This window comes from Thunnus thynnus, chromosome 4 (assembly GCF_963924715.1).
Source record: "Thunnus thynnus chromosome 4, fThuThy2.1, whole genome shotgun sequence".
NCBI classification, from domain to species: Eukaryota; Metazoa; Chordata; class Actinopteri; order Scombriformes; family Scombridae; genus Thunnus; species Thunnus thynnus.
The window spans coordinates 6,267,325-6,339,413 of record NC_089520.1 but is presented as its reverse complement, the minus strand read 5'-3'; the positions used below and the strand labels follow the sequence as shown (position 1 = coordinate 6,339,413).

General features: G+C 38.1%; 1 protein-coding gene, 1 long non-coding RNA gene and 2 other non-coding genes across 6 annotated transcripts; 1 reads left to right on the top strand and 3 right to left on the bottom strand.

Annotated features, from left to right (window-relative positions):
* Nucleotides 1-14,656: 14,656 nt before the first annotated feature.
* On the top strand, nucleotides 14,657-26,070 carry lsm3 (LSM3 homolog, U6 small nuclear RNA and mRNA degradation associated). 2 transcript variants are annotated; one of them, XM_067586300.1, is made up of 4 exons: nucleotides 14,657-14,767; nucleotides 23,605-23,715; nucleotides 23,894-23,989; nucleotides 25,135-26,070. In XM_067586300.1, the coding sequence occupies exons 1-4, from the start codon at nucleotides 14,660-14,662 to the stop codon at nucleotides 25,213-25,215; spliced, it is 396 nt and encodes a 131-aa protein (XP_067442401.1). In that variant the 5' UTR covers nucleotides 14,657-14,659; the 3' UTR covers nucleotides 25,216-26,070. The 2 variants fall into 2 exon arrangements, with proteins under 2 accessions (XP_067442401.1, XP_067442402.1); XM_067586301.1 differs by lacking the exon at nucleotides 14,657-14,767 and adding an exon at nucleotides 21,906-22,012.
* On the bottom strand, nucleotides 15,529-19,337 carry LOC137180980 (uncharacterized). Of its 2 annotated transcripts, none has more exons than XR_010928099.1 (2): nucleotides 18,960-19,337; nucleotides 15,529-18,869 (listed from the first exon to the last, which is right to left on the bottom strand). It is a non-coding gene; the product is annotated as an uncharacterized lncRNA (long non-coding RNA). The 2 variants fall into 2 exon arrangements; XR_010928098.1 differs by having other exon boundaries at nucleotides 15,529-16,688.
* A 5,856-nt stretch (nucleotides 26,071-31,926) lies between the features above and the next one.
* trnaq-uug (transfer RNA glutamine (anticodon UUG)) lies at nucleotides 31,927-31,998 on the bottom strand. The gene has a single exon. It is a non-coding gene; the product is annotated as a tRNA-Gln (tRNA).
* A 581-nt stretch (nucleotides 31,999-32,579) lies between these two features.
* trnaq-uug (transfer RNA glutamine (anticodon UUG)) lies at nucleotides 32,580-32,651 on the bottom strand. The gene has a single exon. It is a non-coding gene; the product is annotated as a tRNA-Gln (tRNA).
* Between the last annotated feature and the right edge of the window lie 39,438 nt (nucleotides 32,652-72,089).

The window sequence follows — 72,089 nt, the reverse complement described above, 5'->3', positions numbered from 1 at the left end:
GTTATTGGTGAAATGTCTTTTGGATGAAATTTGGTACAAACAGTCACGTCCCCCTCAGGATGAATTATAATAACTTAGCACCATCATCAGGTCAAAATTGCATCATTCCTATTCAAAGAAGTGTCTTCAGTTACGTAGTCACTTATCGTTCTTTCACTGGTGAGTAGAAGCTGTGGCTCGTTAATAATTAAACATGAACATTAGAAGACTAGTTCACTTTCTCTGCTAACTTACTGTTATCGATCTTTTCCTACTCCCATCCCTGACTGTTTATTTGTTTTCTTAACTTTCTTTAGTATGTATTGTTGTTAACTATCCTATATTGTGTTCAGACATTGTTAGATTGTTGGATGTGTACTGTTTTTAATCTGTGTATATTAATTATGATGTGTACCATGAATTTTACAACGCATCATTTTATTAATTTTAGGTTGCCTTTCTAACATCTAGCTAGGGACAACAAATGAAAATTTGCCTTTTAAGCTAATTCTTTTTCCCCCCTGTTGATTAATGAGCAGTAAAATAAAAAATCAATTTGTCCAATACTCAAAATACAAAATTAGAAACATTCCCATCAGCCTCAGATGTACTTTGTAATTACTACTTTGCAAAATGTTAGCACGTTTACGCACTAAGATGATGAACATGTTGCTGATGTTAGCATTTAGCTCAAAGTGCCACTGTGCCTGAGCGCAGCCTCTCAGAGCTGCTAGCATAACTGACTCTTTTCAGCTTTAACTTCAGTCAGTTCAGTTGCATTTGATGTGAATTTCCAGTCCTGTAAACCCCTGTGAGTTTTCACCTGTCTTGAGTAATTAAGGGTCCACACAAGTGTTTTGAGTGACTCTGTCTGATTAGACAACGGCTCAGGTTAAAGTTGGTGGAGTCATGCTGGGAATCACTTGAGTTTCCTGAACTTAATGTACTAATGATAAAATTTGTCGCACAAAATAACCTGGAGAATGGGGGAGATGTCAATCAAGCAGAGTCTGTACACACAGTCCTGAGGAGAGGTCTAATCAGGCAAAATATGCAAAAAAAACACCTGTGGCTGTAAGGCCTTAAACATCAGCATGTTTTCCTGTAGAAGACTGTAATGTCCTAGAAAGCAATGTTGATTTTAAATGCCATACACCCACATTATCATTGTTCAATAAACACAACATAAACTTGTACTATCTATAGAACCAAAACCTAGCGGACAATATTCAGCACAAACTCTTTGTTTTAAATGAGAATGATTCATAAATAATACTTCTTTATTACAACATGCATGTCTGGCTGAAGCTCGGTGATGAATGAACGTGTTAGCAGAGTCGCTGCTCCATGGAGACATACTGCCGGTGTCCATTATTTTTCATTGTGTCTTCGTCCTGGACAGTAAGATATAAGGCCTGCTCTCTACTGTGAGGAGTCGCTCCGCCAGCTCTGACATACTGATATATTAATTAGTCTAGATAACAAGCTGTTTGTTGAGACAGGAGACACCTCATGTTTTGGCCCACCCAGAGCTCTGTGTCTGTAAGGTGTGTGAATGTACTGTATATGTGTGTGCTGTTTGAAGTTCATCTGTGTTTGCATTTGCATTGGTCTGAAGGTGTTTAGTGTGTGTTTTTGCATATCCACTGTAATGTGTATATCAAGTTTTCATGTGTTTCGGTGTGTGTTTTTGGTGTGTGTATTCATATCTACTTGTGTTGTCAGAATTTGTGAGTTTTTTGTGTTTACTTACTGGCTTTAGACCTTTAAAGTTGGGGAAATGAGGACATGTGCGCCCCTCTTTTCTTCAAAGGACTGACTGGGAATTTAACCTTTTTTGAGAGCACAAAAACCTAACAAGACCAACTGGGAGACATAGAATAGTTTGTGGAATAGCAATTCTAGTCATCATCAGGGAGCCACAATTAATGTGCATTGTACCCATAAATAAACAATTAATTATTGTGGATGTAGGTTAAGGAATGAATTATATTTAGTGGTGTAACAGAACGTAGTTGATCCATGATCCAAACGGATCACCCCCCATGGTTCAGCACGCTCGTGAACTGCGGATTAACTACAAAATTTAACGTCTCATTGGAGACAAAGGAAACAAACTGCTGTAGCTACAAGTCACAGACAGACAGCGTGTTGCTAACAGGGATTTTGAAATGCAATGACCAAATTAGCCTCTAACAGGTCCGAATTGACATTTTCAGGTATGTTAACACGCTGTTTAATGTGCTGCAGCTGAGCAGCTAATTAGCTTGTAGCTGCTAACTGACGTTAGCGGTGCACTTTTCCTTGGTGAATGTTTGTTTGGTGGCTTGTTCAACAAGCTAAGCTGCTGGACACGATGTGTGTTCATGTTTGTAACTTATCAAGTTTTGATGATGTGGACACAGGCTGTTGTCTTATTCACTACTATGTTTAAAGGAAGAAGGTATCATGCCTCATATTGCACCTTAATTTAATTGAATATTTTATATATTTTAAGATTTTATTTAAGCGTTGGACATCTTGAATGTTGTTTTCCTTTAAGACCATGGGCAGAAGTTCCTCGCTTTAAGTGTTTTGCAGAACAAATGGAAAGCAAAGTTATATTTGTCTCTCTTTTCTTTTTCTTTTTTGCTGATCTGAAAAATGATCCGATCCATGACTCAAAACTGTGATATGATCAGAACTGTGAGTTTTGTGATCTGTTGCACCCCTAATCATATCAAGGAGGGTTCTCACAGTTATAGAAATACAAACATGTGAATATGTGTTTGTAATAGCCCCTTGACTGTTGTCATTAGGCGGTGTGTCGGTCTATTTCTGTGTTTGGCTTTGACATTGCTGGAGCACATTACCATCATAAAGAGAAAATTAATGTCTGGGTGTCCTGTTGCTCCTCAGAGACGAGCTGCTGACCAACTAACAAGTCCCTGATTCACAAACACAGTCACAAATATTATTACCCTGCTGCTGGATTGCTGGTTAACAGCAGCTGGCATTGTACATCGCTTGTAGGCCCCATTTTCAATGTACAGTATGTAAAGGAAAAAAGTAACCTACCTAGAGGATTAGATTAAATGTTACTATAGTTTTCACTCAGATTCTTGTATTACTCATCTTTAAGCTGTGTTTAAAAATATAATAAAAACAGATAATGAGCCCTATACATATATGAAGTGAAGTTTTATCACCTATTGTCAATGTCTTTCACACATTTCATCATAAAACATACTTACATCAGGGATCTCAGGGGATCAAGGGATCTCTTGCAGAGCTCTAACTGGATACATAGATTAGATTTTTGCCCCAAATTCAAGTAATGTCCCTCTGGCTCCAGGTCTTCAATATAACTGCTCTCCTCTTCCCTGCTCAAATGTTATTCTATTCTCCTCCCATCCTTCTTTTCCTTTCCTTTCATTTCCCTGATATATACACCATTTTCCTCAGCTCTCCTTTTTCTGTCACTTCCTTTCCTGTCTCGTCATCTTCATCCACCATCTCCTCTTTTCATCTCTTCTTTCATTTCCTTTTACTCCTCTTTTTCCTCTTCTCAGTAGTATCGGAGACGATAGCGGTCTAGCCTCATGACAGATAGCTATCATTTCTGCCTGCTCTAATTCACATTGCTCCAAATAACCAGCAGTGGGTCACAGCCTAAATTGCTGTGAACTCCCTTCTCTGAAATGGGTTTCTGTCACAGAAAGTAAACGGGCACAGCGAGTTTGATCAAAGAAACCAGAACTTATTCTGGTGCGGGAAACTTCAGTGACACCACAACGGCTTACTGTGGTAGAGATTCATACTTTCCTGAAATGTTTTTGGTCTTGCTATGTCATCCAGGTGTTTGTGCTAGTTGATAGATGATGGTTGTTGTAACTAAACTGTGTGCATAAATTCTTCTTCCTCTGTTGTTTTGTACCCATTACCAAACATCTTCAAGTGCATTATCACCACCCTCTGGAGTATAAATGAAAGTGTATTAACTGTATCTGAATTTAATTTGGATATAAGACACTTCAAATAAGTGTAAATGGGGCCTTTCCTGTTTCCATTGTCCTGGACATTGCACTAACATTGTATCCTCTCTTGTGTCTCTGCATGATTCACTGCTGCTATTTGGATGCTCATTATCAAATTTAGCAGTGTTACTTAGTGCTTTCTTCTATTTTGTAATGAATACTGAAGACTAGATGTTAATGGATCATGTGTGTGTTTTTCCCAGCAGCCCTCTGCAGGCTCGATAGTCCTCAGCTCCTGCTCGGCCGGTGTTTTAAATAGATCCTGTTTAAATAGCTACAGAGCTCACTGAAAATGACTGTGTGACTCGGTATTTCTGTGTTTTTTTGCCATATGAGTTTGTGTGCATTTGTATCTCTGTCTGCTCCATTGACTTTGGCTTCATCCATAATTAAATCCATATAAATCAGGCTGTCAGTCACTGCTGTAATGAGAAGGACTGAATGACATTTTAACGACTGCTGGGCTATTTTAGGGTCGACCTAACAGGTATGCACTTTCATCACTCATATTCAACAATTAGTTATTCTCCTTTTATACCCTACCCTCTATTTTTTGACTTCCATCTCTCGGCCCTTCCTCTTCTTGAAAGAGTGTATTTTTAGATGCTTGCATGGAATATAAATCTCGTCATTTAAAGAGAAGGAAATGTGATTTTGCAAGTGAAGTCACTGTATGTATTAACAGCATTAAGTCATGGTGTAAACACTTCCTCAGCTGCTCCGTTTGGGTGTTTGATTGTGTTTGTGAAACTGATGGAAAGATTCAGATCTTAATGACCATATCTATCCTCGCTAAATGCATTGTAAAGAGGAAATGAAGCAATACGTGGTTATTTTCAGAAAAGGAAACACAATTTACATGAACTTTGAAGTCAAGTTTCATATTGATGTTGACTTGTATTGATGATGTCTTTTCAAAAAAGCACACACACCCAAAACAGATCAATATATGCAAGACAGAAAAAAGACTCTGCTGCCCTATAAGCAGATGTAGAGTATCTACAATGACACATAAACACAGAACTATAACTTTAAAGTGGCCATAATCAATATTTTTTTTATAACCATGTATGAAATGACCAATGTGTAATGTGAGAGGCGTCGCTCGCAGTGATGAACCTATAAGAATTATCAATGACCCAGCAGCCAACTGAACACTACCTGCTCAACATCAAACAGCAAACAGACACAGTTAGCTGTAGACTAGCTGGTGAACATAGTGAAGCATTTAGCAGCTAAAGAGCCAGATATTTCCCTCAGGAGTTGATAGAGAGCAAAAACAGCTAAAAAAAGAGTGAATGTTGGACTTAAAGACACCAAATGGATGGAAACATGACTCCAAATGATGTTGCTCCGTAACTGCTGGATGTGTAAATAAGCAACTGTTTGAAAATAAGTTTAACATACCAACTTAAAATTAAAAGGTGTTAATATGTCAGTTATGTTCATAACTTGTTTCTGCTGCCCTCAAGTGGCCAAAAAAGCAGCTAATGCAGGTTTAAGTGGATCAGGATTAGATACTGACCATGAGGACAGTCATCAGTGTTAATACCAGGATATTTTTCTTCTCTCATGACAAACATAAAACAAAGCGCTTGAATTTAATGAAAATAAAAATAAAGAAAAAACGTAATTAGAATAAAAATAAACACCGTATACTATCAGATGGTGAAACAGTGACTTCAAGTTTGGTGCGACCACAGTGAGGTGTCCAGCAGAAAATGACGCAGGACGACAGATTACGGCTGTGAATGTTCAGACTGAGCAGAAATAATGACACCCCGTCAAACAGACAAATGTTGGTGTCACAACATTCAGGCTTGTTGCTGTTTATTTTTGGATTTGGGGAAACCTGCCAACAAGATGTTGTGGTTGGAAGTCACCATGTTTTGAACGACATGTTGTTATGTCATTTGTCTGGATTGAAATCTTCTACCATCAGGCTCTGATGCTCAGCCTTGTGAATGAGTGTGAAGACAAAACCTGTCAATGTTTAACTGACATAAAACCTATTTCATGCCACTCAGTTTAATTATAGCTTTTATTTGATTATTGAATATCCATGAGATACAGAAGTAACTGTAATTTAATTATATACCTTATCCAAAGTAGGTTCACTGAAGACAAAAGTTCTTCTTGAGAGATGCTTCACTTTGCACTAACACTCATCCACACCTGGAATCTGCTCAGTATGAGTCTATGAGCACAGATATCTGTGTCTGCGTGCATATCATGGTGTTGTATCTTGCATTTCTTCGGAACATTGGTTGCCTGCATAGTCAGAAATTCACACAAAGCCCATGGACAGTGGGGGCAATTTATCAGGATGTGACGTAAGCTTAGTAGTAGACTGGGAAAACAACAACAATGGTGGAAAGATTACAATTTGTAGATGTTTTGGAGCAGTGTGAGAGGCACACAGTCTGCAATTGTTTTTCCCTAGCATGTTTTAGAGTGTTGGGTTTTGTTATTTTAGTTTGGGTTGGAGATCACTGGTAGTCCAGTTATTGGGTTTTTGTGTTGGCTAAGTTTAGATTAGATTTTCCTTTTGGTAGTTTAGGTGGACAAGCTGGGTGCAACGGCCCATTGCGTGGCTGGCTCAGTAGCTTCCCCAACTTTTGTTCCTTTTGGCTAGGATCTGCACCTCGTTTGCTTTCTTTGCAGTTTGAGTATGCTTTATTATTTTCAGCTCAGAGGTGTTGGCGTCCTTTTATATGTTTCGGTCTCCAGCTGAGCCTTTATTTGTTTAGAAGGCCCGTAACAGTAGTTATGTGAAGAACGAAAAAAGAGCTTGAGAGATGTTCAAATCCAGCATACGATGTCCAGACACCTGGCCAATGGCTGGACAATGGGTGAGTGTTGCCTTTTTTGGAAAGTTATAAAAAAACATTGGATGCAACCCCACCAGTTCCGACTTTGGAGCGATGTGTGACCGGCTGTGGCTCAGGAGGTGGAGCGGATCATCCACTAACCACAGGGTTGGCGGTTTGATCCCTGGCTCTTCAGGGATCAGTCTCTGAGCAAGAGGACTCAAAGACTGAACCCCAGTCAGGCTGCCTTGCATGACAGCTCTGTAGGCATTGGTATGTCTGGCTGAATGAGAGAGAGAATTTGTCTTTTAAGGTAGAAAAGTGCTATATAAGTGCAGTCCATTTTTTCCTCTACCATTTCCTGTTTGGTCATCACCAACAAGCACTTTTTTGAAGCATACTATAACAGTGTTTCCTGTATAATTGTACAACGAGAACCCCTGCCAGGCCAAAAAAATACTTTTTTAATACCAAAAATAACGCCAAATATCCATTCATTCAGAAATAAATGGCGTTTGGGAGTCTCTGCACAGCACTGTACTGAAACGTAAGTCAACCTCTGTGTTGTTGCCTGGGAAACTCCTGGTAGCGTAGCTCCTTTTAAGGAATAAGGCAGTGTGTAATGTGGTTGCGCAGCAAGTGAGTGGTTTAGTCAAGCGGAAACCTCCGGAGATGAAAAATGAAGCCAATGCGGAAGTGCCCAAAACCTGCATTCTTTCTAATGGCCATCAGGGGGCGACTCCACTGGCTGAAAAAAGAAGTCAGATTGTATGGAAGTCTGAGAAAAGGACCCTACTTCTCTCTTTATTTATTACCTCAGTTGACTTTTTCCTAATGAGTTTATGGTCTCAATCGCTAGTTTAAGTCTTCTTCAATATAGCATGATGTTAATTTTGTAAATTATGGCCCCATTTAGAGTAAAATAGACAATAAAGCAGCGTACACTTTAGGGCGTGGCTACGTTGCGATTGACAAGTCGCTACCACAGCGACAACGTTGCTTACGTAACGTAACCATACCATATAGGCATAGCTGCTGTTATTTCACAGTGTGTTTTCAGTTCACTAAAGTTAATTGTAACATTTTGGTCACCTGAAAAAGTCTTGTTCAGAGTTTGGTTGTAATAAAAGACCCACCAATGAGTCGGATGTTCAGTTTTTCTGGTGAGTACATTTTGTTTTAGGCGGTTTTAGGCCTGTTTTTCGCTAGCAAAAATTAGCATTAGCATTAGCATTATCACTGTCAACCATAGATTGTAAATGCACCATGCTAACCAAGCTAGCAGCTAGCGCTAGGGTAAGTTACGCCACCCTCTTGTCTAAATATGGTCACTTCTGGCTCCAAAAATCAAACATGGCGATGGAAAAACCCAAGATGGCGATGGTCAAATCACTACACTCGAGACTTCACAATGGCAGTTCACAAAGCAATGGGCGATGTCATGTTTACTATGTCCATATTTTTTACAGTCTGTGGGTTTAGTGAGAGAGAGAGCAGCAGAAATGTGACAGTGAATGCGAGTGGAGCAGAGGAAATGGTTAGCAGTAAGTTGTCAATCTGGCAGTAAATGTACAGCACAGACTACAGTGTGAGAGTTCATAAATAACACCAAGAAAAGTCTCATCTGTTGATTCCCCAACTGCTGGAAAAGTGAAGGGGTTTAACAACAACGGGTTAGCCTAACCTGATGACGGTAAACAGAGAAATAGAGAACAGGAAAATTTGTACTGCAGAGTCTCCCGAGTTTTGCTCAGAAAAACCTGCAACAGTTAAGCCACAAGTTCACTTTTCAAACCTCCTGTAAATGCTGACCATGGTTGTCAATTTAGCATTGAAAAATATTTCAATTTAAAACAAAAATAAAACACAAATTGAGATGCTGTCTTTCTGGCCAATCTGCTCAGTTCATGAAATTACAACATTGGCAATGGTTACTGTTGAGAAATCACCACTGACAAAGTATTGAATCTAAACTTTCTAACAAACAGAGAATATTGTGTACTCTGTCTTTACAATGTGTTTTCCACTTTCAGAGATTGAATGTGTGAGTGTGTTGTGTGCAGCTTACAGACATCACACTAAGCGATTTCCACCTTGGAGTTACCAGAAAAAGAAGTTGCTTAGTGCAGCTGCAAGTGACCTTATGTCCTTTAAAAAAAGTCATAATATTTAATTATGTCCCATCAGTCATTTTGTCAGGCTTAAATGTCTTTTTTAAAATGTTCATATCTCATTTCAGTAGAGAACCTTTCATTCGACCTCCCAGCAGTGCTGTGAAAAGTGACAAACAAGACTGAAAACTTGTTTAGTTTAGTGTTTGAAACTGTAAAACACTAAACTTCAAAATTTAATGTTGCAACATCACAGTAAGCAAAAATGTTAGCTGAGCAAGGGTAAATATTTCTTTGTGTATTGCCATATCCACACAGAGAGATGAGGCAGATTTCTTTAACTGCATCTGTCCTCTTTAAGGTGGGGAAGATGTTATTTATGTAAATGTGTCAGTATGAGTATTTTCATGAAACAATGCAGATGAGCAGCTCGGTGATGAGGTGTGAATCTACTGTATGTGAGTGTTTAAGGTTGAGTTTGTGTGTGTGTGTTTGCAGGATGACAAGTCTGGACAGCTGCAGCTGGTTTGTACCCTCCTAACTGTGACCCCTCCCTTCCTCTCCTCTTCTCAGTCTCAGTCAATACAACAAACACCATATGGCCATAAATATGTGGACACCTTTGTTTTTCTTCACTGAGGCTAGGCCCCTTTGTTCTAATGAAGGGGAAAGCTCAATGCTACAGCTTAAGGTCATATTTTAGACAGTAGTCTGCTTCAAACTTTGTGGCAAAAGTTTGGGGACGACCTGTTTCAAACATGAGATAAAGTGTGTTTCCATCCACCTGTGCACATTTTCCATTTGCACATAAAAAGTGGAACAGTGATAACACCAGGAAATGTCAAATATCACAAAGGTATTATGTTTCATTTTTAGGTGTACAACAGTTTTTTGGTTTTCTATTGGAAGCACTGCCTGATCAGGAAGAAGTCTGCATTTTTGTGGTTCAACACTGACCTGTTGTGGCCGTGGATGAGATTGCATCACTTGGTTTTCATTGGTGAATCTGCCTCGATACAGTATTTCACAACAAATGTTTGGTTGATGTTAAATAATAATTTAATTGCTGGATAAATCACAGTACTTTATCAGAGATACTGGCATTTGCAGACATCCTGAAGACGGCTTGATGCCTAAAACAGCTGTTTTGTTTCTTTGCTGCTGTCAGGAATAAATTTGTCTGGGAGTTTCTATTTATTTCATTTATTGATTTTTATTGATTTTTATTTTTTAATTAATTTGTTTTGATGGGTCCATCTCAAGATCCACTGGCTGAGAGCAAGGACATTCCATTACAGCAACTATCAAGCTATAAAAGAAAGAACTGATATTTAAAGCCAGTTTATTAGTTGATATTTAGTTTTAATTTCAATATTTGTTTTCATAAGTTAATTATAGTACTTTTATATTTATTTTGTAGCTTGGGTATCTGCTGTAAACTCTAGAGGAGTTCATTCCCACATCAGTCAGACTCTCATTCTGTTTCGGGTCATATAAATTTATGAAGTTCACCATGCTGGAATCCCCTAATGCACAACTATAAATTGAGCTTAAGCAAAAACCTGCCAGTGTCATAGGTCTAATGATCAGTAGAGCTGGTGTGGATGACTGCAGACATATTTCTCATTTCTTGTTCAGCTTACCTTAGTGGAAACTCTGAATCTCTATCTGCACTTTTTTTTTTTTTTACAGCTTTATTTCAGTTGATCTTGCTCCTAAACACAAGTTATATCATTATCAATCACCAACACTGAAAGACTTAAACAAGTTCAACATATCAAAGTGATGAAATGTAACTTTATTAAATTCATGTCTTCAGTGTGCATCAAATTCATTTTTCAAGAGATTCCACAGATAAACCTGAAGACATTCTGCTAATATAACATTTCACATTTTCTTAACTGAGGTTCAGTTTGGTCAAGAATTTAAAATGTATACCTTTACTGTAAACTCACAGCCTACAGTAAATGTTATCCCAATAAAAATATGTCAGACTTGTTGAAGGTTTTCTTCAGCTGTTAAAAGGTTGTTGACCTCAGTAACTGTTGTAAACACAGCACTAACATTGACAGATAGTTATTATAAAACACAAACTGCCGATTCATCATTCATCTGACTGATTAATCTATAAGTCAAAATGTCTTGATTTGGCGTTAAGTTTGAGTAAATTAATTCCCCATAAGTCAGTCTTGTTATTTTGTTATATCTCAAACACTGATCTATATTCAGGATCATATAAACTTTGTGAGAACTGATGCCTCATGGCCGTGATGGAGAGGCTGAAATAAGGTAGGTTTACCCAAGCTTTTATTTACCACTACAGCCCTGCATGTAATACAACTGTCTCATATACAAACTAAACTGCTATATTTGATGTCAATTTATGAGTTTGTCAAGTTAGTTAGCTGATAATGTGGAGAATTCTGACTGGGGCATGAAACCCAATTGAGCAGGAGAGGAAGGCTGAGGATAAAAACGAAAACAAAGGAGAGGAGAAGAAGACATTTAATGCCAAATGGCAATTGGGTTGTGAGTGGCTTATATTTGAACCAGAAGAAAAACAAAACATGATGTACTGTCGGGATTGCTGGATCTGGAAAATACAAGACAACCATTCTGTGGTTGGGACAAATAATTTCAAGGTGGAGGCTGTCAAAGAGATTAATTATGCTATATCTTTTATTTTTACTAATACTTATGTTTAAATTGATCAAGTGGCTCTCTAATCTGGTTTATTTCAAGAAAAACATTTTGTCCAGTGGAAATTCTGATTGGCTGGTAACTTTAAAATCTAGTTGCCATAATGGCCAATCATCAAAAAGTTAATTACAAGCCCTGCTGACCAGCGTAACCAAAACCAAAACCAAAACCAAAGTTCTTCCAAAAAATGAAATGAAATCAAGCAAATCAAACTTACCTTAACACAGCTCCACCCACATCCTCTTTCATTTCTGCTTTTTCTCAAACCTGTTTCGATGACTCCCTTCACCTCGCCCGAAACCACATGACCAACCCCAACGAGGCCTCATTACATCACACTCCTATCAGAGTGGTGTGGTGCATACAGGAATACAGGGTGTGCTTCTCGATCTGCCACAGTATTTAAAAACAGAGCTGTAGACTCTGTTTAAAAGTGATCCGTTTTAATTATATAGACTTTCTTGAACAAAATAACAATAAAAAAAGCAGTAAGACCACTAATAATCTGCCTAATTGGTTTATCTCAGTCTCAAATTTAATTCAAATTTAATTAACTTCAGTCATATAGAAATACCAAAGTTGTACATGGAGGGTTGTGTAAAAGTAGTATACAATATTAATTTATTAATAATTAATTTTTTTAATGATACACTTTTTTAAAATTGAATTTATGTCCACTATATAGACTGGGTTGTCTTATTATATGGTATTAAAATACTATGTTTTCTCATTTTAAATTGTATTTCATAAAAATGTATATATTACAACACGCTCAACTCACAATCATAAAGCTGGGTGCTGAATCCTTGAAGTATTGAAAATGGACAGGACAGCACACCTAGTATACTAGGACGTTTCGGGCCAGGCGCCCTTCTTCAGCGTGTATGCTGGCAATCTACACAATCAACAACAGGTGGGATTAATTATAGACATCCACAACTGGTACAAAAGGTCCATCCCAGCAGAGGGGGCTACAAACATAAGAAACAAAAAGCAAAAACTTATGTTCAGTTCATAAGAAGACAAATAAAATCTCCTCATTCATGTAGCAGATCATAGAGAATTATATCCAGTTCATAGGAGAAAAATGAAATCTCCTATTCAATCCATTGGGAATGAGGGTATTCAGAGAGTGTGTCCAATACGTCTCCCTCTGCAGAAGGATTGTCTCTGTTGCCACCTCTCCGTGGCATATTCACAGTTTCAAAGAACGTAGAGTCATGATGCATTGTAGAAATCCAATAAACAGAAACCACAAATTCTGTTCAGTTCATGAGAAACAAAATAAAATAAAATCACCTCAATCATGCAGCACATTCTTCACATAAAGAATTATACTCAGATCATAAAAAAACAAGAAAATGAAATCTCCTATTCAATCCATTGGGAATGAGGGTAATCAGGGAGCGTATCCAGTACGTCTCTGTCTGTAGAAGGATTCTGTCTCTGTTGCCATCTCTCCGTGGCATATTCACAGTTTCAATAACCATGTAATCTAAGTCAGACAAACTATGTTTATGGCTGTTAAAATGCCTAGCAACTGTTGATTTATCATCATGATTACGGATGGAACACTCCTAGTCTTGTTTTGTTTTCATCAACATAATATAAATTGCATGGACATCTTAACAAATAGACAACACATTTCTTATTGCATGTGATTCTGCCCTTAACCTCAATCTCAACACCAGATTTTGGGTGGGTGAAATGATAAAATCAGTCATGTAGGGAGTGGATGAGTGAATGTATGCTGTGTGGGATGGTGAAACAAAAGAAAAAGAACCAAAAAACAACACAGGAGTGTGTGGGGGGGAGAGAAGAGAGGATCTGAACTGGCAGCTTCTCTGACTTTATATGTGGGGCACACCGGGACCAGGTGTGTCCCATCCTGCTAATCTGTGTGCTCAGAAACCTGCCCCTGCAAACAAAAAACACAACAAGGAGCACTAAGCAGAGGGCCGTCACAATGACTCTTAGATCAATCGGTTTTCACTAAGAGATCCTCTTAGATCCTCTTATAAAAATATCTGGGTGGAATTTGAAATGCACTCCCAATATGAGGGTCGCTCTCCAAAATGTGCCAATGTTCACTCACTGCTTTTTGGAGTGACTTAGAGATGGAACTAAATGTAATGACTAATGCCAGCCCCCGAGAAAGGATCTCTCGGGAGCTCGGTTTAAGTAACTCTGATCGCTGACCTAGGCGTACCCTTTTAAGATGATAATCCAATAATGTCTCTCCATACCCCTTACACTTAAAATGATCACACAGGACTCTAGCATGTGACTCAAAAGAATCATCCAAATTAGATGTGTCTGATCCTCAATAGTTTGCTCTAAGGTAGACTTCTTTTTAATGCTGGTGAGTGAAAAAGTATTTCTAATGTTTGTTTTTTTTATATATACTTCCGTTTGTATAGAGGCTCCCACTTTCTTCACCAAAACATCCAAGAAAGATACAAGATCAAAACACAGTGTGAAATTCCTTACTTGAGTTCATCAATGCATGGAATTCTTTCAAGTCATTAGCACTACCACTCCAAATGAAAAATAAATCATCTATATACCTCCAATAATACTTACTGGACTTAAAATAGGGATTATGATTATAAATAAAATCTAATTCAAACTTCTCCATAAACAGATTTGCATAATTTGGAGCCACCGGTGAGCCCATAGCTGGAGATAATATTGGTCCTGAAACTTAAAATAGTTCTTTGTCAACACTTCCTCGGTTAAAGATAACTCCGTAGAGGGACACGATTCAGTTCTTTGATTCAAAAAATAACTCAGAGCTTCCAGACCATCCTTGTGAGGTATACTGGGGTACAAACCAGAGATATCCATGGTACATAAAAAATCATTAGAGTCAATATTTCAGTCCATCAACTTATTCAAAAAGTCTGTGGTGTCTTTAAGCTACGAGGGCAAAGCATTTACCAAGTCTTTGATGTGAGCGTCAACATACTGAGAAAGTGGCTCTGTGAAATTGTATTTCATACCATTTTGTGTTTGTCACTTCACAGCTGGAGAACAGTCATACATGAGGGGATTGATGGCTTCAGTCGAAAGACAGCAACAAGGGAGGAGATTATGTTGGCGTGGCAAGGTCATGTACCTTGTTCTCTGGAACATCCTGAACGTGGACCTGGTACGTATTTGCTTTTTTTTCACATTCATATGCTGGTAATCACTACAAATATCATGGTTTCTAAATGAATATTCATTATATGGGATGACCCTGAAAATTCAAAGCATCAATAGAAAGACATTGCTTCAGCGGCATTTATCAAAGTCAAACAGTCGCAGTAAATTGAAATATTGGCCCTGAACCCAAAGTTCATTCTAGGATTTGTTATTGAGTGAGGATGCCATCTTGTGGTTGGCTAGTGGTACTACAGAATGTGAACGTTTCAACTATCGCATGACCTTCAGTGTGCCCTGCAGTTAAAACAATCTTAAGTCTGGGACACAAAAGAAGAAGTATCTTTCTGTACTTTACAGAACAATTCTTTGAACATTAAAATGGATCACTAATGCATCAATGTAACTTCCCAGTTATAATATCATTAATGAAAAGACTGAAGTATGCTGCTGGCCACCGGTTTAGTTTTGTGAGACATTAAATATGAATAGCTGAAAATGTTATGTAATCCTTGTGTCAAACAATGTCATAATGACCACAATGGTGCTGGTCATGTCTAACAAAACTATCCTGTTTGCAGCATCAGCAATTGTTGGCCAAATAAACACTTCTGTATGCATTTGTGCGGATTAAATGTGCTTTGTACCCCACAGACACACACATAACTGTAAAAAAGAAACTGTTATAAAACATGGCTTCCTCTTTTGGTTCACCTCTTTAAGATGGCTTGTATGTCTAACATGTGACACAGCAAACAGAAAACAGGATCAGTTTTTCATATTTAGGCTTTTAATTGCATAAAAAAATAAGGGTTGCAACGCTGACATTCTTAACATGATAAAGGACACTGGAGCAACTTTGTTTATAAGAGCAGAGTAATGATATGCACTGCTGTGCACTGGTGTCAAACCCAGAACCTTGCACAAATTCACATTTTGTCGAGGAAAAACTGATTTGCCTAAAACGAAGCTTCTAGCTCAGAGATTTGAAAATTAGTGACAGAAGGACTTAATGAGCATGAGGAAGTACAATGTGAACAAAGTGTTTGAAGGAAGAGAGATTCTGTAAGTTTGAGAGAGAAGAGACTCTCTCAAACTTGGAGACTTCAATGTTTTGTTATCGTTTTAAAGTTCGAATGGGGTCTCTACGATAAGGGATGTCCGAGCAGTTGAGTTTCAAAATGACAAAGGTGCTAACTCAGTTAGATAATAGCCCCCATAGACTGCCATTATAAATTTTGATGTTTAAAAATTAACATAAACATAGTACAAAAAGTAAGGAAATTTGTGTTTGGTAGAGTATTTCTTTGTTGTAACAATGCTTCTTGGCAATAAATCTTATACTGTTGGAAAGCCTGTTTATTTCCCTTTTAAATGGTGCCACATTTGTAAGGAACATGTATTTGTGGGATGAGCAGCAGAGCTGAGTATGTGGGTTGCACCCATGAAAAATTTGCCAAATCTTCAAACAACTTATTCTGCCATTGACTCTTGTTTGGTGTTTGGTGGATTGGATGATTGAAGTTTGAAGAAACAAGACATATTGGCAATTTAACAATTTATTCATTTAACAAACAGAAGCCTCAGTAGCGTGTGGAAGAACCATACACAGACACAACAGCCTGGCACCTAAGATTTATTGCCAAGAAGCATTGTTACAACATAGAAATAATCTACCAAACACAAATTTCCTTACTTTTTGTGCTATGTTTAAAATTGCTGGAATATGCTAGAAAACAGAGTTAGAGTAATAATAGTAATAAAGTAATAGTACATAGTGAGAAGAACAAACTATTAACATTTTTTACAGTAACAGAAACAAACTGATTCACTCAGTTGGAGCAGTGAACTACAGTGGACGGTGACGTCATCTTCTTTCTTCTTGCAGTTTGGGGCCATCTTGTGGCCGGCCTGGCACACACTGGATCCTGCAGGATGTGATAATGGGAAAAAAAAAGCAGTGAAGGGAGGGAGGGAAAGAAGATGGATGCAAAAGTTAGCATTATTGTTACTCTTACAAGTAGTAGTATTATGGCACCATCAACCTGTTATTGGCCTCCACCCCCTTGTGTGTGAGTTAATGATTAATGGTGAGGGTCTCGCTCTCACTCTGTTTAATCTTATCTGCTTTTATGTTACATGTTAGCAGCATGGTCTGCTCATGGTCAACCACTTTGGTCCAGACTGAAATATCTCAACAACTGTTAAAAGGATTAGTATGAAATTTTGTACAAATGCTCTCCAGAATATGAACTCTACTAGCCTAACTTTGGTGATCCCCCTCCCAAATTCTCTATCTCCACTATGAGGTTAACATTTGTGTTTCTGAGTGAAACTACTTAGTAACCATTGAGTAGATTGCCATGAGATTTGGTAGGCACTTATGTTCCCCTCAGGATAAATTGTAATGACTTTGGTGATTGCGTGTCTCAATCCATCAAGCATGTCTTTTCAGGTGAGAGCTTGCTTTAAATGTTTCTCACTTGGAAACAAATGCACACACACGCACACACACTTAGCTACCATCTGGTGGTTTCCAAATTGGAAAATAACAACCACAATGTATAATAATGACAGGATACTATGCATACTGGCTGCTTTAACCTTAAATTAGCAGAAACTGTCACCAGTCCAATACTAAAGATAGCTACGGGGCCACATGTTAACTACTGTGTTTAGTCTGTAGCAGGGATTTCTTCCACCGCAGAGCCATGGTGCAGCTACGGGTGGAATGGGTAACACCGCTGCTCTGTTCTGCCTCCTCAGCCTGCATTCAGTACCAGCCAGACCCAGTATGGAGCACTGGGCTGGACTGGGAGAGGAGGCGTGCACACACACACACACACACACACACACACACACACACACACACACACACACAGATTATACATTTTATGTTTAATTGCTTATTATATGATGGTGTAAGGGTACACTTTTTGGTAAAATGTCCTTCATTTCTGATCAGTTTTTCTGGATGAATTGTTATAAAAAAACTTGAGCTGCATTTCAGTTCAAAGAAGGTTTAAAAGTCCAAGTAATTGAAAATCCAACAGATAGAGAGAGAGATACTTTATTCATCCACTTCACATAAATCACAAAATGCAAAACAATGAAGTTGGTAAAAGAAACAAATCCAATTAACAGCAAAATTATATACAAGAACTAAATAGACTAACTCCAAAATAAATAGAATAAATAAATCTAGAATATATTTGCCGAGTATACACTGTTTAAAGATATTAATACCTTATAATACACTGTACATTAGTGCAAAGTCAGGTGAATATTGTTAAAAGTGCAGGATTGTCAATGTATGTTAAACATTCAATGAAATAAGGAAGATTTGCTTTCACAAGTTCAACTCTGTCGTTGTAATTTCAGAATCCAAAGAGCTTAATGACCTCTCAACATTAAAAAGTACTAGTAAAGAACATTATACAGGATATATCTAGCTGCCTAATATGTATCAACATGCTACAACCTGAGGGACAATGAATGACCTTGACACACACACACATACAAATACATGCATAGGGTATACTGTATGTGTATAATAAATTATATGGATATATATTAATATATATCCATCTCAATGTTTATATTATTGTTATTTTATACTGCGCAAATATTTGAACAAGTTGTATTTTGATGCTTTGGTGCCATTGTTCTCCAGTAAAGCTCACTGAATTGAACTGAATTCATAAATGAATAACTTACACAATATGCAACAGTATATATACCCAGCTAGAGACTTCACACAGATAGCAAAACATACAATTAAATAGAGTTTTAGCCTTATATTTTAAGCTAAAAACTTGCAGAAACAATGAAAAGATGTTGTCATCTTTTTCAACTTTCCAACCTGCTGCACGACACGCACAGTTCGCAGTTATAATGTACAGCAGGCTACAGCGTGCTAGCAGACATCATATTAGTTTATAGAGAGTTTATACTAGAGCTTTTATGAGTCGTGTTTGTCTTACAGCCATCTCAATGTCGTATTTTATTGCTAACACTTATTTTAACCTGAAACTCGAGACGCCGCTGACCTTGTAACTCGATAGTCTGTAAATCTTACTCAGTTGTTGACAGTTGTTGCTTTGCAGTAGCTGGAAGTGAGACAATAACTGTCTAAATATGATATATACTTGGGGATGGAATAAAAATTGCATGATATACTAACGTGAAATTATACATACCAGTGTTCAGGTGGGCTGTTCGCCTTTCCGAGTGTAGTCGTGGAGGATGGAAAGGTCTAGAAAGAGGGAGAGAGGATAGTGGTACAGCTTCAAGTAGCCCTGACTGGGCGGCGCTGAGTGAGACGTAACGGGTTGCCAGGTTTGCACTTTATCCTGCAGCACGCATGGGGTAGTGCGCAGAAGTATTCAGGTCCTTTTACTTGAGTAAAAGTGCCAACACAGCAATAGCTTATACTTCATTACAAGTCCTGCTTTTGTTTTCTGCAGGAAAATGCCCACATGTAATTTATTATTGTGTAATGTATCAGTGTCTGAGTAGCATTTTATTGTTGTAAGTGCTCAAGTCAGAGCTAATTAACTATTTCATGGAGGTCATAGTTCAAGCTACCCATAACAATACAATGTGCTATGTTTTATGGCTCATTATATGTTTTTTTAAGTGAAACCATTTTTTGGAAAGTAACTAGAGCTGTGAGACAAATATAGTGGATTAAAAAGTACAATACAAAAAGAATAAACTAAAACAGAGCTATACTTAAGAGCAGTGCTTTAGTAAATGTACTTAATGTTACTTTTCACCACTGGTAGTGTGAAAATACTTCTGCTTCTCTTTCTTATCATTAGTAATAACACTAGTAGTAATAAGATCTGGTGGTTGTTTGTACGGTATAAGAAACCTGAGCTGTGTTTCAGGGAGGGAACATTTTGTGTGGCTGATTTTATTTGTAGAGCCTGGTACAGAAGATTTGTTCTTTGTTTGTAGTGTGATGTAAGATGTTTTATTCTTTGACAAATGTTTCACCATTGCAGCAACTATATTTTGTTGTCTTATGATTCCATGTGGGCTGGATACTTTGCACACAATAACTAACTAACTAACTAACTATGGCATTATTTCAAACAGTTTTTTTTGTTAAAATGTCAAAGTTTAAAGGCAAGAAATAAAAAGCACAAAAAGACATGATTTATAATAGAATATAAAACCTTTGTAGGGATTTGCTCCCTCTGCCAAAGTGTCTGGAAGGCACAAAATAAAAGAAAACAGAAAACAATCTTCCAAACCAGAAATTTTAAAAATAAAATAAGAAATCCAAAATAAAACAAAACAAAATAAAAAAACAACAGGAACTCAGCTTTTAAAACATTTATTTTGCCTAATTTACGCTTTAATTCTTCATGGTGTATATCAAAACTTGTTGCTTTGGTGAAAAGCAAGTAGTGTACCATATCATGGTATAATATACTTCACCATAAAGCATGGGTCAGAAATTAGAGCCATTTTTTTTTTCGGGATTTTTCACTGGTGGCCGTTAACCAACACAGTGGAAACACAGGCCTATATGTTTTTTTTCCCCATTATAACTGAGGGCTAACATAGTTCCAATTCTTCCACTCCCATTATATTACAGATTACTGTCTTTCAGAGGCTGTAACAGGCTCAATTTTAAAGGTACAGTGAAGATACTGGTATCCTGTGAAACTAGATGACCTATTGGTACCAAACGCTCCAAAATCTGGTGAGAGAAAAACTGGCATGACATAGAGGATGTATGGCTTTCCTATGGATATTTACAATAAGGGGGTTTCCAAGCAATTTCCAGCACAGAAGTGCTCACCATCCAATTGCTGAAAAATGCAATTCTTACAGAAATCTCCAAATGTCAAAAGTTTTTGATACCAAATCACAGCATGAATTTTTCTGTGGTGTTCCTCACGGTCTTAGTGTCTTAATATGGTATTTTGGAGGGATTTCTGACCATTTTTATCAATTCTCAAGTGGTCAGAAATAGTTAAAATTTGCACCAAATCTGTGTAAAAAATGGTATCAACTCAAAAATTGTTGCAACAACTAATTAGACATAATTGAGAATAGGAATTGCCATCATATACTTCCATCATAATGATCTAAACCCTAATACACTCTAAACTTTCAAAATTTGAATAGGTGCCCAACCAAAACACAATGTTTATTACAGATTTATTACTAGAAAAACGGATGTATACGACTTCTATGTGGCATATACTGTTGACCTGCCATCTCTCCATAAAGATCCCCTGTCCCTGCAAAAAATGGGTCTATGGTAGGGGGACTGGAGGGGAAGAGGTTAATACTAATTTGCCTAAAAGTGACTCATACGTGAATATACAAACAGGTGACAAATTAAAGGAAAAAATGGTACAGGCCTGAATGTTCAACCCATACAGTTAGGGGATCTGGTGGCTCTGTTATGTTTTGGGGGGCATTTTGCTGGCATGGTTTGGGTCCACTTGTCCCCTTAGAGGGAAGGATCACTGTAAATCAATACAAAGTCGTTCTGAGTGATCACCTTTATCATATGATGAAACAGTTCTATCCTGATGGGAGTTGTCTCTTCCAGGATAACAATGCCCCCGATTCACAGGGAACGAGGGGTCACTGAATGGTTTGATGAGTATGAAAATGATGTGAATCATATGCTATGACCTTCAAATTTACCAGATCTCAACCAATGAATAAACCAATAGATGTATTTAAAAGTTTATCTGAAGCTTATACAAGGCTTCAGCAGTCTGAGTTAGTCATATCAAGTGGATATTTGCCACATTTACAGTCTTTTAGCATCAATCCCCTCTTAGTGTTTCCTCAGACAAAAAAAGTGGGACTTGGCACTAAACAGACTGTAATGTTGAAACATATTTATTTGATGTGACTCATTTGGATGATTTGAAGCTCCAAATTAGCCTCAGATAAACATTTAAATACATTTTTGCACAGAAGGAGGCTTGTGGATTTTGACCCCCATCACCTACATTATGAAGGGATCTTCTAAGGGGCCAGTATGAACAGGAGGAATGATTACAGCAAGAAAAACCTCTTTCAGTGTTCATTTGGGCATCGGACTATTGTTTTAAGACAGACTTGAAAAACTGTGAACCTGTCTTTTAATACAGGAGAAAGTAATTACAAACGTAAAGCACATGTCTGTGTCCTAGATGAAAATGCGTGTTTTTAGCGGACCTGGCACCCTCCGTACCGGTCAGACTCAATAATCATGGCGGATGAAGTAGAGCAGGTTGGTGTATCTGCGTTCAATTCTGCTGTTATTCTCTATCACAACATGCACACAAGTTCCCCGAAAGAAGGATAACAAACAGTTTTACTTGTGCACGTATTTAAACGTGCTTATCGTGTCACTTTATTTGTTTTATCTCTGTTAACAGCGCGGAAGGCCTGTCAAACAAGCTAGCTAAATTAGCCTTTTAGCGCGTAATGCTACCGTTAAAACACTGACAAAACGTGTTTGATTAGCGGTGCTGTTTTACTAAACCCCTCAGGCTCAGGTTCAATTCAAAGATGGTGTAAATAACATAAAAACTATTACATATAGCAAAGCATACAGCTATCAGTGTTCACAGTTCTCAGTTTTGTTCAATGAAGCTCTGAATAACAACTGTAAACTCGTGTGAGGAGTTTGGTTTGTTTCGTTTAAAATAGTGACTGGACTTGAACTAGATACGTATGTAAACACTTTAAGATTAAATGTAAATGAGACTTTTTCACTCATTCTTATTCACTTTGCTCCACATCTTCATCTCACGATCTGTCTTCCAAGTGTTTTGTCAGTTTCAATCAGTTAATTGTGGGAACCAAACTGAGCCTCTCTCACAATTGAAATTGCATTGTGAAGGGATTTTCTAATAGTCAGTATGAACAAGAGGAATTATTATGGCACGAAAAATATGTGTTGATGGTCCTGTGAGTATCTGATTATTGTTTTATGACAGACTTGAGAAACTATGAACCTATCCTTTAAGGCAAGACACAGCCAAAAAGGTTTTGGTTTGTATCCTAATTTTCATGGACCGGTCCTGAAGCTCACATGTGTCTCCACCTTGCTATGTTTGCATCCATAGAAACAGTAACATTACAGCACAAACACACACACCCCTTCTTCTTCTTCTGATGTGTGTCCCTCCCATCATACTGTCTGTTTTCTGCAGCTTCACTACAGCCGCAGTCTGTTAACACGGGTCTGGGGTGAAACCCTTGTGGTTTTTCCAAGGAAACTGTGGTGGTGTGCTGATGGTTAACGTTGCTTTTTTAAATAACTGAAAATATGTGAATAACCGTTACATCTCTGAATTATGCACCAAACATTTTACCAGCTGTAGCCTGCACTTTGTGCCTCTCATTTATTATTATTGTTTTAGAGCCACAGAGCTAAGCATCTATTTTTCTAAAAGTTCCTCCCTGTTGATCTTTGAAAATAGCCCAGGTATCTGCAGGGCACTGCTGCGGCAGCAGTAGGGATCCCTCCCTTTATAAACAATACTTTCTATTTTAATACACAATGCATTTGTATTCTTCCTACAAAACAAGCAAGGACATTTAAGGCTACTTGGATCAGGAAATGGAGACATAACTTGTGAAACTGATCCAAAAAAAAGTTCAGATGGTTAGAGTTTCTGAGTGTTTTTAGGATTCTGGAAATACGTCTTAAATCAGTGGTCTGTGGTCAGTGTCTGCCTCTTTACTATAGACTGTCAAATAAAGGTAATACAGTGAGATTATGGAAGCAGCAGTCCACTGAAATACCGTTCACTTTTATCATTAAAGTTGTTAAAATGTACATCAGCCAACTAATGTCCTCTTTGTGTGCTGCAGCAACCGACTACCAACACTGTCGAGGAGCCTCTCGATCTGATCAGACTCAGTCTAGACGAGAGGATCTACGTCAAGATGAGGAACGACCGAGAACTCCGCGGCCGACTGCATGTAAACTACACACACAGCATCTGTTTACACTGTCTCTTTCTATATCGTAGAGTAGAGGGTCAAGAATTAAGAGCGGCCAGCATTTCTTAGAGATTTGCATTTTGGTTTCTGCTCTTTTGTTTCTGCTCTTTTGTTCGTACCTCTCCCAGCTTATCTTCTTGGATTTTCTTTGTCCCAGGCCTACGATCAGCATCTGAACATGATCCTGGGTGACGTGGAGGAGACAGTGACGACGGTGGAGATTGACGAGGAGACTTATGAAGAACTCTACAAGGTATAACATGGATATCCTCCCTTCCCCCCCTCTTACAGCCTCATCTCTTCTTACTGAATGTGGTCATTGTGGCTCATAAACAAGTCTGGACTTGCAGGGCTGTTTACCACAAACGACCACAATCTTTACATAAATCAATTAATTGTTTAAAGAACAGACACATCTTACATGTTGCGAAGTCAAAGTCTCATTTTGCCATCACACATTTTTCTGAAGTGACATGTGTCACGATCCATCATAGGCATAGCAGAACTACAGTACCAGCCAAAAGTCTTCACTCCAGTCCATTCACTGGAATGAGGAAGTGTGTCCAGACTTTTGACTGGTACTGTATGTGAGCTTGTTTTAATATTATTGGAGTTGCATTTTACATGAAGTGGCTGAGACTTGAGATAAACAGTGCTGTGATAAGAAATAAAACGTCCTCGTTATCTGCAGCTCCATATTTTTCCTTTTTTTGATATTAGAATTGCACAAAGTAGTGCTGACTTCTCTTGTTGTCACCATTATTGAGGATGCAGACGACTTGTTTTAATAAACTTTACTGGAATTGTCGAGCCAAATTGACCGCGGGCTTCTAATTGTGAGTGTAAAAATCGTACGTACACAAATCATACGTTTTGATGCTTAAAGGCTGATTTAAAACATGTAGTGTGAGGAGAAACCTTCAGCAGGTTTGATATCACAACCGCACTAGACTTGTGTATCACTGACTAAGTGATTATTCCTAGCAGACGCCATATTTACATTCTTTCTTTCACTGTGATGGAGAGCAGGGGGAGTGAAAACTCAACTTGCTTCATGTTGTGTCGACTTTGAACAATCTCTACTGGTATCAGAAGCTTGTTGGAGAGAACACAAGCAGCCCGATCACAGTTCGTAGCCTTGATGTATAGTTACATTTTTGAGGAGGTGCACATCAGCTGTAGTGTGGTCATAGCTTCAGAGCTTATGCATGTGTAAGCCTTTAATACAGAAGTCTAAATCCAGCTTCAGTTTTGACAAAGTCTTAACTATTAACAGAGTTGTAAATGTGAATGTTTATATTTTTTTGTTTGCTTCTCTACTTGATCCATTTTTGTAAAGCTCACCTCTATGGAATATTTGAGAATGTTAGTTACTGACTTGGTTTTATTACTTCACAGTCGACTAAGAGGAACATCCCCATGCTGTTTGTCAGAGGAGACGGCGTCGTCCTCGTAGCTCCGCCTCTCAGGGTGGGCTAACCCCGGGACCGCTTCCTGGTGTGAAGGAGCGTTTGTGACAGCTGGGACGTTCATAACTGTGAGGGAGAAGATGGTGCTGTCATTGACAGGCTAATGCAGGGGGAAGATTAAAACATCTTCAGCCCCCTCCGGTCAGACTTTCGTCAACACCTTCCTCTTACTTTACGTTCATGACTCGACGGGAACTTCACAAATACTCAACTTCCTTTTGTGGGGCTGCAGGGACACATGTTTTACATGTTTTGATAAAGATAAAGAGGACTTTTGTTTTGGACTGACAGGGCTTATGACCTTTTAAATCTTTATTTGAGCGAATTGTTATTTGATTGTTTTTTGGAGTGTGGGTGATTTCAGGCCACCGTTTTAAGGATATCTCTTTTGATTTTGCTCAGCACTGCATTTAATAAATCCCCACAGTTTTAGTTAAGCCAGAAAAAAAACCCCTAAAAATGTAATCACCTCTAGAGGATTTAGTTACCTCTTAATCCCAGTGTCTGCTTGTACCAGACTACGCTACAAACGGCTCTTCATGGTTCAGATGTGTGTATGGAAACTTGTTTTGGCCCCGATTTAATGTGTTAAAGAAGTATTACCAGAGAAAAACTTCATGTAATTCTTGATTTTTGAAATTTCTGAAGTGAAACTTTTTGGTTCTAAGCAAAAGTCTTGAAGTGACTCCAAACCCCATGATCTGTGAATATTTGGGAAGTTGTTTAAGTTTCTGTTGGACACATTTAGTTTCTTTTTTTTTTAATACATATTTTTGTAGTGTTTATAATGAGATTATGTTGTGCTCATTTGTCTCCATTTGATTTTGGTAAACTTTAATAAAAAAGAAAAAGGTGATTTGAAGAATGGTCGTCTTCTGAGTTTTGTGTGAAAATAAAGTTTGTTCTCCAACACTAAATCATTATTAATGTTGATAATGCATAATGCAAAAGGGACACCTACCCCATCAGCTGTAAGTGTGTATGTGTCCCAGTTTTATTTAGAAAGCGATGATTTTCTGTTAATGAAAACAAGCTGAAAACAATCAACTGAATGTTTCAAACTATAAGTTAATGTAAAATTTGTTCTCAGCAAAATGTACACATAGTATAAACAGTATAACAAGTAAAAATAATCCCCTTTAGTGATATATATATGATAACAGTATTATTATTGCAAATGCATATACTGTGTATAGGCAACTAGTGAGGGGCCCCAGGGACCCTGAGCCCCAAGTTCACTGTCTGTTACTTGGTTGTATATAAATAAAGTGAAATGCAAATGTATTTAGGAATTAGCACATTAAAAGTACAATATCAACTAAGGTTGCTAACTAACTAACTGCTTTTGGGTATTTTAATCTATAACAATACACTATATTATATTTCATTCGGTTTCTATTTATTTTTTATGAGGTAATTGAACTTTTTTGTGGAAAAAAACAAAACACTAGAGTAAAAAGTACAGTGTTTCAGTAATCAGTAAAAAAGTACAGTGTAGTGAAGTACAATTATAAAGTAGCATGAAAGAGAAACAATTACGTAAAAGTATTTCAAAACTGTACGGAAGTAGAGTACTTGAGTAAATGTAATGTAAATACATTGAACTGTGAGTTCTGGGGCATTGCTGTATTATGTTTCAACCACTAGATGGCAGCATATATCCAATAAACTGTTTACAGTGTCACGCTGTTTAACAGGTGATGGTATTGATGAAGATGAATAAACTGTTGGTCTTCTCACAGACTAACATTTCACTTTTGCGTGAAATTTGTTGTTTGCTTATTTGTGATCATTTCCCAGACATGACGTCATTTTATCGAGCAACTTTATTACTGTAGGTGAAGAAGCCCCCCAAACATGAACTCAGACTGCAAGACTCCTTTTTTTTTTTTTTTTTTTTAAGTTTTAAGTGCAAGTGACAGCTGAGCTTAGCTAATAAGACTGTTCTGTAATCAATCCAATATTTTATTAGTTGCAGGAGACTTGATTTGTAGTCAAAATCAACAAACTTAATGAAGAACAGAGCTACAGACTCTGGTGAGGTTTTGGCTTAAGGCAGATAGTTGGTTGAAACAGAGATGTATAGTCTATATATAGTAAAGTTTTTTTGCAGAGTCAGGCTGTCTGTGTATGTATATGACAGAGAAAGGAGAAAAGACTTATTTTGGCCGACTGACAAAAAGTGTCAAAGTTAAGACCAAACCCAACCCATGCCTTGTAGCATTGAACGCTTTACAAAGAGTACAGTATGTCCTTTTGTAATTTTAGCAGTTGAACATGTGTGGCATGTTTAGAAACATTTTCTGTACAGGACATAATAGTACACACTGTTCTGGAATGACTGAGTCAGTAGCTTCTCTGTGCCTCCCACAATCCCTCTGTCTCCTGTCGTGAACACCAAGAAAAAAAAAAAATACAGTTTTTAAAGGAGAGGTTCACATTTTTTCAAGTCTGTCTTAAAACAATAGTCAGGTGGCCAAATGAACAGTGAAACATGTTTTTCTTGCTGTAATCATCCCTCCTGTTCATACTGGCCATTATTAGAAGATCCCTTCATGATGCACTTACAATGTAAGTGATAGGGGCCAAAATCCAAAACTATAAACTTCAGCCGTCCAAAAGAGTCAAATCAAGTAGATATCTTTCAACGTTACAGTCTTTTTAGTGCCAAAGTCCCTCTTTTTGTTACTATACCTCCATTGCAGCTCAACAGGGACACACAAAGAGTGAATTTGATGCTAAAAGGACGGTAAATGTGGCAGATATCCACTTGATATGACTAACTCAGACTGCTGAAGCCTCATATAAGCTTCAGGTAAACTTTTAAATGCATTTTTTGCACCAAATGACTGTGTGGACACACTGTGGATTTTTGGCCCCCCATTACTTAAACAAAAAGCAAAAGAAAGAGGATCTTTTAATAGCCAGTATGAACAGGAGGAATGATTACACCAAGGAAAACCTCTTTCACTGTTCATATGGACACCTGACTGAAAAATTGCAAACCTGTCCTTCAAGGTGTTTTCCCATTTAACATCACTACCAACTTTTTCCTGGCGGCAGCAGTATTGACACATAGCATCTTGAAACGAAAGAATTTATCAGTTCCATCTCTGTGCAGGTACTCAGTATCACAACTGTGTCAGGGCACCCAAACAGCAAAAAAACATTTCTCGCTTCTCTCTAGCGGTTTCTACCCATGCAAGTTTTGGTTTTATTTGTCCAGTTTGAGATATACAGTATGCCTCTGAGATTTCTGCCATTGCCCCAGTGCAATTGAAGTTAATGGCATTTCATTTGCGGTGCTCTGCTCATATCATTGAAAAATTACATTTTAAAAATCCAGCAGCGACATCTTTTTCCCGGAGCAGATGGATAATCCACAGGTTGTCCTGTTTTTACTGAGAAGATCCAAAGAAAACTGTTCTTGGGGAGGTCTGAATCATCAATGTGTTTAACAGCATAAATTAGACCGCTTTAATTACACATTCTCTGATGACTTAATCGGAATATAAACCTGCACATTACCGTTATGGAACAGGAAGTTTTAATTGAATTGCAAGCAGCAGCGTGTCTTTTTCCAGCAGATGGATTCCCACTCCAATGGAAACTAAGGATACATGGAAATCTTTACCACTACTTCTTCTTTTTTTATTTTTATTCCTGTGTGTCCAGCAGTGGCGTTGGTATAAAATAAGCTCTAACCTCGAGGATGTTCTTTACTGGGAATATGAAATGTTTTGTTGATGCCAGCGGTGTCTCGCCACATCACCACATCATCGCCCATTATCACTGTACAAAGCTACCTCCAAGGGACCATTACTGTAATGTAACATCAAAAGGACAAGACCTTAATGCGCTTTAATGAGGCGCTCAGCGTCGTCTTGCCTCTAAATGTTTGTAAATGAGGTCTATTGTAGAGGTTATTAAATCAGAATCATAAAAAACAACTTCAACTTAACAATTCAAGCTAAAGTTCTACTTACTAGCTTTTCCTGGAGCTTTCAAGCATTTCTTCTTCATGGAGATGGATCTGCTGACAAATGATGCTGTTGGTTTAAAAGTTAATTCTTGACCTTGGAAACAGTTTGACAAAACGTTCCCAACTCAAGTTCCACTTTTTCAAGAGCTTTCAATTGTATCACATTTATAACAATAACTAAATACTATCAATATTAATACTAATACATAAACATGAAATATTTAAAATCTAGATATTTATCTAATACAAGACATAGTTGAGAATAATATTCAATAGAAATGATCAATAAAGGGAATGTTTATTTTAAATTGTTTTTTTTTTGATGTTTTGATGATGATTACTTTCACATTTTCCTCATAAAAAAGTATTTTTAGATGAAGAAGTTGAAAGGTTTCGCTTCTTCTCACCCTAGTAGATAAATTCACAAGCATGCTGCCAGTTTTCAGTCTGTAACATTAAAGTCGCCCGCAGCACAGAAAGCATTTCTGCATCCTGTTGACGGGACACCTCAGACAGCAAACAAGAGCACTTGTAAGTATTTTAAATTGAGCTCCTATTAACGATTAAACTATTAAAACATAATACTTGTAAAACTTGCTGCACAATGTGGACGCAAAGCAGAAAGACTGAAAACCTTTAATTTTTCACACAGAGTTTCTTTTATTAGTCTTCCTGAAATGCCAAAAATGTCCCACGGGCGTTTTCTATCCATGTTATGAGATAAAATACCAGACAAACTTCAGCACCCTGTGAGTTTTACAAAGATGTAAGACTGATATTATGGTAGCATTCAATAACTACTGTTTCCATTGTAGAATGCAAACAAACATACTGGAGAGAGCAGACTGCAAATGTAACAGAGCTTCATTCTTTCACTGTCAGATATCACCAGTTTGTGAAGTTCAGCGCATTCCAGCAGTAGTTTGAAGTGCTGACAGACATGACAAACTATCCGCAAACATTATGTCATCAAATTCTTCACAGCGGTCAGCGGTCAATAAATACTTAATGACTTCATGCTTCACATGTATTTACACTTGTGTCAGAGAGATTTCTGGGCTCTAATCACATTGCTCGGTATTCACACTCAGGCTCAGAATGTCTCTGATGTGGCTGAAGTTATTTAAATCTACTCCTGTCATTTTTCCCTCAACACCGCCACCTGGTCTCCTCATTTTTGGATAACAGAAGTGAGCTTGTGATTGGAAGGTTATAATCCCCTGAATAAATTACACTTTTGCTCTCATATTTTCACCAAAATACAGCTCAATATGAAGCTCCTGCTTCTTGTTTACATGTTTAGCAGTTGTATTTAGCTGTATTTTTGGGGAAGCATGAGTCTTTGGAAGATAATGAGCAAATAGATGGACAATGGAGTAATGGATTATGTTTCTATGGACTTGTTATATTTATTTTTAGCTGTCAAAGTCACCACTGGAATCCATACCTGTTGTAAATTCAGCTTTTCAGAACTACCATTCAAGCCAACTGCTGGTTAACATAAAAATGTTCATGTAGCATTGTCTTTATCCATATCTGCCCACTATTACATTCTGACATAACATGACTTCATGACCATTAGGATTTGAGGTGAGAAGATACCACTGAGATTTGAACTTGGATCACTGGATTTAAAGCCCAGAATGCAAACTATTACACTATGGAACCTGCACCTGTTTTTACTTTTTGACAGTTGGCACCTGGGCCTCGCCTCCATAATAATTTGAGGCAACGCTAGCAGAGACCAGAAAAAAACAGCACGCCACTTCACACACAAGTGAGTTGAAGAGTGAGTCTGTTGTGTTAGCTCTGCCTACCCTCTCTGGCGAACCAACCACCTCTGGGTGATGGAAAACATTGTGAACACTGTGATTTTTCCCAGAAATGTCACCACCGACACCAAGCTCGTAATACTGCAAATGCAAGGACTTTTATCAGTGGGCCATAGGCTCAATCACTACTGTTTTACCTCATTCAGTGATAGATAATGACTTAACAGTCCTTTATTTAAATGAAAATCTTTGAGATTATTACTTTAACTTTAGCTACATGCAATATGATCATTTTATCAGAAAAATTACCATGTAGCATTACTTTTACCTAAAATCAACATTACCAACTGTTACATTTCAATATAACATGACTTCATGCCCATTAGGCTGTATTCAGACCAAATCAGGCGGTGCGGCGAAAATGCCAGTCCTCCCATTCATTGGAATGAATGGGAGGACATTTAGTGCATTTAGACTGTGGAAGTTTTGACCGCATTGGCGCCGCATCGGCGCCACATTGGCGCCGCAATGGCCTGCAGCGAGAAATTTGATCCAGAGTCAACTTTTGGAGAATGGCAACCTGATGTCACTGTGACTGATCACAGCTGGCGAACAGACTGATCGGAGCTGTAAAACCCTGCCATGAGGAAGTACAAAGACATTACTAGGAAGACGAGAGGACATTTCTCTTTGTTTGATAACATTAAAAGTAAAGTTAGGCTTTGCTGTCGGCTTCCCAACTCATTTTAAAAAAAGACGAGAAAAAGAGAGGGAGCAGTTGTGGTCAAGCGAGCTAGAGAGTAAACAGTGGTAGTGAGAAAGCTGGTGAATCAGATCAATAAGGTGTTATTTTGACTGTTTCACAATGGTTACGTTCTAGGGCACAAATCAACACACTCACAAACCTCCGCTCAACCTTGCACCAATGGATTTGGTCTGAATGTGGTCTTAGGCTTAGGAAGCCAGAAGGTTCCACCGAGACTTGAACTCGGATCACTGGATTCAAAGTCCAGAGTGCTGACCATTACACCATGGAACCTGCCCTTATTTCTGATTCCTTTATTCACAACTTTACCCCATCATGAGAGTGGTATGCTCTCATCCGGTTCTTGGAAAGAATGTAAATATATGTATTTCCCAAATTAAGATGATGCAGCTGGGTTTGAAATGTTTAGAAATATCATGTTGCCTTTCAAGACTTATTCACAAATATTTCAGATCATTTAGAGGTGTGAGGTATGGTTAAAATAAGTAACGGTTAAATTGGAGTAAAAGGTGATGGTTTTTTAATCAATGCTGTACAATATGCACTTTTTCTGGCAGTAGAAGTAATCAGGTTTTTACATAGAAATAGAACAAACTGATATTGTTTGTCACAAGCCCCACCCAGCACTCTGACAAAAATCACTGTAAAATTGTTCATGATTTCTGCATCTTTACAGTAATGGTGAAAGAATCTGGTCTTTCCCATGGCATTCAAAGCAACTCCCACTTGTTTACCTAAACTCAGTTTAACTTTAGATACATACAATATGAACACTGTTCATGTAGCATTACCTTTACTCCAGCGTCAAATTTGCTAACAGTTACAACATGACTTCATTAGACTTAAAGGTCAGAAGGTTCCACCGAGATTTGAACTCGGATCACTGGATTCAAAGTCCAGAGTGCTAACCATTACACCATGGAACCTGCATCTCTGGCTCTTTATGAGAGTGGTCCGACCGTCTTGTCTGCCTTTTTGAGAGAAAGTGAATAAGCATATTTCCCAAATTGTCAAACTATTCCTCTAAGGATGATGCAGCTGGGTTTTGAAATGGTTAGAATATATTACAAGATTTATTCGCAAATACCACTATAGTGGTGCAGCGTTCACATGTATTTCTATTGCAGCCTCAAAACAGGAAGTAGCCACACTGACCAACAATATTTAAGTCCTGCAATCAAAACTTTATTTTTTGAATAAATCATTGTGGTGCAAACTGTTTCTATCTCTATACTGCTCAAACATTTCTAATAACATCCTGTCTGGACAACAATTTTGCTTCAGTATTTTCAAGCTGCATCAGTTGATTTTGTTAAGCCACCAGGGGGATAAAAGAATTCTACAATAAGCTGACAGACACAAAAGCTCACGTTATCACCTCTTCAAGTTTCACGGCTAGCATGTTGCCAATTACCTTGCAAGGCAGCTGGATTTGCGAGATCACGACATCACAAAATCACAAGAGAATCCATCTCGTCAGGCTTCAAGTTATGCGCTTGTGTCCGAACCAATCAGCGTTGCAAATCCAGCTGCTTGGCAAGGTAAGACGGTGATAGACAGATGGTTCATCCAATCACCTGCCAAGTATTTTTTTGAAAGTGCTGGCCTTTTCCAAACCGTTCCCATGGACGACCTCTCAGATGGTTCTGTGTAACAAACCATCTGGTATCAGGTTATGTTACCAAAGGAGGATTTATGCATTTTAGTACTGGGCCTGAGTGTGATTTTTTGGAATTTAGCCATATTTTTGAGAAAGCATGAGTCTTTAAAGGTTCCACTGAGAATTGAACTCAGATCACTGAACTCAAAGTCTAGAGTGCTAACAATTACACCATGAAAACTACACCTGTTTCCTCTTCATTCACACCTCACCTTCATGAGAATAGTATGAGTTCATGCAATTCTTGGAGAGAAAGTGAATAATGGCTGGAATGGACAGGTAGTGTACAATTTGCATGTAGAGTATAATTTGTTGGCTGGGATTGAAATAAAACAACCAAAAATCAGTTAAAAGAGGCTGAAAAGCTCAGACAAGTTGCAGAGTTAGAGACGATTCTGTGTCGGGTTCGTCATTACAAGCAACCCGTTTCATATAACACCGAGTCATTAAAAATATAAAAATTACTAGAGCTTGATTTCAGCTGCTGCTGTTGTGCTGCTGACATGCTGCTTTCACTGTTTTGTAGTCAAGTTGTAAAACTTTCACAGCAGCGTTAACTTTTTTTTGTTTTTTTTTTACCTTGGCTCTGTTAGTGGACTGCCTGTTACTACATGATCTCCAGCCTTGATAAGAAGAACAGAAACAGACTCACAGTGCAGGTTTGTCACATGGGGAAGCATTGTGGACAGGAATAACTGCTGACAGAAAGACACGTAGCACACGAAAAGCACACAAGATACTCAGACATGCACACGCACACACACTAAACTTGCCTTTGACACAGACGTGTGATCCACATGCACAAAAATAAACCAAATCAAAGCTTATGGAACCTCGGAGAAATGTGTCCTTGAATGAATATAATAATCACACACACACACACACACACACACACAACGCTTCTCCTCTCTTGGAGGCGTCAGAAATATCACTGTCCTCCTACTGTCTACTGCCTATTTCTGTATTTAACACTCAGCAGTGTAACAAAACTTGGGTTTGTGTGTTTAACTTAATACTCAACTGTCATGGGTGTCTGGGGATCGCTGCCAGCTGCTGCTTTGTGCCAATGTTTTGAACTGTGCATTTAAAATTCATGATAAAAAATTCCAAATATTATTCTTCCTGTGGGCGTAACATCAACATCTAGATTATGTGTGATAAAAATCCTCTTTGGAAACCCACATCTAACAAAATTCTTATGTGGGTTGTTTTTACTAAATGAAGTGTTCCGCAGGTGTCTGTGAATGCAGCTGCGTCTCCAACTGTCGCCTGTATGAGTGTTAAACCAGTAAAATGTTAGAGCTTTGTTAACCGGAGCATATTATCTGAAGGTTCCTTGAAAAAATACATTGTCCAGTCTGTTCTGAGTGTCCTGTGTCTTACAGGACAGTTTTTCCTGGTTACTGTGGAGCAGGGTCCTTACCAGATTGTATTTCTCACTCATTCCCCTGAGTCTACATGTTGGACAGTTTAACAGAGTTCCGTTGTGTGTGTGTGTGTGTGTTTCTCTTTTGTTACATAACATCATGTCACGGCTGCTTGGCAGAACACACACGTGATCTCATTGCTAAATCCCGACTATGCTCTTTCTGTCTGACTGTACATTGCACATGCAGCCTACTTGTGTGGTCAGTGTGTGTGCAAGCATGTGTGTGATGTATTAATTCTGTGTGCATGCACATGCAGAAATTGCAAAATTGCTTCAATGTGTGTACTGTATATTGGTGTTTTACATGCATTTCCCCAAGGTATGTGTTTGTCCATGTGGTTGGTTGTAAGTTTGATGCCCACAGTTTTATTTTGCTATAAGTTTGTTCAAACTAGAGATGTTCTGCCATATTTACTGTGGATCAGACAAAATTTCAGTTACCTTTTACCACCACATGGGGCGACAAAGTAAAGGAAAATATTTCAGCTTTAAACTTGTTCTTTATATTCTCAGGAACTACAGGACAGTGTGGCTTTCTGAGATGATTACACAATGAAAAGCCTCAGTTATAGAGACTCTGGTTTAAAACTTTGTCCCTAGACACCCCGTACACTCGCTCTGACCTGAACCATAAAACCAAAGCAAAACAATTGTTTTGTTTCAGTCAGATGATCAATTACTGCTCTACACAAGGTGGTAGTTGTCTAAGACCCCCCAATGCGTTTTGGGTGATTGGATTACAATCAGATAGTGCTTGACCACATGAAAGTACAAGTGTAAATGTACCCAAGATGCACTGTGGACGGACGGTGATCTGATCAGCCAAACCATCTCCGGAGGTGGTCATTGTGACCACAATGAACACAAGTGTAAATGCAATTGTGTTGTCAATCCATACGCAAAAACTATGTGGGAAATACGTAATCATGCTGTTCCAAACCAGCAAGGTAGCAGCCATTAGCCAGTTAGTGAGCTAAGACTATTCAAGATGCTAGTGGATGGAGTCAAGGTGGCTTCTTCCCCTGCTTCAAAAACAAGCAAAGTCCATACAATAGTGCAGCTTTACGGATGGCTACCATCTTTTTTTTTGTTTTATTTTTTTGTTCTTTTGGACCTGCGCAAACGAGAGGAGGATGAGATGTTCGGTTGTTTGAGCTGGACAGAGCAATCGCATCTCAATTGCATCTCAATCGCATCTCAATCGGATCTCACTGTGGACACTGGAGACAGATATTAATACCAGGTGTAAATGTCATCAGGTTAAATCATATCTAGATGCAATCTGGAAACAAGACACATTTTAATGTAAGGTGTAAAGGGACTATAAAAGTGTGTTTTTCTGTTGGCTGGAGGGTTAATAAGCCTGAAGTGTCATTGCCATGAGTATATTTAATTGAAATACAAAAAAAACCCTAATAAATCTGATATTTCAGTAGGATCTTCAGATTGGAAATAAAGATGGATTAAAGGAAATAGAAATAGTTTCATTTTAAACGGAGCAGAGACACCCTCTGCAAACTAAATCTGAGCAAAATTTGAAGGTTTTGTATATAACAAAACAACCAGGTGGTTTCAATATAAATGTGAATTACAGCGTTAAACTGAAGACAGAGAAAAAGTGTTGTATTAGTGAGGGCGTTTAAATATATTTATCTATTTAAAAATGACAAAGAAACTATGTTATTGCTGCCGCCGACCGCTACCCTATGTGTATAACCCTTTGTAGGGTTCCTTTTGTGCTTGTCAAGTAGTCTGTATGGTCCAAGGTTTTGGATACTCCTTCCACTTCCTCGTTGGCATTTTCGGCGATCTTGATTGGAGTGGCACCAGGTCCAGCGCGCCAGTCCAGACAATGTGATTGGGGACTGAAACTACAAATATTTGGCCAGTTTGTCGGTCGGGGCGGCTGGGATTCTCTGAACAGCTCACCACTGTGCCACTCATTGATGTTATTTAAGATTGTTAGATATCCATTGTTTGTGAAACCAGTAAGAGGTACTCATTAACTACCTGGGGACTGGGCCAGGTATAGTTTTTTGTTGATTACTGATAACACACACTGAGAATTTCCTTTGGTAAACACACTAGGAGCGTGGGTGCTCTTTTGACTGTTTTTGTGGTTTTTGGTTGAGTAAGAATTAGATGGTGAGGTTTTATTTTCGTTTTGGTTTCTTTTAGATAAAGTTAGTTGTAGCTTGTATTTAAAGAGTCCTCTTTTCGTTATATTTGTTTATTTGATTTGAACAGCACCCACAGGCCCATTTTCCTTTGTAGTTCGCCTGTTTTTGTATTTAATAATGATCTAAGTTCCTTGTAAATAAATAACTTTATTTTACCAGCTACATCTGGTTTTATGTTGCTTCCCCTTCCTCTAGCAAGCTGGGCCCTAACAAACTGGAAATCACAGGCAGGAATGGGCCTAACTATCACTGAATGTTTTTCTCCATTATCCCTGTGAGCATCAAAGGGTCCACCAACTCTGTCTACTGGCAACCTTGGGACACAGCTGCACTTTGATAAAAACAGAATTACACATACTGTATGTATCACATGTGAGACCAGAAAGCAAACGTGAAAACAGGACAGGATGGTTTTAGGGGCAGAGGTCTGTCAAGCCCAGGTTTAGGCTACAAAAAAAAAAAAGCCAGTATGAAAACTCCCTAAATTATTGCTGTACTCAACATATGTCAGGTGTGCCAGAAAGATACAGTATGTTCGTACTGCCTGCAGCCTGAAGGTTGAGCAACATATCATCCACTTATCTTTTCATTATAAATCACTTCACAAAGACAGCTGGCAGTTACAAGTTGTGGTTTTACATTTAAATTGTTTGGCATGAAAAGAGTTCATGAAGCCCTGATGTAAATTACCTGGGCATTTGTATATCATCATCAACAGCCTGCTATTTCCAGTATCTCTTAAATCACATGTTGGAAACCCCACAGTAGCCAGCAAAACAAGGTATACAGTCAAACTGGCAGAACATGGAAATAGTGAGTGAAATTCGGCCTTGCAGTGGCCAAACACATTTTTTCATTTTTTTTCTATCCAGTTTTCTTTTGCCTTTTATTACCCAGCGAGGTTTCAGCCAACCAAGATTTCTGTCCCTGAGGCCTGAAAGCTCCAGCTGTAAATCAGACAGCAGCAGCAAAGCAAACCTCAGGAACCACAAGGCTGCACACTGTTTGTCATCAACAGTTCTTTACTGACTTTACTGAAACAATCACATGAAACACACCCGTCAGAATCACAGAATACATTATTTTATCCGTAACAATACAATAGCTCACCTACGATAACCGAAGAAGCTATTGACAAGCTATTGACAACCTGTGACCATGACACTTTTAAAAATGTCACAGGTTGTCATCTGTCATTTGGATTGATTGGCAAACTTCAAGAGCCTGTCAGAGAGAAGATGCCAGAGACTGTGATGGACAAGGAATGATAACCCAAATGACAATCAATCTAGTAGACGTTGAGATAAGATAAAACTTTGACTTGCTGGTGAAAAGTCAGGGGCTCGCCAAAGGATCATTAGGATTCATCCTCTGGGCAACATGAACATCTGTACAATATTCCATGACAAGTTATACAACAGTTGTTGGGATGTAGTAAAAAAAAGGGGGTTATCCACGCATCTTCCTGCAATGTGCATCTGAATCAGGTGCTTCTCAGACCAGAGAGAAAAGACTGAAGAACACTGATTGGTTTGTAGTGTTTAATATAGCAAACAGACTAACATGGGTAGAAGGTGGAAGGTGTAATTGCTAGAGCCAATGTCCAGGTACCACACCCAAAGACAAGAATACACATACATATATTTGAGTTGGCTGCAAGTAGGCTGCAAATCTCTGTTGTTGAGATGTTTCAGTCTGGACCAAAGTGCTGGACCAACTGACCAACAGGCCGATAGAGCCATTCCTGGTCTCCTCTACTAATTAACCGAGTGGGCCTAACTGGATAATAAACATTCAGAGTCCAAGTTTGCTTTCCTACGTGATGATGCCACTAAACAATTTTTTGTTTAGAATCAAAACACATGGTTTTTGCAGACGTACCCTAAAAATGCTTTATGTTTTGGACATTGTGATCCTGCAGTAATGCTGTTTATGTGGTAGTAGCTTGCCGGGAGCCAGAACTCTTCTGTTAATCACCACCCAGCTGATGATAACTACCCAGCGCATACAGCACAAACAGAGTGCAGACATACATCCACATTTCCAACTTATTTGTTTGCAATTTGACTATGATGCAAAGCCAAGAATTGAAATTATTATGCAAAAACAAACCAGTGCCCTTTGTCCTCTCCAACAAGTGACCCATTGTAGAAGTTGAAAATAACAGCCCAGAGGGATCTGTTATACAAGAGCGCAGGACAGACGGCCAGAAAATACCAAGATGCCACAATCATTTTATGATGCCAAGGCAGATCTGGCTGCTGAGCTGAAGAGCAGAGACCCAGGCACTGCTGTGTGTGTGTGTTTATGTGTGTGAACTGGAGGTGCCACTTTGTCTTAAAGTTTAAATGAAAATAATACAAAATAAAGCAATGTTTGTTCTGAGTATTTTGGCCATTATGTAATCCAGATTCTTTATTATGATGTCTCTTAAATGTGTGTGTGTTCCTCTGTGTTTTCTGCACAATTCTCATTCCTGGTCCCACGCTACAAACACTGAAATTAACCACTGACCAAAACCTTGTTTAAGTTATTGCCAAAACCGAACTGTTAGCTAACTTTTTCATGTAACAAACACATGAAAACAGGGTGAGTAATTTGTGGTTCTGTCTCATAATATTTCCAAGGAATGAGGAATATTTTATATTGTATAATTTTATGAGAAATAAAATCCTTATATGGATTGTGTGCCCACAACATGTAATCTGAGTTCTGGCTCTTTTTTACGACATTATATGAGACTTATCCAGAACCAAAGAGAGCCTTTTGTGGTGACATTCATACCTGGGAGCTGCCCAGTGTGACCACAGTCCTCTCGAGCAGGAGACTGAGCAGTTCCACTGGACCAGAAATGAGTTATATGTCTTCAATTCAGTTGCAGCTGTTGATGGGAAGAAAGAAAATTGTCTGTACCATTTCCCACACAGATTTCCCCCACAGGCCTCAGGATTCAAACCAACAACCTTCTGGTCAGACACCAGCTTCTCCAAGCTCTTTAGCTTCTGCCACCGCTGTTTCTCTTCTCTGTTATTTTGCAGTAATGAAGGCTTCAGAGGCTAATGAGTCTGAATTCCTCTAAAATTGACTACTGGCGCAGTCAGCAGGATGCAGAGGACATGGCAGTTCATTTTTATATTGTTTACTCCTCAAAGTTTCACCTATCAAATGCAGCTTTTTGTAGTTTATATTTGTTTGACTATCACTACCCACATGGTAAAAAATATGAAACAACATTTCTTCCTTACAGTCATTTTAACAAAGAGTTTTTTTAAAAGTTGACCTGTGAGTTTCATATTGATAACTCCCACTTACTCATACTGGAAAGAGCCTGGCACAGGCCGGCACATGCTGGCACAACCACAGTCTTCACTACCCTGATACCAGACATTCCTTTACTTTTGCAAACCCAAGGTTACCGTGAAAGCATTGCCATTTTGTAGCACATCAAAATAACGCCAAGAAAGCATTTTTAATCAGACCATCTGCAGGTTTTCATGTGACTGAGAATCTAAGTCTTTCTGTTTTACATGTGCCTCCATAACGTGACTTTATATGGCCATGTGTATGTGTGTATGTGTGTGTGTTTATTTTGATGTAATCAGTGAGATGTTCTCTCATTCAGCTGAAGGGCAGCAGTGATTCATGGGAGACCAAATGTTCTAAAAATGCCTCGGTCGTGCCCTGAACTTGTGTGTGTATATGTATGTGTACTGCCGAACTTATGATGCATGTGTATGTTCTATATGAGACATCATGTTTTTCATCACTGTGAAACCACACAAACTATTTAATAGAGCACTAATTTTATGCTTAGCTTATGTTTTTTTCCCATACGCTTTTCTCTATTGTTTGTTTTTTTAATAATTATTTTTACCTGATAATGGCCATTTTTGTCACCACATTATTAGTTTGGCATTTCCTTCTTGTTGGTTGTTTTTTTTGGAAACAGGAAAGCAAAGCTGATATTTAAAAATATTTTAAATCATGTGTACTTCCATGTTTGCTTGCTAGCAGTGTTCTTTTTCACTGCAGCACTGTTTGTTGGTACGTTACTTCTACTACAAGTGTCAAAACAAAGTAGTGTCTAAACATAATTAATCAAGGAGACAGTGTTTTGAATCATAGAAAAATTAATGGTAACCAGTGATTAGAAAAATATAGTGAGAAACTCTACAGCATGATTTTGAAACTATGAAAATAGCTGCATAAATTAAACACGAGTTGTAAATAAGGAGATACTACTTGCAAAAATAGTGGTATGGTCCTTTATTGGATTGCTAAACATTCAAAGGACTCGTACCTCATCTTATTAACTCCAGTCTAATGGGATGATTCAAAGGTTTACCTTGATGAGATTTGTGTAGGCTCATTAGAGCAAATGATTACACCTGTGAATAATCAGGACTTTAGTCAGTGACTCTACGGAGAGGTGATGAGAGCTGCGGAGCTTAGAGCCCGATCCCTGTTCAAGGGGCGTGGTGCTTGGTGCATGTTACGGGCTCATTTCCAGCTAAGCTCACCGTGCTCTTAGTTCTGGGTTGTGGGTGCCGTCTGCAAACCTTTTACGACTGCTAGTGGAAAAGATCGTTTCAGTGTTGTACAGTGAGGTTCCTGAGAGTGGCTACGGCCTAGTTAGCAAGGATTGGGAGTTTGGCTGCTCCTCAGTGAGAAAGTGCCTTCATCCTTCTGTGCAACAGAGCTTCACAGCGTTTGAGCAACGGTCCCCTGACAAACTCATGTTGCATGAACAAAATATTCAGATAAGAGCCCAGGGGAAGGTCGTAACTCCTGGGTAAGTTATGCGTTTTTATATGGCTCAGTTCCTCTGTAATCATTCGTCTCTATGTCAGTGTCAATTTTAAATGTTAGTCCAAAGTTTTTATTACAGCAGCTTGAGGCAACATAGAGTCACAAGTTGGAAACGATGCTGTGTTAAGATCATATTGTGCTATAAGCAGGCAAATGTTCATGTCAGCCTTCTAGTTGTAATTACAAATAGGAAATAAGAATTTCTGACGGTTACAATGTCTTAGTGATAAAACATCACTGTAGAAGTGTCAATAAACTGTTGCCAAAATGGCTACAAAGCTGCCATCACAGGAAGTTCCATGTACATAAAATCTCAAATTAACACAACTTCAATTAAAGAGTAGCTATAAAGCCTACACATTTAGTTTAAATCTGGTTTATCTTGTTAACAAACCATTTAAAAAAACAAAAACAAAAAAACGACAACCAAAAAAAACCAAACATGTGATTTAAACTACACTTGCATGTATCTGGTGTGACTATAGGGGCAGTTAATATGTTTTCTGGAGTAAGAGGTTCCTGCTACATGCAGTATGGTGCAGGTTATGCTTGAATTAAAAGTGGAACAGAATGTACAGCATTACATCAGTGTCCTGTAATGATCGTAAAGGTGGTTTATATAAGATAAAGCCTGTGTAGAACTACATCAGATGAGGCCTCATCAACTCACCTCTACCGGGGGTCTCTTGAGTTACATCACAAACACCTGGGTCCTTTCCATGTGTATATTGTTTCAGTCACCTGTGCCCGTGGACAGGATGTATGGTGAGGTCATAGAGACAGGCAGAGTGTGAGGGATCAGAAATAAAAAAAAAGAAGCTCACGTGGAAGGAAGTGCTGGCACACGTGGACATGCATGAATGCAAAAACAGAGACAGACACTCCTGGGCTGGAGATGTATTGCAGTTACATCACTAATGTCTTAGTGACCTCGCCCGGCGTTGTCATAAAGGATCATCAGAGAATTAGCTGTACGCAAAACATGTCCAGACCAGGGAACGAAAGTCAGTTGTGGAATAAAAAGAAAAAAAATCACTGAATGATTCATTGATGTTATTTCAAACTGAAAACTGAATTCTCTTCATTTTTTGTGTAATTAAATAAACCAGTTTAGATAAACTCTGATTAAATGAAATACAATAAACCTCTGAAAAATGTTCAATGTTCCAATGTTCCGTTTTTCAGAGGAGGATAAAACCATTGTGGAAGAAGCATCTAAATCTGTCGGTTGAAAGCTGGTATTTCTAGAAGACAAGCTGTCAGCCTCTGTGGTGCGCTACTGACTGGAGCTTATAGCCTATAAACATTGGTCTGTGTCTGAAATTGCTTCCTATTTACTAGCCTATAGAGGAAATTGTGTCCCTAGCATTTACACTACTGTCAGCTAACAATCCCATAATGCAATGCACTGCATTTTACAGATGCCTGAAGTACTGTTGTGTGACTCTACAGTTGACAGTGAGGACATAAAATGATGATAATTTGTTGTCTGAAATCTCAACTTACTACTCACTATTGAGTAAACTACTGAGTGTCTGTTATGTAGGGAGTAGTGAATGAGCAAGCAAGGAAGTGATTTTTGGACTCAGCCATGGAAGTTTTCCCTTTTTTATATAGCTAACAATCATTTGTTATTTAACTCTTACATACTGCTCATGTCAAAACTGACCTATTTTGACATCTGAAAGCAAGAAAAACACACTAAATTACATTCTTTAAGCATGAAATTTCATGACTTTTCCTGAAGTGGCCCAGAATATACAAAAATGGAAATATTTCAAAATTATTTATTTTGTGCAGCTGAATATTTGTACATAGAAGTTGTTCTGGGTCAAAGTTGACCCATATTTATTCAAAGGAATTTTGAAACAGTGAAACTTTAGACTGGCATGTCTGTGTATTTCTGTCCTTGGAACAATGAGGACAGAGTTCAAGGGGGACCTTGACACTGTCATGAGAACTGCCTGTGTTCCCACCATATTGCTACATTTGCCAGGTTTCCACCAAGGTGGGCATCTGCAGACCTTTGAGATGCTATGAGGGAATCTTGAAACAGTGAGTAAAGAGTAACACTGTGCATAGGCATCATCATCATATATGGTGTTCGTACAATACAGACATAGGATCACGAGATGCCTTGACACTGTCACAGCATTTGCACCTGCAAACAAGCCTATATAAAGTAACAAATCAGACCCATCAATTTCCAGGCAATCAACATGGTGGTTATAATGAAACCTACGATTCAAAAATGTTGTTGCATCCTTCACTTTCAATAACATTAATAGAAATAATTATGGCTGTTATATTCTCTTGTTAAAGATAACATGAGATCATAATATAGTGTGATTGTGAATGTATTTTCTTTATAAACAAATGTCAAACCTAAAGAAAACACTCACTCTGCACTCTGAAACATTAATGAAGGATTAATCACCCATTTATTAATGACTGATGAGATATATATGGATGCAAAATGCATTTGTGGTTCAAAATTTGGTATAGGGACTAATTATAAATGGATACTTGATCTGGGTCACTCCATACTGTGAAGGGTCAGAATATGTGAGGGTTAAAGGAATAGATTGACATTTTTGAAATGATTCACATTCCTCATTTCCAGTCTTTGTACGAAGCTAATAACTGGACACTGGTGGACGCTAGCTCCATATTTTCTGTACAGACATGAGAGGTATTGTTCTCATCTAACTTTCCATAAGAAAACAAATAAGCATACATTTCGCAAAATGTCAAAATATTCCTTGAAAATGTTTGCCCCTTTAAAACATTAACATTTGGAAGGACACATTGTGCTGTAACGTTTGTATTTCATCCATAATATAGAAGCTAGTTAGCCTAGCTTGCAAATGCTAACGTTATGTTTCGTGCATTAGTTATAACGCCTTTACAGTCATTAGCATCTCCAACACACTCAGTCTAGCAAGAGTTAGCAGTATTTCTGTTATGGTCCAGTTGTGTTGATAGCAAATGAATGACCAGACCATTAAAAAAGCCACAGTCACTTGTGACAACACCTCTTTGTACTGTACAGTCTGTTGCATTTCAAGATTTGAATGACATGGTAAAGCCGCCTTTAGACTGCGTGACAACAACAGTCATGTAAGTTTATTACATGTGACACTGTGCGAGATGGCTCTAATAAAATTTTGGTCACAATCTGTGTCGGACTGCACAATATCAGTTTGAGGCTGTCAGATTGTGCACTGAATGTTGGGGAGTGGTGGGAATGTAACTAGAAACAATATCAAAGCCTGTGTCATCCATCTGTGTCACTTATACCTTACACTTATACCACCTCCATTGTTTTGGTTTTTGTGTATGTGGATGTATTAAGAAGGTTGAGTGTGTTTTCTCACTAAACTTTATTCAAGAAACTGTACAAAATATCACGCTGGCCAGTGTATTTTGTGTCATTTTACATTGTATTCTGATTGGTTGGTTTGTAGATGAGGGTCGTGGCAGCTGATAACATTGTGAGAATTTGGTCTTACAGGTCTTACAGTGTGATCTAGGACCACTGTTTTGGATTGACGACCAAAGATTTTACCATATTTCCCTCACAAATGTCAACTTTAATTTCAGACAGCCCAAAATCGCACAGTGTAAAGGGGCCTTAATGTCCCGTATGGAGATTATTATATTAGTGCTCGGTGGGGTTAGTGCATTCATGTCATGTTAGAGGTACTATAATTACCAATTAGTAATAGTTAGGATTTTTCAAAATCCGGAGGACATGTTCACAAAATTTCCAGTGGAAATGACACCCTTGGAATTCTGACATTCAAATAAATCCCAGAAAAAAATAAAAATAAAATAAATATATATATGTATATATATATAGTTCATGTTTTGTGAAGTCTTTCTGTGTTAAAAATATCTGATGTGACAGTAATGCTGTCTGCAATGAAAATCTAAAAGTGTGTGTGTTTGAGATTTACCACATGAAAGCACTTCGCTAATATCTCTTCAGAGCAAAGCAAAAAAGTACTGACCCAGAAAAATTAATCCTGTCCGGACAGGGGTTTTAAAAATGTTTGTGTATTTAAAAAAGAAACAGGAGAGAGGAGGAACGATGGTTACATGGGTCACACCCTCATCTGCAAAGTTACAGCAACAAGCAGACGACAACAGCAACAGGCAGACACTGAAGCAGCAGCATGTGGTGTGGTTATAATGTCCAAACTTGTTAATAGAAACAGCTCATGCTCGTTATGACCACGCCAACAGTACTGTATGTGTCTGGAGGAGTTAGTTTCACACTGCTGGCTTCCAACCAAACTCTTTGTCTGACTCTTAACCGGTTTTTGTCACAGTCTGTTAAAGGACAATGCGTGGGATAATGTCATGTATGCTGGAATTATCAGGGACCAGTGGACAGGAGTTATTCCAGCATGGAAAAACAAAAAAACATGTTGTGGGGACTGCATGGTGACTTGTGGTTGGTGCTTGTTGACACAACCCAAATGAGGATGGACATTTTAAAATACCACAAGCATAGAACTTGTTGTGTGTGAGCTACAACATTCAGCAGTTTATAAATTAAATAACAAAAGTAGGATATTATACATTATCTGCATGCCTTATCAATATGAAGCCAAAATGTGCACATTGAACATATTAACAGATAAAATAAGACCTATAATGGCGTATTACATATGACAACATTCACTGTCAACATTTTTCATGTCTTTGCCACAGAATCAGATGTTCTGGTGTTTATGGTTTATGGAAAAAACATAAACACTTGCTTGAAGCATGACCCAAGACCCGTGTTGAGCATTAACACACTACTTTGTAACAAGTTACAGTAATTCAGTAATTATATTACAGTTACTACTCCCAGTACACTCCATTACTTTTACACTTGGGGCTCGGTGTGCTTGCTGTTTTACCAGGATTAATGGAGTTTTGATATTAGTGTGGTCTCTGCGTTCTGCTGCCAGACACTCAGGAGGAGGAGAAATGCGAATCGCAATTCCAAAGCTGTCTTATTCATATGTTGTGTCTTCTTAGCTGGCTTGCTAATGTTAGCCATGGGTACACCTTCATTCAGGAATAAGCGAACGCTAGTTTAGTTCAGAGTTGGAGGGTGTGTGAATCATGTAGCTGAGGTTGGGACTTCTGGAGTGCTGTGTGTAGTCACTAAGGCTATGCTAACACTAGCTATTGGATGGTCAGTAAATCCTTCCAAACTGTATCCTGCCTGTTTGTTAAACCACAAAGGTCTCATTTTCTACTTTTACATGTGATAAATACAAAAGATGCAGCATGTGGAGGTTTCTCAGTTGTTTAAAGGCTTTGACAGAGCTGATGGCTGAGTAATGAAAGTAAAGTAATAAGTAATGTAATTACTTTTACAATGAGTAATATGTAACAAGTAATTAATTACAATTTTCAAGTAATTTGCCCAACACTGTCCAAGAACCACTGGAAGTGACCATCACCTCTGCCACTTCTCACTCATAAAACTTTCCTTTTTAAAGCGTCTTATTAGGGCCGTCCAGGCTCACCTTGGACCAGCCCCTAGTTAAGCTGCTATAGGCCTAAACTGCCGGGAGACTACTAACTTGGCTTCTTTTTGGGCTTTTTCATCTCATCTCACAGGTTCCTTTGGATCAGGGTCATGGAGCCCCTAGATATGGACGGCAGGTTTCCATGGACCATGGCTGTGGAGAGCCCTGTTCTGCTTGAGGTTTCTTCCTGTTAAAAGGGAGTTTTTCCTTGCCACTGTCGCCAAGTGCTTGCTCATGGGGAAATGTTGGGTCTCTATAAATTAAAGAGTATGGTCTAGACCTGCTCTATGTGAAAAGTGCCCTGAGAAAACTTCTGTCATGATTTGGCGCTATATCAATAAAACGGACATGAAAACTGAAATGAAATTATTTCATTATTATGCTGCTGGTGATTTTGGAAATTGTTGCTCCATTAATAAGATTTGAAGACTGAAATAAATAGTAGATAGAAGATAGTAGCTTTGATGTCTGCTTTATGGGTGTTGATTGACAGCTGTGATTGACAGTTGGCCCACCTGCTGCTCTCTCCAGCTCTGGGACTAGCACTGAGTCAGACTATTTTTGCAATATTTCTTTAAGTTCATTGTTACTTGATGATGATACCTGCCATGTTAGTATAAAATAGCTAAAGTAGATAACATTAGCCCAGGTAAGCTAGTGTTAGCAACCCGAATGTCTTATTTGGAAGGTCCTAGGTCCAAATGGAAAAGATGGCTTTGACCATAAGCTGCAACTGTTGGTTTGCAACCAATGCAAACCAACAGGTGACATCACACCTCACTACATCCATCTTTATATACAGTCTATGTATGAACCCTGTCTATCAACATCCATCAAACCACCTCCTGTATTTTCTGTTTAGGTTAGCATACCATGCATATGTATGACACTTTCAATAAGCAAATTGTAGACCACTTGCTGGCTTATTCCAAAGCTAGACTCATTTGAGCAGATTTTTATTTTATTTTTACTTTTTTAAAAACATAATCAAAAACTTACTATCTAGGGAGATCTGTTTCAGCTGGTTGACTGTTGATTATGACAGGTTAAGTGGAATAGTCCTGTTTGGAGCAGATAATCAATCTTAGTTTTACTGAAAGAACCTGGAGCGCAGGCAAATCTCCAGTCAGGTCACATTATACGAAAGGCCAGCAAAAGCCATAAAATCTGCATATTTGTATAAACCACAGTTTTTGTCTGTGTATAATAATTTGCCATTTGTTCATACAGAAAATTATGGATTTTTCCAAACTGAAGTTACCTGTAATACCGTTGTAGGAGAGTGTTTTAAGAACTTTATGTAGAGATATACTCCTTGTAATACTGTATGTCCTTTACAAAGAAAGAGACCAATATTGCCTCATATCAGCTATGTTTTTTTTTATTTTTGCCATATATTTGTTTCAAAGCAGGCACCACGTGAGTACTGTCTATTCCTTTTGTTTTCTTTCTTTCTTTTACTATAAATGAAGACCAAGCTGGTGATTTTTATTTCAGCAAGTGATAATTTCAGAGAAAGTTGTCTGCCATGGCTGTTATTGTTAATTTGTACACTGTATAGTGTAGGTTTTATAATAATGAAGGTGGCATTAAGTAATATTTTGCTATAGGACCATCTTCAGTCACAGCCACAGCAAAACACATTGGTAGGAGGATAGCAGGTAAGAAGCATGGTGAAGCTAAATGTTTACAAGTATGGCGAACATCAGGAGTAGATGAGCTGCATGAACACCATCTGCTTCTTCAACACCTGTGGAGGCAGTTAACTCAGCCTCAGGAGAGACCATAGCTCATCAAGATGACTGACAAGTTTTAATGAGCCGGGGTAGGACAGAAGGTCTAAATACATAATTGTGTCTGAAAAGTTACATATTTTGAGTTTGACAGAACTTTTTTTGATGTTCTGTCCCATCTTCACTTGTTTTTGTGTAAAATCACCTGTTGCTGTGTAAGATCAGTCAGATACTACAGATAGATAGAGATACATGAAGACCAAACTGGTGTTGCCAGAGTGTTCCTCAACAAACTCCTCAACAATAAAAGCCTTATGAGCATCAAATCTCTAATCTCCAATAGAAATGTCCTGACTTGACAAGTGAACTAAATGAAATACAGTGCATCTGTGGAAAGTAGTGTAGTGAGCTCCCATCAACCTGAGGTTACAGTGAAAAAGAATCATCAACCAACTCCACTGCCGTTTTCAAACAGAGAGAAAGGGAAAAAAAGGAGAAATATAGTATTTAAAAAAGACAATTGACTGTAAGCTTACAAAATGTTTTTGTTTGTTTGTTCTGATTTAGACATGATAATTGTTAGAATTGTATGGTTCATTGTTCAGTTTCTAGTCTGCACCCCTCTGAAAGTCCATTTGGGTTTTGAGTTAAAATCAAGTTTTCCATAGTTGTTAAAATGAAATTCAAAAGTATAAAAATCCAGATGTTTTGTGTGCGTGTAATATTATCTGAATAGTTCCTGGTGGAAAGAGACCACACAATGTGGGCACAAAGACTAACAAAGTTAACACACTAAAGAAAGTAAGCATGCAAAAACATCTAATTTGACCAAATACAAAATTCTTTTATTAGCTAAAGGCCATAAAATGCATTTTGACTTTACCATGTATAAACTGTTGTATATCCGCAATACAACATGCCCTGAAATTGTCAGGATTTCATTTTTCAGGATTTGATGCAAAATAATTCCTATTCTTTTTATTTAAAAGTTGGTAATAATACTAAATTTGAGTACATCTGTAGTTTGATGTTTGAAGTAGATTGCATATTTGATCAAACTGGGAAAACTCATTTACCATTTTTGGCCTACCAACCATCACCACAAAGATACAATAATTTTATGCCCCTACTCTTTTTCTAAATTAACCATAATTGACTTCATTTTGGTCAATTAAGACAAAGCAAAAACATGGATGCAGTGTCACGAGACTTGCAGACTTACGAGACTTACAGTAAAGTTTGGTTAACCAAAGATGGCCAGTGAACGTAAAAATAGTTTGGAAATATGAATTACAGCCAAAAACTTCAGCAAAATAAGTTAAACACATTTTTTCCTTAAGTTTTGAGGCTGAGTCAGTGATTCCTCAGCCTTCATCTAAGTGAAGGATGTTTTTCTGAGTGAAAAATATTCTCACACGTGCAAACTCTTTCAACTTTTTAAGTAAGAAAAACATATGTTTCCTTTAAGAACATGCACAATTTTATACACTAAGCTATTTAGCTTCTGAGCAGCAATCTTATTGGTCACAAAACTGTTTATGAATGAGCACTATTTATTTATTGCCCAGATTTTCTGGGAAGCAAGGAGCTTATCAAACTATCTTGTTTTCTTCATATTTTTTCTTGCATTCTCTCTGAGGAGACTTTTGCCATTTTGCCAGAACAATCTGGACTTTCTATCATGTATTTCTCAGTATTAAATGCTCCTAGGGTGTGACTACAATGTATGCATGACTCCATGTGGATAGACTTGACTCGATTCCCGTTTAAATGTTTGTATTATTTTTACAGTGGTATTATTTGTATTTTTATTCTCATGTTTTCCAGTCATAAAAAATGGTAAAAGGAAGAAATGTGTTATGGAGTGTGATCATGAATAGGATTATGTGCTCTATCTGAGAGACTCAACCACTCTCATATAGGATTATGGTTTTGTTTTCTTTTAAATTGTCCGATCAACCCTAAACTATGAAGTGGTCACAGAATCTTCTGGAGTATTCAGCTGCTGGTTGATGGAGCTGTTTTGACTGTGGAGTCTTGTGGCAACTGGCCGCCCAGGGTGCCACTGTGCCGCCACGAGGTCTACGAGAAACAGGCGTTAAGGCTTGGACCGCAGTTAACCATGTGGTTCACCACATAGACCAGGCGGAGGAGGAGGAGGAGGAGGAAAGACGGAGAGCATGAAGGAAGGAGAGAGCAGAGAGGGAGACACAGAGTGAGGGAAGGAAAAGAGAAAGCAAAGAATAAGTGGATGCAAAGTAAGCTATAAAAATGTTCATACATGATCTCTTCTCTTCCTTCTTGACCTCAAAATCAATCTTGGTGCCTCTTTGCTATTATTAAGGTGGCATCAGTGATGATGGACTATAATTAGAGTTGACAGAAAGGGAGGTAAAGGAAAAGTGCTGAAGAGTACATTAAGAGACAATGAAGGATGGAATGAAAGTGGTAAAGTAAAGGAGGAAGGAATTTGTGAAGAGAAATGAAAGATAGAAAAAGGAAAGATGCATGAATGCAGGAGGAAAGAAGGGACAGGTGAAAAAGACCAGTAAAAAGGGAAGAGAGGGAGAGAAAGAAGAAGAAATATTGAGTTAAAAGCAAGGGGAAGGCAGGGAGAGATGCTATGAACATGACAGGAGGAAGGGAAGGAGCAATATGTAAGAATGGAAGGTAAAGTAAAGGATAGAGACAAATGAATAAAGGGATACAAAGAGGGGAAAGGTGAGAGTGCATGAGAGGACACTAGAAAAATGGAAGGAACAGAGAAAGATGGACACTGCCGGTGACCCATTTTGCAGAGTGACATCCTGAACCCGAGCAGATTTCCCTCGAAGCAAAATCACCCGACCACCCTGGGCAAATATGTGACGACATTTTCAACCACCCGATTTTGCTGAGGTTAGTAGGTAAACATTGTTTTCCAGGTTTTAGTATCTGCATTCAATTCATTTGCATTACACTTTTAATACAAAGCAAATTACAAGCAGAGGCTTTGCAAGACATTTGTTCCTGAGCTACAAACCAAGAGTGAGAGGAAAACCTGACCTTGCACACATTTCCTTTTCCTTTTTTACTGTAACAGCTTGTGCAACAAAACATTCAGGCAGCATAGGACAGCCAATCATGCAACCACATAATTCATATTACTAAAACATTTTTATGATGCTTATATTAAGTTGGGTTGGACAAAAAGTTAGGAAATGATAAGAAGGATAACATTCCTTTGCAGAAATAATGCCACTTTATGTTTAGATCCTATGCAAGAGCTATTGAATTCTTTCAAATAGGGAACACTGGCAAGTGGCTGCCGTTAAGAGGGATTGCAGGAAGTACCTTAGGTTGCAGTTACACTAATGGCCACTATACAGGCACTGTAAAAGACCCCAGTCTGTATAAAATCCTAGTGATGAAAGGCACAGCAAGTAAACAAGTACATTTTTCCCACAAAACTGACTTACAGAGGGATGTGATGGAAGTCAAAACTTCCCTTACAAATAAAGGCCCGTCAGCATCACTGTGTCGAAATACACTTGTGTCCTATTTCCTAGCATCTATACACGTCAATATGCCAAGAAAAACAAACTCACTATCATCAAAAAGTAAGACTATTAATCTTCTTAATCGTTATGAATCAGCGATGACTTAATGTGGGTAATGACAATTTATCATGAGAGAATGATGATACTGTTTATGAAAAATGATGACAGAACCAGTGACGCACATTGATAACTGTACTTTGTTGTGCAATACAAAACATCTTACCCTTTTAACCCTCAGAGCCTTTATTTGATGAGACCAATTTGTCTTTCAAAACACTTTTTACTGGAATCAAGGTTTGCACCATTCAGAGTGTGTAATCCTTTTGTCACCTTAACGGTAAAGATTTGCTAACAGGAAAGATTGAGCAATTAAAAGCCCTCCAGTTATGCTTTACAGCCTTTCCTCACAATTAACTTTGCATGAAAAGGTTAGAGTCACAACTTGAATTAATTGAAATGGGATCATCAGAGCTGTAAGTAGATGTATCCACCTGTTTGAGTCTGCAGTTCCTTGCCATCATCAACCCTTTCATTATTTTAGCAGCCAGTTGCTGAGGTGAGTCCGGTCTCCGAACACAGAGTGATGTGTGTTTGTTTCTGTGACACCTCCGTGCTATGTTTACTGTCCATCCATTTCCACTAACTGCCTCTGTGTTCACCCGCTGGCTGTCGATAAAGTTTGCTGTTTTTAAACTTTAAGAAGCTTGTGTGACTGAGCGATGTCATCGTTTCTAACCAAGATGAGACCTGGTGGTCTACCAGCATACATGCAAGGTTGCACAAACACAGGACAAGCTCAAAAAACAAACTCATTTTTTTCTGACTTTAGAGGGCCATACCTGTCTACATGTAACACAGGTTTTAGAGTTGCAATTGTGTGTTCAAATTAAACTGAGTCCCAAACAATGACTGTATCTCAGATAAGACTAGAGTAGAACATAGAGAGGAAGAAAATGCCTTCAGCATGTCTGTTAAGCATCTAAGACAACGAATGTTAACAAAACTGTGCAAGCACCTTTTCAGATTAGTTTGTAAGTCACTTTCATAAGCAAATACACACCTCTTACTGACTGAACACTTGGTTTTTGGATTCACTCTTGTGGTGTCAACTAAATCTCTGATTGGTCAACTGTACGTCTAACCATGGAAACCTCCATCAATGAGCACAACACGAAAACTATTTGAACTGCTGAAGAAATCAGGCGCTGATTCTCTTGAACATCTTGAACAAGGCTAGTAAGTCTGGGGTCCCTTGATGACATTGCAGCTCCAAGGTTTGGTTGGAGGCCCCAACTGTAGCAATGACCCATTACCTGCCATAGTTCATGTAAACACACGGGCACACTGGTGGTGATTCAAAACAGAGAATCTTCATAATTAAACAGTTATGGTCTAAAATTCAAAACAAAAAGAACAAAAACATAAAAAAATGACCTATAATTGTGTTTATGCCATCTAGTGGCCGTAGTAATGCAGCCCAGAGCAACCCATAGGGCCATAATTATCCGCTTTCCAAAAACCTTACAAATCACTGCTAAAAAATAATGATGTTTTATGGTGTGACGACGCTGTGGTTAAGATCTGGTTTGGTTTCATCACAAAAACCACTTGGTTAGGGTTAGGGGAAGATTATGATTTGGGTTAAAATGATCACTTGAAACATGATTTATACTTTCTTAAAGTTACACAACCTTTGTCGTCAAGGCAACAGTAAACACCATGATGTTTTCTTTTTTTTTTTTTTTTTTAAATGTCCCAACTTGTGGTTGAAAACAAGACACTCACTGTTGGAAGCAGGAAGTGAACAGTGGTCTCCTGCAGCGAAGTCCACTTTTTGCCACTTAACTATCTATCTAGCCATCCACCCAACGTGCCTCCTTCTAATAAGGCAAAATCATCATATTAAGTCACCTTATACTGATTTCATCTGAACTGCATCACTTCCTGGGTCATAATTACCATACATCATATCCTTATATACCTATACTGTTGTTTTTCTTGTGAGGATGTGCTGGTCAAAATGGAGTGCATGACGGCCCCTAAATGGAGATGGCGCCCCATCTTTTTGTTTGTATAATTCCTCTCTACAGCATAAAACCCAGTGGAGATGCATGATAGCTTCTGATATTGTGCCAATAATGGAAAAGAAATGCATGGAAAGCAATTTCTGACAGCCAATTAGCCTTTGAACCAGACATATCAATTGTCCATGTAACCATTTTTGCGAGTATCTGCATAAAGCAGTCCAGTTTACTATCCTGACAATAAACTGTGACTTTGTGAACATACGATTTTTGATTTTGTCTGCATCCTATTGGAAGTATTCATATTTGTCCACCCCCCTAGAGTGAGTGCAATCTAACACAACCCAACAACCACAACAACAACAACAACAAGACTTCTCTGTTAGAGTCTCAAGAAAGAAAATGTACATTATACATTGCAGACAGAGTTTCTGTACTGGATTGTATTATAATATGTGTGTGTTACTGTATTGTGTCCACTCCTGAACACCCTGATGGAGCAGAAAAAGCCAATATTGCAGTCTGTATGCTATAGAGAGTGGTACTGCAATATCTTTAGCCTATGCTGGAGAGATTGAATGCATAAATGTTTAATCTTGTTTCAGTGTTGTATTGCAGAAATTACCTCAACTCCCACCTGACCAGAAATTATTCATGTCATGAATAAAACTGACTTGACTTTCATAGTTCTCTTTTTCCTCCCCTCTTCCTCGATATATTCTGTGACCAACACCATGAAATATGTACTGGACATCACATGCTCATTTACACAAGAGTGAGAAGCAAACAACAAATGTGTAACGAAATATTTAAAGAAATGCCGGGAAAGCTAGTGAGCCATGGAATTTTCTATTATGTAATAAGAAAGCCATAATGAGCTCTTGGGTTGCCTCAGGCATTTGTTTACTTGAAATTCTGGCAGGAGTCATATGTTGATTGAGAACTGATCCAGCTACAGCGCATACAATTAGCGCTGACTGATGGTTGGGTCAGGTTTAAAGCCCCAGTCCTTTAAAAGCCTAATCTAATCAATTTTCTTCACCATATATACTTAATGAATTAGAATCTAGATACATATTTATACTGCATTACATATTGTGTAATGCAGTATAAAAAATACATTTCTATATTCATTTACTGATGGAAAGGTAACTGTTAGGCTTATAGATTATACCCTTAAAGTATAAGGTTGATGTTTTTTTCTATAGTTTTCTTATTGTCAAAGACAAATGCAGAGCCAAACCAACAATGAATTGATCTACTTACGAGTATTGTGTGTGTCTCCTAAGCCTGATATGTCTGTGCTGTAGACCTCTGTTGTTGTTCAAAAACTATTAAAAACACATCAGTGAGCCTCATCCTTGCACTGGGTGACTCGTTCCATCGCCAGTCTTGGGTCCGTTAGTTAATTTAGTACAAGGTCTTTGGAGCCATTTCTAAACAACCAACATGCCTCTTCATGATCAAAAAACATGTCACCCAGTGCAACAGTGTGGCTCCATGACATGTTTTTAATAGTTTTTGGACAACATTGGAGGTCTGCGGCACCGAGGAATAAAATATATCAGGCTTTGGATACAGACATAATACTTATGTGTAGGGTAAGTTCACTGTTGGTTTGGCTCTGCAGGTGAAATTTGTTTACAATAAGAAGAAAATAGAAATTCACCAGCCTTATCCTTCAAATTGGACAAATAAGCATGCTTCAGCCATCTCTGTTGGTGGCCAGTAGGAATGACAGCAGCTCTTCCTGTCCTGTTGCGTTAAAGTGTCAAACATTTCTCAACAAAATCAAACCTGCACATTTAGTAATTCATGCGAAATGCAAGAACGATACAGTGGCTCAGTCATTTGCCTTTTTGGCTTAAAAACAAAAGAACTGGGAGCGTCTTATAATCAAGTACAGGCAAGAATTGTGCTTTTGTTGCTATCAGCAGAACATTTATATATTTTCTTTCAAAACAAATCATTGAGAGGATTGTGCAGCCTTGGCAAAGGTGTGAGCCCTCTATGTGCTTCCTGTGGTATCAAGTTTGACTACACTGGGTTTAATTGGCATGTGATATGTACTGTACACTTGTTTGCCAAATGATTCAGCTCTATTTTCCCTAGAATTGAAGACGGTTGCAGTGAGGTAGGCAAATATTATTTCATCACTGTTTTCTTTGTTGCAAAAAGAACCATGACCGAAAAAAACAAGTGCTGACTTTTGCATCCTTTCAGACCCAGTTAAGCAAGGGCTTAGGTTTGGTTTGAATTGGACGGCCAAAACAAAATGTTGTGTACATGCACATGCTCTCACACGTGTTGAGCCTGACTCTGCAAAATGTTTACTTTACTGAGTATGTTTTTGCAGTTTTTTTCCCCTGATTTTAAACAGATATTTTACATTTTATTTTATCGACGTAAATCTGAGTCTTAGACAAAGCTACTATAAGTCTTCAAATCTTATTAATGGAACAGTAATTTCCAAAATGACCACCAGCACACTTATTAGATGGCCTGAATTTAGTGATTGAGACCAAAATGATTCAATAAAAAAAAAGATTGACTTAGCATTTCCACAGAGAAGTTGGCACTTTTTAATGGGAGTCAAATGGAGCCAGCATCTAGCGGTTGTTGGTGGCATTGGACTTAAAAGTACTTCCACATTGGCTTCAACCTCAAGCTGTGGTAGTTGCTGCTTGGTCTTAACCTATGTGGAGTTAAAATGGCAAGATCGTTTGAGATATTGGTATATATACTGTATACTGTGCAAAAGTTTCAGGCACCCTAGATGTTTAGATTCTTATCGATTATGCAATACCATCAGGGAAGTGTCTGATCGGTCCCAAATTTATTCATGACATGACAATGACCCCAAGCATACAGCTAGAGTCATAAAGAACTATTTTCAGCAACAAGAAAAATGATGAGTCCTGCAACAGATGGCAGAGCCCTGATCTCAACATCATGGAGTCAATCTGGGATTACATGAAGAAGCACCTGAGACGGCCTAAATAATAAATCCACAGGAGAGCATTCTTTCTCCAGGATGGTTACAACGACCTACCTGCAAGTTACCATGAAAAACTGTGTTAAAGTGTATATATATATATGTATAGGGACAATTCAACAACACCTTTGGTGGACATGGGTAGGGACATGTCCCTACTCTGCATACCCAACTCTACGCCCATGCAGTTAAGGTTTTAGCAGCTCTATGAGGCAGGATTTATCCAACCACAAACAAATAAGTTACCAAAAGACAGCTTGCATGTGAAAGTGGAATTTGGAGGGCTGTGTGCGATCGTGGTTTGGAAGAGTCGTACTCCCCCCTACTGATATAAAACCAATCAAAAGCAGAGTAAACAGAAAATCAACAGATCAGCTATGTTGTTTTTATCTTCAGACAGCAATAAAATCTGTGTTCCACTGTGGGAAAGAAACCTGACACGTGAGCGGGTTGGGGATTGGACGCTGTTGGTGTTTTTGTAAAACTAATATGACCACAAACACTAAAATAAACAAACTGTTGATTAAAAGATGTTTTGGCTTTGATTCTGGATTGGTACACAAACAGGGCAGTTACAGATACTATTCATTTATTGGTTTCACTTATTATTCAGAAGTCGTCTTAGATGTCAGACGTCAGATGGAGCGGCTGGGCGGGCTACAGTAGCTTATATGAAACTGAACGTGAAGTTGTCTGCATCCATCCGGAACAACAGAACTGTTATTTGTCTTGGCTGCTGTTCTTCTAATGATGTTTATGATCAGCAGTGTGTTGTAAATAATGTGTAAATAATCAGCGGCAAGCAGCTTGACTTGTTTTCAACTGATGTGAGGATGCCAGTTGAAGCTTTTGGTCTGGCCTGCGTTATGATGAGGGTCTCTTTTCAGTATTAAGTCTATCTTTAGTAGAAGCCGTTCTACACACTTGTGGTGGCTTTGGCTTCCCTCTGGAAGGATTTTTTTATTTTCTGTCAGTGCAGTGGTACTGACAAAGTGTCTAGGTCAGGGTCTGGGATTGGCTTCATGCACGAGACCACTCTTTCTATTATACAACTCTCTAATCACTGTATTTACTGCTTTCTAAGGCTGCATAACTGAAAAAACAAACAGTGTAGGCCAGTTATGCTGATGGCCAGCTTTGTGCATGCATTGTAAAAAATGAAAAAGTTGGAAACAATCCCTCCAAATTTCAAAACAATGTAATAAAACATTTAACGACAGTTTAACTGAATTACATTCTTTTTTTAGGTTTGCCTTTGAGTTTGTCTGAGAATTTCTTTTAACTCGCTCCAACTTAGAATGACTCAAATCTGTACCCCTTAGTTTTTTCACTTTAGTTAAGAGTGTTAAAGGAGTAGTCCACTGATTTAACATTGCACTCCTACTGTATACATTGCTGGACTCACTCAACAGTTCTTTTTTTTTAAAGGGATAAAATTGATGCAGCAGAACCAGAAATCTTTTTTATTCCATGCATTCTTCCTTTTTGAGTTGGCATATGCATCACAACATGTGCATTTCCAGCTCTTTCTTTCTTTCTTTCTTAACGATAACCCCTTTTCCTCTTAACAGGTTAGTGGGTCTGAACATCATCATGTCTGAGTGTCCTCTGTGTGGTCTGATTACAGGTGACCCACATCTCGCCTCTCTGAATCAGTGTGTTGATGTACGGCTCTCAGTGCTCTTCATTGTCGCTCTGCTCTTGTTCTCTCTTTTTCTGTCTTCTACTTTCTTTCTTTATCTTGTTTCGTAAGCAGAAATCCACAATTTTGCATCTTAAACAAATCTAGTGAGTGCTTCTTCAAGCAAGCAACAACATGCTTGTTTTACAAATGCAGCATTTCAGTAGTCAAGCATGAATGCCAAAGCTTCACACCAGTGACTTTAAAATCGACCCACACTTTCATCTGCAGCTCCCCACTGGTGGTAAATAGATTTTCATATGGCACAGAGACATGCATGCACATTTACCAATACACCTACTATATGTATATCCATGTCGAGGCAGCCTCACTCAAATACATACACCTAGGACTCTCTCTCTCTCTCTCTCTCTCACACACACACACACACACACAGATATGCAGTCAGTAAAACGTGACTACCCTGCAGAGTTCTTTGTGGATCTAACCCCTTCATCCTGTTTCCTACAATATTTAAACGAATAATTTAATATCATCGGATATCTGGTTCACAGCAGGGAGAGAGCAGAGGAACGCAGGGAGACAGTTTAAGGATAATACATACAGAAGAGTTTACATATGGATTATGTATCCTGGGAGGAGGGGGAGGCCCAGAACATTTGATTATTCTTGATATAATCAATTCATGATGTTTCACTTGATATTTAGCTGTATTATCTCATCCAGTTGTACATGGCACATCTGTGTTAGTTTTTCTTTTCTTGTGGTTACAATATTTTTACAAATGTATTGTTTGTATAGTCTGTCTGCTCTTCCAAGAATACACATTGAGCCACCAGGCTCTTTTTTTTTTAAAAGGGCTAGTTCACCCAAATTACAAAAAATAAAAGATATTATCTTAGTTACATCAAGCAGATAATTTTGGTTTATTTGGTCAGCTTTTGGGAAATATGTTGCTTAGGTTTCTGGCTCCACCTGAATACAGGGGAGGTGAGTGGAATTTAATTTAGGGAGCTCACAGCAATGCTAAATTAAACAATTCAATAGCACGTATTGCCAGAGAGTATCCCTAACTTGGTCGTACAAGTTGAGGCTGTTCCTTTTTAGAGACTGTTGCTCTCTGAATAGCCTTTCGAGTCACAAAGTGGGAGGGAGCACTGATTACGGAAGTGGTTTTATACATTCTGTGTCCTCAATATTTCTTAACAAAGAAACTCAAGACTCTCCCAGTTAATGTAAAGATCCTATAGGTTTATATTATGACCAGAAGTTTCAATTATTTATAACTTTGTTTTCATGTTTTGTCTGTGATTTTGGCATGGCGGATGGCTAAAAATACTACAGTACCCATGAGCCTCGGCCACCGTTGCCATGGAGAAGAAACCACTCAGAGGTGCAAATCAGAGCAAAATGCTTTGTTGTTAAAGTTGTAAACAACACGTAGCAAAGCAGAAAAGTGACCCAGAAATTAAAACTGAACTGATTCACGCTGCAGATTATAAAATCAGTTTTCTAAAAACTGTAATATTTAGCTTCTGCCCACTGTTAGCGACACACAGGACCAAATGTCAAGCTTGTTGATTGGCTGTTTCTTGCTGAAATGCACCATGGGAGTTGTACTTGACTTCTACAACAACTTTTTTTTGATTTTTTAATCAAAGAACCACATACACAGTAACACAGTAGCATTTAACCAGGACAGTTTCACACCGATCCAAACTGTAGAAGAGCTCCAACTGTGAATCACATGACATTGTCTATGTGAAAAATGAATGGAAATTTTTACTTCTGGAACCAGTGGTGCCCAAAATAGCTCCTCCCACTTCCCAACTCTATAGCTGTGTTGTGACAAGACTTTCACTTCTACTTAAAACAGTGTTAACAGATTGTTTTTGCCCACTTGGTGGCAGTGGAGGAAGCTGTAAACACAATGTTGACATGTTATAATGATCAACATAAGCAGTAATTGAATCTTTTAAATGTAGTTTATCAATGCTTTGGGAACTTTTAAATAAAAATCCATTTTCCTCCATATTCTTGAGGCGGCAGCAGAAATCTCATCCTCGTTCATAAAACCAATAATCTGCATTGTTAGACACCACAGTAGTGTGACATTACAGCACTGAAGTCTTCATAAAGAGGAAGTTGGGTGATTTGCTCAGCATCAACAAAACATTGGACCCTTCCACATGAAAATACTGTTTGTCAACCAATAGTTAATGTTGGTGTCTTTTAACCATGGCCATTATAACCATGATGATCAACATTAATGAAGTAGTGATTTTAACTCAAACCAAGATATTTTTAACCATAACTAAGTACGTATTTTAACACAAACCATAACTTTCCCTAATTCATACCAAGTAGTATTTTGCTGTTCGGTTTGAAGGTCTTGTTGCTACTACAGTACTCAGACTGAACCAGACAGTCAGCATTGCTGAGTTGCTGTGTTGTATACATTTACCTGACGTGTTCTTTCATCTCAGCTGTCAGTAGACCAGCCCTGCAGGTATAACTTTACACTTAAGTGACTGATAGCAAAGTGAAACTGTCCTTTCACTGCTTTCCTCTCTTCTCTTATTCATGTAGTTACACTGTGGCGGTGCATCACTTTCCTCAACACGCTCCTCTCTCCTGTCCTGTACAGTACCGCCCCATCAACTTCTGGGAAAGGATAGCAGGTAACTAAAGACCTTGGCTGACAAAGTGACAACACTGTTACAGACTGGAGCCTCTGTTTGTAAGAAACGCTTAATAACGACCTTCAGATTATGTTTCAAATGGAATGAACTGAACATGTTTCAATTATTATTTTGTGACAAAACTTGTTTGATTGTCTTTTACGTAGAGTACAGTGTAGAAGAGAACACAATGTTGTTCATTCTGAAGGTACATCTCCGGGTTATAGCAAGACAAACTGGAGATGTGTAAAAAAAAAAACCTGTTCATGGTGGACCATTTTCAATTGGTGGTTTGGGTGCAACTGTAAATTGAACCTTCTACAGGTCAAGTTGCTCTGTTGAGTTTGGTTTGCAGGTTGAGTGCCTGCCAGTGCCTGTTGGTTACAGCTATTGTGCAATAGTGTAGTGTGGGAGCTGAAATTGAATAGAGAGCTTCTAAAGCACCAGATTTTTTGGAAAAGCAATTATTTCAAAGTGTTACTAAGGACTAAAAGAATACAGAAGCGTAGTGGTGTGGTGTATAGCTACACAGATATGTATTAGAGCACATAGAGTAGGGCTGCAGTCAATTATGTTTCAGCCTTTCATGTAATCTGTTTGTGTGTTAACTGCACACGAGACTCGACTTCACGCTTTTGAAAATGAATTTCAGTGTAAACTGACAATAAATTGTATCGTGTTGTATTTTACTGAGTATCTCTGCCCCTCTGTAAAATGGCACTGAGTCTGAGGAGAAGCGCTGTCTCCAAAACAAAGTCGGGGAACTTTGTTACTGCATTCCATAACTGGCAAGCTTCATGGGAAGATGAAACAGATAGTAGCAAGCTGGTCAGGCACTCACAAATACAAATATGAAGTAAACAAACCAAGGTACGTTAAATGTCAATTAGAGGTGGAGGAAGTATACAGATCCTTTGCATAAGTAAAAAGAGTCAATACTGCAATATATAAATACTCTATTACAAGTAGTGAAAATCTCACTTAAGTGATAGCATGCAAGTATTATAGCAAAATGTGCTTAAAGTATTAAAGTAATGCTGAAAAAATACCCCTTGTGAGTATTATACTATGATATATTGTTGGATTATTATTATTGATGCATTAATTTGGCATTTTACTGTTGTAGTTGGTTGAGTTGGAGCTATTAATGACTATTTTTATAAGCTAGTGTTGGATAGTCATAACAGTGCATCATATTTTAAAAGGTCATCATATTTATTGTACCTAAAGCTGTCAAATAAATGTAGTGGAGTCAAAAGAAACCTACAAAATGTCTCACTGAATTGAAGTAAAAGTCGTGTCTCAAGTTGAGTACGAAGGCAAACAAGAGAGAAAAATCCAAGGTACTCTTCTGAGAATAACAAAAAGCTCATTACATACTTTCCTTTTTCAAGGTACAAGAACCTCAAACCTCAAATTTGTATGCAAGTACAGTGCTTGAGTGAATTTATATTATATGTCTATATTATATTCCAACTCTGGTGATGATCAGTCTAACCTAAACAGGTGCTCACACGAAAGATTTTAAGCTGTTTTAACAAGCAAGCTGGTCCATCCTGTTTTTATGTGATCTATTTATTTACTGGGAGTAATCTGTTATTGTTATTAAACGTGACTCTATGGATGCAGAAGTGTTTTCCTAAAAATGAGTTAAGTGCAACAGTGCGTGTCTTTGTTTCATGTCTCTAATTTCATTAATCTCTTGATTTGCAGTATCACATAACTGAAATGTTATGAACTCCAAGGTTTGGGGCACTAATATGTCTTTCTCCTGTGGTTGGTGTGGTTTCACATTGCAATGAAACTCTTCAGTTGTAGAGTTGTTTGTATAAGATTGTGTACTGTACTTGACTCTTCTACTATAAAGTCAGAGGAGTAAAAGGCCTGCAGCATTGTTCACACTCCCTTTCCCACATGTATTAGTAGCCCACTACTTCTCATCGAAGCTTTGTTTCACTGCTTCAGGGTATCATAAAGTATTTAAACTGAAACCAATTGTTCCACTGCAGATTTGATTTATGACACAATTTTATTTTCAAAACTCATTTAGTCATTGTTTTAATTTTCTTGAGAGCAATCTTATAGTTTTCTCTTTTTTTGTCTGCAACTACTAACCATATATTGGGTTTGAAATACTTTAAAATGTCTGTTATGTGTTCAGGGGTCAACTTTTTCTAATAGTTGCACCTAAACTTGCCTAAAAATGTACAGGTGAGCAAAGATATTTTAGCCACACTAGCTAGAGATGGTAATGTCTGACAAACTGTTGGCCAACACTTGTTGATAGTCACATTCGATGTCGTGACAACTAGTCATGCAATTTGGAACAGACGCCCTGGTTTCCATTTGTTTGTGTACCAAAAAACATGCTAACACATGCTTAGTATTACGCTCACAGCGTGCCAGCTCAACTCAAGTCATGGCTCAGCGTGACTACCCTCAAAACAATGGAAAAATGCCATAATGTTAGCAGAGCGGAGGAGTGATCTTGCATGCCATGCCTGGAGCAGTTGACCATATAAAGAAATCTGTCTTGAGCTGACGTCGGCTCGGGCTTCAAGTAGAAAAAACTGTTGGAAACCGAGCGTTCAGAGCAGCCTGAAGACGGTGCTTTTTGCTCACAGGGATTACTTCTACATACATTTACCTCATTATTTGACACTTTGGCCACATTTAATATGAACATTCGACATTGTAACATTATATATATGACTGAAAATAAGGAAAAGCATAACATTTCAAAATAAACGTTACAAGAAAATAAATGGATAATAACCTGTAATGCGCTGCTCTGTTTGAACCAACTATTTTCAAACCTCACCTGAGATTCTGTATCTGTCCAGTGTCTTGATTTGGGCTACGAATCAAGAGTAAAAACTTCTATTTGTATTATTTTTCATTCAACTCCTGAACTTATGGCAAGATATTTCACTACGATATCAGAGCTCACCTGTCTGTGTGTCTCTGTGCTGATCAGGTTGCTGCCCCAAAGAGAGAGGACAAATTTACTAAGCAGGTGTTTATGTTGTAGCAGAAAAACATGATTTTCAGTTGGACTTTTTCAAACTAATATTAGAATGCATGTAAATGCATTGTATTGCATTTATTTTACATGTTAAATGTCAACATGTTTGCATGCAAGAGTTGTTAAAATGAATGTTAATATGGAAATTGTATGAATACAAATTTGTCTTCATTATATAACTACAATGCAAAAGTACTCAGGGCCCTAAAACCTAAAATACAACTGATTCCACCTGCTCCCCAACAGCAGCTGCTGCATTGCTTTTGGACCAGCTAATGACCGAGTCTGCATTCATCCTGCATCAATAACAATGTCTACAACAACAAGATTTAGAGATGTAAAGCCATACCACAACCTTTTTTTTGCTGGTATGTTGTATTCGACTAGTATATCTGCGAATACCTGGTTGCAAATATGCAAACATGGCCATGTGGGTGTGAGGTGTGACTGATAAACGTATGACATAAATTCAAAGCTTTGAAGGAGCCATCTGCACTTTATTCAGCCAATTTCTGATCTTGCAGTGGGCCTCATTTTCTTTGAGTGCCTTACATGATGACTTTTGACTTTGCTCCTCTCTGATTTTGATTAGATTAGTCTTGTTGCGTTTTTATAGGTTACAGTGTTAAACTTTCTTTCGACCGATTCTGCCTTCAGGGTCTGGTCTCTTTAAAGGAAATGTGTAATGTCAAGTGAGCTGGCTCTGTTATTCAAGGACACGTTTCTTTCCTTTATAAATGGGGTTACATTTAGAGATAAAGTGATGGCATAATGTTAGTAGGCTGTGTGGCACTGTAGCTTCAGATACATTCAGAACACAGTAAGTGAGTTATGTGTTTGTATACGTGTTTTGCAAGGAAAAGCAGGCTGTTAATGTAAGACCTTGACTGAATACTGAGGACTATTATTTTGCTTTGTGATGGTTGGTAATAGTATCTGTCACTGTGTGTATGTGTGTGTGTGTGTTTTGGCTCAACACACCATGTCTTGCTGTTCTGTGTAGAAAATGTAAAACAATACGTTTGAGGTTACATGTCCCCGCTAAAGGCTGTATATGTTCTTACTTTTGTTTCACAGTTTAGTATCTCTAAAGATCATCCAGTAAGGCAAAAATGTTTTTAAAAACAATAAACTAAGACAGACAGAATGCAGATTTTTCATCTAAAGGTCTTGTAATATGTACTTTAATATACCACAAAGGTATTTGATTAAAAAAATATACAGATTGCATCTTTATATATACCCACAATAATACCTACCCACAACTTTATTCAGTAGGCATGCACACACACACACACACACACACACACCTCAGCGTAACTGATCTCTACTGTTGGCAGCAGGGGGGTGAGACAGCATCCTGCAGAGAGTGGGAAGGGCAGGAATGTGGTGCAACCTTTCTCAAATCATAATTTTGTCACACGCAAACACACAAACACGTTCTTGTATCAACTATATGGATGTTTTATGGATGTTTAGGATGTTTTTATAGCTTTGCATACTTACAATACATGTAGAAGAGTTTGAATCTAATCGGTTGGCTATTTTCCACATATTGTACAAAAATGCAACATTTCTTTTTGTAAATATAAGTACTGTATAAATTCCCTGTAGGATCAGAATACACAGTTAAACATGCTTCTGTGTGGCTGCTTGGTGGAGCCATGAAAATCAAAGATGAATGTGGACACAAAAGTCTTAATCTCCATGTTGCTCATCCCTGCACATTAATGGGCAGAGAAGGGGATAGGATTTAAGGAGATAATATCCACAAAACCCATATCATCATACATTAAGACTCAACAACTTAACAGCAACAACAACAAAAAACACAACACAAAATTGTACAGAAAATTCCAGCCCCACCCCAAACTGTATATCCTTGTCTTAGAACACTTTATCTTTTAGTCTTGTCATCAGTCCATCATTGGTCACAGTTCAGTTTCCCCTCTCAAAGGCTTCCATTCCAGAGAACAATATCTTTTCATTAGTGCATTGTACGTTTCAACAGAAAGTTGATCCAGGAAAGGCCTCCACAAGTTTATGAACTCTGAACATTTTCCTTGAGTACAGAGTTAGTCTTTTCATGCAGAAACACATTAAAAAACTTCTCTTTAACACATCATGGCAGTAGGAGGAGTGTCCTTAATCCATTTCAACAGAACACATTTTCTTGCCAAAAGTAGCAGTTTATCATGTAGTTTATGTTTCAGAAAAAGGAACTGACACACTTTTAGCTGGAAGACTCAACAAAAAAAGGCCTGGTTCCTTCTTAATTGCTTTGGTTATAGAATTCCAAAACTGTGAAATGTATTTGCATTGCCAAAAAAGATGAAAATAATTCCCTTGTTTGGCCAATCTCTTGTATCTCAGTACCTTGTATAATAATTTGCTATCAACCCCTATTAAGCTAACTGGGCGGTATGAGCCACATTCATCAGATACTTTGCCCTTTTTTAGTAGAAGAGATATATTAGCCATATTAAGAGAAGGTGGTAAATGACCCTGATCAAAGGAGTATTGGTACATATGTGTTAGTGGTCTTTTACTGTATTTTAGTATTTTACTAAATGTCTTAGAAAACACTGAGCAAAATCCATCCGGACCAGGTGCTTTACCTCTCTTCAATGAATTATTAGCCTCTGCAACTTCTACCTCTATAAAAGGCCTGCAGATGTTCTCCCTCAGGTCCCCAGAAATAGTGGGAAGATTAATTTTACGCAGGAAAGTATTCATCGTTCCATCTGAAGCAATACATTTGGGGGAAAACAATTTTTGGTAGAAATTCTTCAGAAAAAAGAAAAAGGATAGAATTTGTGAATGAATATGGGAGCCTGGTTTGCCTCCAAGATCAATATTTGGAGTGTGTTTGAGAAGTGAGAGTGTTATTGTTTAAGTTTTTTTTTTAACTTAGTTCACACACCCACCCAGTTTCCCCATTAGGAGTCCAGCGACTACATGCACAGAACCATGGTTCTGTAGTTCAAGTTAAAATTGAAAATGTTCACACCTGCAGTTTCATTATCTGGATCCTGACACAAGAGAAAACAATGGTACATTTTTGCCTTTTAGTTCTGGTCCATTTTGTGTTTACACTAACTTACAGAGAAACCAAGAGTTGTAAAAATGAAATCACATTAACTGCAGGTAAATTCACTGACTGTTTCGGTGATCTGTCATCGTGCAGCTCTAAAATCAAAAGAGAGCTGAGAGCAAGTCATGCTGCCTTTCACTGTGCTTATCGACTTTATAAATATATATATTTAATATAATGGGTACCATTGGAATTTGGACAAATACCATGCAATGTAGCAGACTTATGATTACACGAATATGTCAAATCTATGATCCAATGTGCATTATTCTTGTTCCTGCATTATTGTGCAATTTGTGTGACAAAGTCATGTTAAGTCATGCTACAGGCAGTAAGACAGAGGAATGTCAATGAACACATCTCTAAATTGTTGTCTCTCAGAACATCACCAGTGCTGCTTTTGCAAGTCATAAGAAATCATACACTGCATATGGTAGTTTCATACTTCATATGTTTTGTTTTCTTTTAAGTGGTAGTAATTGTAGGAAAAACAGAAATGTTGTATAGTAACATACAAAGCATACATTTGTACCTTTTGAGCTTTTCTAATTCTTATACACCATTTGGCCTGCAGACCTGATTTCATCTTTGGCTGATTATGCACAGTATGGGCATTTTTGAGACAGCGAGATAATTTTTTTGCCTCAGCAGGGATGAATCACACAATAGCAGGAATTTGTCTCCAGCTGATCCAAGTCTATGTGTGAGGTATTTGTTCTTCACTCATGTCAGAACATATCACATCTAATGAGTTACAAAAAAACAAAAAAGTTTTGTGATTAGACAGTTGTATGTGATATATGCATGTGATATTACTGTGATTACTTGGATGCAGTGATACAGCTCCTTGCTTAGCGTTCACTGAAGCACCAAAATGAACATGCCAAATAACAATCTGAAGACAAATGTGCTCAGCCACTACAAGAAATTAATTTGCAATGCAAATATCTGCACACACAATAGCTAGACAGATCAGTCTGATGAGATCAAAACTTAGACACACAAATCTATCCCTCTGATGAACTGAATCTGTCTGGCAGACCATGATATGAACAAGCAGCAGAGCAAAGCTGGAACGTGACTGAGAGAAAAGTCAGCAGTATCATCTGCCTCAAAGCTTACTGACACCTGAAAAACAAAAGCAAAGCTAGGACATTTGCTCACAATATGCATGTTAGTGAAGTGATCCCAAACATGTAAGACCACTTTCAGCTTGAAGTTTGTGACGGCTGAAAAATATCAGCAGCGGAGTGCAACTTCTTGGATGGTGACCTTATGAATGATATATGAGCAGTAGCTATAGTAGTACAGTAACTGCAGTATTTAATTTATCAGCAACACAACTTGAGCTTCATCCCAAACTGGCTTGCAGGCTTTGCTCCATTATTTCCTATACATTGGAAATTAATAAGAACCAACAAATTCACACCCTTCAGTCTCAACACTTGCCTTCAGGATGATTGGCCAATGAAACTGTCATCTATCTGACTTGGATCTCTTTTCACTTCTAAGAACAATAGTTGGAAAAGGGATACCTTTCTAGCTTGAGGTGCTCTGAACTCAGTTTTCACAACATACTTATTATTCCTTCTGTCTGGGTGTCTGATAAGTGACTCTCTAAATAAATCTTTTTTTATATATTGCAAAACAATATCACAAAAATGATTCTAGGGGAATAACCCAAACAGTGACTCAGTAATATGGTGAAAAGGCACACTGTACTAAAAGAGAGGTAAACAAAGAAAACTAATTTTGCTATATGTACATAAAAAAAGTTAATAACACATGAAGTGCATCATTAAATATTAATTTCAACTCAACTGACAATAAATATTGGCTCTTATATACATTCACAAGTCTATTTCATGCTTCAAAGAGGTAAGCTGATCAGGCAGAAGTAGATCTGATATGTAAAGAGCAATGCATGAACGGAGAGGCAGTTAGAATGGCTGCATTTGGTTGACATTAGGGATCACACTGAGATTTTCTGCAAGTGCAGACATGATATATCAAACCAACAATTTGATAATTATTTTCCTCATTACCTGGAATAGTGATGGGAATTACAGCTCTTTTTAGTGAGCCAGATCATTTGGCTCAGCTCATCAATAAGAGCCAGCTCTTTCAGCGCCAATCTGGCTCTTCGTTTAGCACCACTTCTGGCTGTTATAATTTAGCCAAATTTAGCAATGTTATTATACTAAACCTTATAATTTCCAGAATATCTTCATTCTACATTATGTTGGGTATAAAAACAAACAAACAAAAAATGTAAAAACTTTTTTTTTTATATATATGGAACTATCCAAAACAGTGTCAGGCCAGTGTTAAAAATGCTAAATGAAATGGGTGAATCAAAGAGAAAACAACACAGGGCAGCTACAGTACCTCAGCACTGTAGACAGTTTGTAACCTATACTTTACATTTTGACAAATCTGCACGATGGAGAGTCATGCTGCTTTGGCTACTGGCAGTTTTTGTTCCCACTGTACATTACTCTACATAGCAAGCACCTGGATTACTTTGACACCAAAAAAAAGTCTGAATCTGATGATTATGAGACATGAGCTGAAGTTATAAGGAGTGCCTTTATTCTATAAATCCTAAGGAGATTGATGGGTGATTATCTTCAATTGGAGATCCAGACAACACTATAAAAAGCTGAATGAGTATGTGGTTTGGATGTGTGTTCTACTGGTTCCAATCTCAACTGTGGGATTGAAAGAGCTCTGAACACCAATGGTCCAGATGGTTAGCTGCTGTTGATTCCTGTAGGGTTGAACCAGGAGCCTGAGGGCATTAGGTTGGACACCCTGTCAGGTTTTGGATGAAAGGTTACTCTGTTGTTGGTCTCCAAGATCTAGATTAATGGTCTTCCTCGGAGGGGTCTGCCCTAATTATTCTGTCTCAGCAAGAGCCAGGGCAGTCCTCATTTCCTTCATGCTTTCAAAGGGAAAAACACAGCAGCTCTTCTGGAAATGACAAATTCCTCCTATATCCACTGAAAATCGGTTTCTTAATAAATATGACGCATGACATGGGCCATGCACCTGCAGAATGATGCCACAATGCTTAGTTTGAGTAGATGTTTACAAGGTTCAAGAAATGAGATTGTGATGAATCAGCTCTTAGCTCAAATTCAAAAATATTGCTTCTTTGTGTTGTCATTATCTAAAGAGGACTGCTCATAAAAAACTACAGCATTGTTCATTTGAACACTTAAAACTAACCATCCTGTCCCGGCCAGCATCATCGTGTGGTCATATGAACAATGATTCCTGTGTGTGGGAAAAGGACAGCATTGTTTTTTATTGAAATAATATATTTTATCTCAGCTTTCAATCACATCAAACATTCCTCTTTAGTGGCTGAAGTCTCCTCAGTTTTCATGGAGATGATCCATTGTCATGCAAACTCAGTGGCCTTTTTGATTTCATGGATCAATCCACCTTCAGGACAAAGTTCAAACTCAAGGTACACTTTTGATGCTTCACTTTAAACCCAACATGGATGAGAGTTCCTTTAAGTACAGAAGACAAAGCACAGAAGACAAATTGTCTTGTCCTGTTTCCCATCAACACATGGTTTCTTCTAATAATGACACAACCTTTCTGACTATGACTGAGTAGTTTTAGTTGGCTTACCTTAACCAGACCTCAACCATCAGAAAATTCAGAAAACAGAAAAAAACATTATACTCACATGTGACTGTTTAACTTCTCTTTTCAAAAGCAAAGGCCTTATTCTATTGTTATAATAGTCTCCACTCTTCTAACAAGGCTTTCCAGCAGATTGTGGGACCTGGATTCGGGGATTTTATCCCCTCCAGCCACAAGAGCATTAGGGATGTTGGGCGACTGTCTCACAGTCTGTGTTCCAGTTCACCCTTGAAAGGTGGTGAAAGGTGAAATAGGAAATTGAGAAGGGCCTTTCCCAAGCCACAAAGTTGGAAGCACTAGTGTCTTAAATATCACTGTATGCTGTAGAATTAAGACTTTCCTTTCCTGATTCAGTTTCT

Bases quoted from the DNA above. Each gene is read 5' to 3' on its own strand.
- lsm3 (XM_067586300.1), top strand. From the start codon at position 14,660: ATGAGGGGATTGATGGCTTCAGTCGAAAGACAGCAACAAGGGAGGAGA. The intron at 14,768-23,604 runs GTACGTATTTGC...TGTGTGCTGCAG, and splicing joins ACATCCTGAACGTGGACCTG to CAACCGACTACCAACACTGT. The intron at 23,716-23,893 runs GTAAACTACACA...TCTTTGTCCCAG, and splicing joins AACTCCGCGGCCGACTGCAT to GCCTACGATCAGCATCTGAA.